Source organism: Aplidium turbinatum, chromosome 4 (genome assembly GCF_918807975.1).
Source record: "Aplidium turbinatum chromosome 4, kaAplTurb1.1, whole genome shotgun sequence".
Taxonomy (NCBI): Eukaryota; Metazoa; Chordata; class Ascidiacea; order Aplousobranchia; family Polyclinidae; genus Aplidium; species Aplidium turbinatum.
In genome coordinates, this window is record NC_137475.1 from 36,682,783 (window position 1) to 36,748,130 (window position 65,348).

Here is a 65,348-nt window from a genome sequence, read left to right on the forward strand (position 1 = left end):
TAGTCAAATGCACCATGCTTGAATATTTTAGGAAAATAGTTTGTCATATGCTAATGGGGCTAGTTGGAAAATAGTGGGTGGGGTTAGTTGGAAAATGTTTTGATAACAGTATGATACGAACGAGTATATTGTGGTGGTATGATAATAAGTAGTATAAGCTCCAATGTACTTGTTTTAAGCAGACATACTGGTAGAATTTTAATTTGAATAACTTGGAAACTGCTATATACGGTATCACAAGTTTTAACAACGAGTTTATTAAAAAACGTTTTTACGGTGATTAGGTGTAGAATTCATTGCATTTTGATTTCAAAGCAAGTAAACATATTTGCTTACAACCCCATGTAAATGTTTGTTGGTTGAAAAAAGAGTATCCAGTTAATGAGTGTGCAGTAAACTGACGTTTTTCCAACTAACCCCATGCCTGGGGTTAGTTGAAAAATCAATTGTAGGCTGTGTTTGTTTATTCGATGCAATTATCTTAGATGTCAATTTAATATATTTTTGTGTGAAATACCGGTTTAACGTTTAATTGAGCTATAAAAGCAATTTAATTTAGCTATATATATTAGGATGTTTCATTTTTTCACGATTTTTGAAATCAAAAATGCTTGGGGTCTAATCAGATCGGATTTTGGCCACAAACAACCGATCCAAAATATTTTTTCGATCGGACGACTTTTAGAGGGTGCGCGGCCCCCCCAAAGTTTGAAAATTTGAAGCGTGGGAAAATTTGCAGGAAGTATGCGATATCTCGGTAACGGAAAGTGATAGGAAGACGTGTAAGGTGTCAACTTGTGCGGAATGGCCAACTTCCTATCTGCGTTTAATACATTTTGCTACCCTATCTGCAACGAAAAAAAAGTTAATTGCAAAAAACTGTTTTTTTCATATTTTCGATGTTTTGTTCTACAGAAGCAAAACCCTTGGAACCAGTAACTACAGTGATTACAAGTTATAGAGAGCAACAAACATGTGCTATGGCATAGGGTACAAGTGTGCATCGAATGTTACACAATAATGGACTTCCTTTCACGATTGGCTTAGAATACCGTCATCTCCTATCGCACAGTGTCTCTCACATGTAAACGTTTCAGCATAAGCTACCAACACAGAGTAATTAAACAAAACAGTTGACATTGACGTGGCTGTGCAAATCAAGAGTCATACACCATGTGAACGCGAAGAAAATCATAAATTCAACAGTATGTACAATACTTGCGGACCAGAGGTACTCAAACGCAGGAACAGGGATCCCCCAGTCATGACCAGTGAAAGCAAAACAAATAAGCAACATCATGTAGAACGAAAATTCGGGCATGTTACCCAAGAATAAAAATTACTGCCGGCATGTAACACTTAATGATTATTCTTCAGCATTGCTTAAATGCACCACATGCACCAATAATCGCATTAAAGACAGCTTCACTATTAACAGAAATTTCCTTGAGAAAAGACTGTACTCCGATAACTCTTTCCATAGTTTTGTTCTTTGCTCGATCATGCGTTTGAACCAAAAACACATAACGATCCATACCATTCACATTTCGATCATCATAATGAAGCTGCAGGAAATCGGAAGCAGAGATGTCATCATCACATTTTTCTAAACACAGCTTTCTTGTTTTCTCCCTACATCTATACATGGTAGTCGGTGAGGCAGCAATATCGTCACCAGCACATGCAAGCAACTGGTCAGATTATTGGCGAGTAGAAGTGTTTCGCCGGTCAGCTAACATACAGCTTAAAGAACTTACGGCAATTTTTCGTTTTTTTGTGTACATCTTGCCACCTGTTACTGCTGTCTTGGCGAAATCAGGATCAAGAATTAAGCCTCGTGTCTCATCTTCCGAAGACTCACTGCTGGAAACGGTTATATCAGGTGTAATCATATCTGCAGGTCTTCGCCTTAGCCTCTCCTGTGCTAACAGGCTGGAAGCTTCTGAGCTGGTCGAATAAGAGCAAGATGGTTCATCTTCACTTGGTAACTTTTGCTGGTAAGAACTCTGATGACTCAATCTATTTTTTTACCCTTAAAGTAAAAGATCTGTCGCGAGATGCAGTAATAAACATCTTTCTAGCAGAACTTTGAACTTGCAAAAACTCAACCTCCTCTTCTGGGATACGGTGCATCCATTGACAGCTACAAGAAAGTCTGCCGTTGTAAAACTTCACCTGTGATGGAATGGCACATTTACACTTGCAGATATCAAACAGCTCATGGAATATACCTTCTGTCGCTCCCGTCTGTGGCTGTTTTCTTTTCTTGATTGCCTTAAATTTGTTTATGAGCAGTTTTAACCTGGTCTCAACTCGAATGATGCTTATCACCGGAAGGCTGGCACTAACCCAAACATGAACTATATCATTTATCAACTGTCCCTTGACATCAGCAAAACATGGAGGCTTCTTAAAGAACTTGGGATTCGTTTCACTGCATTGCTTGCATAAAAAAATGTAGTGGTGAAGAACGCTTATGTTTGTGGGTAGTACATTCCCTGGCAGCTTTTCAAATTTCTGCAATGTCTCACTGGCGTCAAGTCTTGTTTCTGGCATAATAGCAATTGAACTAACTACTTCTGGGTACAAATAGCCAATACTTAAATCTTAACACCTGCAATGACAATCCATGGTAAATTATACCAGCAGATGGCGAATGACATCGACTCAATCTGCAACGGGAGCTTCTCAAAACAACCCTATACATTATAACTAACAAATCTTCTTACTACAAACTCGAACAAGAATGTAGTTCTGAAAACTTAAAAAGCACAGTATAATATTCTACAAGTCGTCCACCTGCATTGTTAGATCAAAGTGCATTTAACAAAACCTTTTGTTCGTAAAAAATGTCATTTGTCATCACTGCAGTTACTGGAAGGGATTTGCTTCTGTAGAACTGGGAAGAAAACATCGAAAATATGAAAAAAACAGTTTTTCGCAATTAACTTTTTTTCCGTTGCAGATAGGGTAGTAAAATGTATTAAGCGCAGATAGGAAGTTGGGCATTCCGAACAAGTTGACACCTTGCCCGTCTTCCTATCTCCTTCCGTTACCGAGATATCGCATACTTCCTGCAAATTTTCCCACGCTTCAAATTTTCAAACTTTGGGGGGGTCGCGCACCCTCTAAAAGTCGTCCGATCGAAAAAATATTTTGGATCGGCTGTATGTGGCCAAAATCCGATCTGATTAGACCCCAAGCATTTTTGATTTCAAAAATCGTGAAAAAATGAAACATCCTAATATATATATCTGAAAAATCCAATCAGAATATTTTTGGGGGTACGAAGAATGCTCTGACCTGACTAAGGAGTACGAGCAGCAAAATAGGTTGAGAACCCCTGGTCTAGACTCTACAGTTACGCTATTCAGTTTCATAATTACAGTACTTTTTGCATCCTTGCTGGAAAAATGTTCAGTGTCACTTCGAATCTACTTCGAATGTATATTCTGCTTTCGAATAACCTCTACGGAGTTGCTTAAAATTCTTGATTGCTTTATATTTTGATGATAAATGGAGAGGTGGTTGTTGCTTGATTTTGTTTACTTCACAATGTAGATATTAACGACCTGTTTTAGTCTGATGCTGCGAGTTCGCTGTGATAATAGCGTAAACTCATGCACTAGGTTTCGAAACACAGTTCTCTAGTCATGTGCATTGACGAATAGTGTTGACGTCATTGAGTCGTTGTTCTATGCGGTTCTTTTGCTTGGCTTGAGGCTGCTGTCTGGTGAGTTTCTGTGTTGTTAGAAGGGCTTTGGAGCAGGCGTAAATGTTAAGTTGCTCCAGCTCCAGAGCTCTCTTTTATCATAAATTAGCTCCAGCTCCTACTCCGGAGCTTATTGATACCACTGCTCTGGCTCCAGCTTCAGGCTCCGAAAATTGCTTTCATTAAAATAATGACGACATAATATTAATTTTTAAAACTTAAAATTGCCTGCAGTCAACTGTTGCTAAGAAATGGCACAACTTTATGAAATTTAAAGTACTTTCATCAAAATGTCATGCGGAACTGCGTTTCAAAGCATATTCGTTAATTCGACGTTCTTAATTTTGTGAAGGGTTGCTGTTACATTGTGTGAATTCAGCCAATAGTAGTACAGCATCTTATGAAATACATCGGAGCCGGAGCTATTTTTCAAACAACTGGCTCCAGCTCCACTTGAATTTCACATAGAGCTCCAGCTCCGTTGAAAATCCACGGCTCCGTCTCCAAAGCCCTGATTGTTAGGCGTTATTGCTTTGAAATTTTGTTTGATCAGTTGATTAATAGACATCAGGTGACTTCTTCCCTTTCGGCTCACTGATTTCAACACCATTTGTCACGGCATGTGACCAGGGAACTGTGTTCCGAAAGCTAGTGCAATCCGCTATTACCACAGGCCACAGCGACCCCGCAGCATCAGGCTAAAACACGTCGTTAAAATCTACATTGTGAAGTAAATAACGATCATGCTGCTACAAGCGAAACTCAATCTGTTGATTTTGTATGTTAACAATAAAGCAAACTCTTTGTTCAACGCTTATAAGTTCTATTCTTAGGGCGTGTCTGGTAGCAACAGGCACAAAGCAAGCATCTAAACCATTTTTTTGATTTCACAAGGCCTATTGCTAGGGAATTTAGTTTTAATTCTATAAACGCAGCCTCATTTGTGTTAATTGTATATATATTAGATATTCGAATAGGCGGACATATTGTTTTCTTTATTGTGGTGATATAGGAAAGTAGGAAACTATTTATACTGCTGTAATATTTGCCATCGAACAATCTAAAAAAAATTGAAAAATCAAAAAATTAGCTTGTTTTATGTGGGTGTATGTACGGCATAGCCTGTGGTATTATGGTATACAGATCACAATATCTTTATGTTGTATCGGTCGAGTGCGGCCGCTCTTTTTTGTGTTGTATATAATATTGAATGCGCAGAGATAAAATTTACTTCGAAACTTTGCTTCAAGTAATATGGTGACTTATGTATCCATTGATTTCGTCGGTGTAATGTTTGGTGAGCTTAGGAAAATACTGATTTTTTAACCATTGTACATTATTTATAATAACGTAGTTACCCAAATCTAATCACTAGGTATTGTTTGTATGTGCAATCTTTATGTAATAAAGTACATGTAAAAGTTGGGATATTGTTATCTGCGGATGAAGTTAGTTTAACTCGGAAGTGATTGAAATTAGCTTTGTTAGTGTTGAGGTATAGTTAGCCAGAGAACCAATAACCATGGCTAAGGCAATTACTACAAGTTTTCAAACTTTGAACTGCTGTCTCTAAGTCGTATATCTTTTCGACCCAGCTGCAATTTGTGATTCCAATATTCATATGTTTTGTTTGATATCGATACAACAAAAATTTAATAATTACTCATGATCAAAGGCAAACAATACCCTAGGCACTTGTGATACAGCCTACAAATAAATCAATCATTGCCTATAAGCTTTTGAAGCTTTGTTTCTTTCAAAAAATGTACCAAGCTATGATAGAATTTGACAGAACAATGGATTTTAAACAGTGGAGATGCTGTGTGTCGCGTAGATCCAATATCACATTTTCTTTGTTGCTCTCAGATGTATTTTTTACCCATTGTTGTACTCTTTTAGATTGTACCGTAACCATAGACAACAATAGGATTAGACCCATTCCTTGTTCTGTTTCATGAAGTTTGTGTAATGTGTAACCTCAGCTGCATTTGGTAGACTATTGCAGCAGTTGAAAAACAACAGCAATAGCAGAAAAAAATATTGCAGGCTTAGGCTTACGTTTGTATAGACATTTAAATAATTGTGCTTGATGTTTTCAATGACGTAGTCCAGGGCTTTTCTAACTTTTTTTACTCACAAACCACTCTCATCATTTTAGCTCACAGAACACTGAGTCACTAAGAAATTCTGAAGAGAAAGTTTGTCAAGAATCTAAATGGACTTGGGTTTTGCTCGTTGTAAACGAAACAGAACAAATAAAAAAAATAAAAATTCTTAAAAAAATATATAGCCTACGGTAATAAATTTTATTTACCGATTTTAATGAGAAGGATGAGCTTGCATTGCAGCGGAAACACTTTTAACGTCAAGCGTAGTCCTAATAGGTAATAAATTGATAGCTGAATGTGCATATCCGCTTCAGCATCCAATCTGCTTCTGTACTTTGTGTTTGTGGACACATGGGCCGGGCCTTCCGTAAAAATTCCGTTTCACATACTTAGGTAACTCAGTTGCAAAAAGCAATATTTTTTCAAAGCTTGTAAGATTAAGGTAGCCAATTGATTTTGCACTTTTATCTAAAACTACACGAACACTTTGAAGAAACTTATGGAACACAGTTTGAGAAACGCTGACGTAGCCTATTGAAATGAAAGTTGCAGTTTTCATCCATTTTTTTAACATTGCTGCTCACTGAATTGTGATGTAGGCTATGTAACAAAGATATGAGAAAAGCTTTACGAACTTGATTACTTGAATGAATCTTTTTTTTACCAAAATTGACATTAAATGGCTGGCATTGCACTAATTCATCAAGAAATCAATATAAAAATATTTACAAAATTGTTGCAAGACATGATTAAATGCAGCACCGTTAAATGCATCGCTGCACTCTGCATTTCAAACAGCTGATCAAAAATTTCTGCGTTTGCAAATAAGAAAATAGCCTAACAATAAAACAACAATGCCCTGAATCCCTCGTTTACAACTTCGTCAGTAGCTTGTAAGGCTTTTAGTAGCTTAGCATGCTATTAAAATGCACAATTTATGACAAGGTAGGATATCTTAGCAGGAATGCTGAGGCAATAGTCGCCCAGTGACTTAGCAATGTTGTGAAGAAACACAGAGGCCGCAAACTCAACAGTTTTTTTTTCAGTATCGTTAAAAACGGCAAAATAACAATTAGGCTATGTTTGTTTTATATAATTTGTCTAGAAATAGAACCAGGGCTATAAAAGTACGGGAGGGTGCATAATTAGACAGGCCAAACCAATAACATGAGTTTTTTTGCAAAAATTATCCGTATTGTATTTTTACTAGATTTGTATTTAATTAAAAACAGAATAAGGCTAAGACATGCATATTGCATATAAGTCGAAGTGAAATATTGTAGTCGATTGCACTACAGTAGCAGACTCACCCTAAGTGATGTTAAACCCGCGCAATTTATACTGAGAAAAGAATGTAGGCTAATTGAGGAAAACAGTAGCCTACAAAGGCGCTGATTTGATTGGAATATCAAGTAGGCTAATCCTTAATCAAATCAGACGTTTGTACCCTGTAGACAAAAATGTTAGTCTAAAAAAAGATCAGAACAATCCGTATTCTGAGACCACCACATATGTTTAGTTGGAAGGTCACTGTCACAACTCAGAAGCCCGGTCAGAAACACTGAATAACCGATAATTTTGTGAAACTTTCATTGACTTTGGCACCAGTGAGAAATGCGAAGATAATGCACCACAGCATATCATCACTGGGGTTGCAACATAAAGAGTGTGAAACAATAACAACATATATCGATGAACACAGCGCATCACAGTTCAATAGCCCAACTATCACTCATTCGTCAACGAAATGATAATTTGTTTTATTTTGTTACAACCTCTATAGCCTAGGGGAAAGTGGGGATGGTTCGGACACTTTTTTGAAATTTGGCCGTAAAAAATTTTTTAAACCTTTTTGAAACTTAAATTTTATGTCAACTTATAGCTAGGCCTATGTCTTTCTTGAAAAAAGGGTGCACAGCATAGATTTCTCAAAATGTGTTTTCTTATTAATTTTCCTAAAATGCTGACATCACTGAAATGTCCGAACCTACCCCAATGAGGGGTAGGTTCGGACAAGGTATGGGGCTCTGTCGGACAAACCAAAATATGGTTGAAAATAGTCTTGGATAACATGTATTGTACCAATAATATTTACAAAGAAATCCTGCAATTGTTTCATGTTGAAGGGAATAACAAAACATCAAAAAAATTACAGAAGGTCTATAATAGCCTGGGGATACCCCGGACACTTAGATACATTATGTCCGCAGTATCCCCATGGTCACATGTAGCAAACAATGGCGGATTTCTACTAGTACAAAATGCTCTGCTAGAAAACTCTTTTACTGTAAAGAACCTGCTATCTACAACGCATATACTACACTAAAGGTTGAAAGCTTTACTGCACAAACTTTTTTATAAAAGCTTACGACGTTCACTGAAAATATTACGTCTTTGAGAAAAAAATCTAAACTTCTAAATTTGAACAACTGAAGTTCTTAAAGCAGTCCTAACGCAGCTGGCAACTTTCACCAATGGTGAAAGTTGGCGTGCAAATGCGTGGCGAAGTGAAAATTGAACCGGAAGTTGCTTGTCCGGGGTATCCCCTTGTCCGAACCATTCCCACCTTCCCCTTATTAGCCGACACCTCTTTTGTTTTTCCAGATAGATTATTATTTTTCAGAAACCAATTAGGAGATAGACCTCCGGTTTGTTATTTGGCAGAGCCAATTGGTACAGCTACCTACGTCACTGCATTAATACGGTAAGCAGTAAAAACGCCAGTTGCCACTTGTGTTGCACTTGCAACAACAATATAATGCTGAGTGATACGTAAAGTATTTCTAAGAAAGTATAACTTACTAACAATAACTCGCTCACGTTTGGTTTTCACATTATCTTATAGTTAATGCCACGATCGAACGAAAATGGAAGATGCCATATTCGAGTTTCACTCTTGTTTGGGAGCATCAGTGGCGCATATTCATAGTTGGAAGTTCGATACCTGCTCAAGACAACACAGATATGTATCACCGATGATCCCAAACAAGAGTGAAACTCCAGTATGGCGTCTTCCATTTTCGTTGGATCACAGCCTTAATGACTTCACAAATCCCTACATCTCCTCAATCTATCTGATAGTTGTTTTACAAAAATAAATTTCGACCATCTCATAAATACAGCGCGGAAAAAAAGAAATCTGTCAATACTTTCTATAAACAAGTGCGATAGACTTAAATCTTCTCGGCTACTTTAAGGATTGTCTGATCTCCATTTTGTAAAGCTTTATTATATAGGCTAATTTGATGCATTTTGTGCCATTCAGTGCAACTTCTTTAAAATGAAAACTAGCTGTATTGTAGGTTGCAATGATTGATCACCTTGTCCACTTCAAAAGCTAAAACATTAAAAAATAAGACACATCGATTAAATTATTATTATTATTTGAGTTTATTTTTTCCGTTTATTGAGTTAATTTTTATTTCACCCCGCAGCTTCAACAAAATTACTGAACAAGAAAAGATAAATCGTGAACGACTTCAAGGTTACAGCTTGCAACGGAGACCAGTGACAAGATCACAAGTGGCCATGATATCAGCTGTCACCTTCAGTAAGTAAAAAAACAATAAAATAAAAGTGTATTATACAGGCCAAAATAGGCTGATAAGGAGTAGCCTACAGTGTCACCGTAACCAGTAGCGGATCTAGATAAAATAAATTATGAGGCCTCAGACTTTCAACGAAGCATACTTTTTGAAATAAAATGAACTCAATGCAACCGTTGGGGTCTAAAAAGCGAATGATAGGGTGGCCTAAAAGCTTGCTCCCCCCAAAACATGACAATTTTAACTTTGTTTTTGTTGCTGTTGCGCTGGGTTTCAGAACCTTGTAGCAAAACATTGTAAAGGAAAAACTGTAGAGGAAAAGGAAAATGATGTTCGCAATGTTTATTTTTTCATTTGCCTGTTCTATTGCGGCAAATAAACGTGTAAGGTAAGAATTTGCCTATGTTGACTCTGGCTATGTCGACAGTTTGCCTATATCGACACTTTTTTGTTGGTTCCGGCATTCCTATCTTTACGTACTTTCGTGTTCGCTTACATCGACTTTGATTATACGATCAGTTTGCCTATATCGACACCCTTTTTTATCTCTTAAGACTTAGAGTATTTTGTTTGTTCATAGTGTCAATTGTAGCTCTTTTTTTCATTTCGTAAAGTAACCAAGTATAACCTCATTTACGATAAAATGATGTTATCGTACTTACAGTAGGCCTATAAATGGGTCGTTCAATTCAATATTGCTAAAAGGATAAAAAGCAGCTGATGAAACGGTTTCGCGGAAATTGAGCAGGTCTGGACTGAAACCAATAAAACTGACGTGTTATATTGACGGTTGACCTATAAATATTTGATCAATACACCATAGGTGATAAAAGCTGTCATAAAAACAAAACAGAAAAAAATTAGATATTTTTTGCATGAAAGTAAATAATTAACGCTGTAGTGCTCCGTATTTGTACCTTCTGTGTGCATATTAAATGTAAATACAATTACGATTATTTTTCACGATCTTGTTTGAGTTGCTCTTGATTGGGTCATGTTTGCGTTGTTCTTTCCCGAAATGCAGGCGAAAACATAAAATTTAGCACCAGTGCTGAAGTAGACATTAAACTCTTACCAGGTTCTTAGCCTACATTGAACTAAAACTGGAATTTATGAGAACGAATTGCTGTAGGCTATATTGATTCGTCTGTAAGACTCTAGTCTATATCAACACATTTTTTCATCCCCAAAGGTGTCGATGACTCGATGTAGGCAAATTTTTAAGCACAAATACTAGGTTTCAATTACAATTTAGTCTACACATTTAGCTTTTATGTAAAACGAGGTTTATGGTCATATTAGCAGGAGCATTGCTACTGGAAAGTATTTAAAACAAGTTTTTCCGGAGCTTGCTATGTGAAGTAGTACATGTAAAAAGCAACCGAAACGAGATTATATTTTTTGTTAAAATTTTCTGAGAGGAAAATCTCCCACACCTCCTCTCAACGTTTATGTTTGTGCATTGTCCCTTTATCTTATCAATTATACTTTGTTGAAACTCTGGTCCTTCGCCAACCTTTTTCCAGATCCGCTACTCGGCTACTCGGCATTGTCGGCATGTTTATTTTTTTTCTTCTAGATAATCTGAGAGTTATTTACTCTTTGCTGGAATGATGAATGTAAAGTTTTTTCTTACATTGAAAGAGTTTAGTCCCATATCCAAACGCTTTCTTGTCTTATTTTTAAGAGTTATTAGCATAGCCGTACGAGACCAAACCATTTTGGGGGGGCAGAACGTAAATTTGCCCAAATCTGCACGCTTTTATAGAAATTGCCCAAATATAATGTATGCGGTGCATGATAATAGTGAAAAACTAACAGTTTTATAAATAGACTATGATCAGATAATTTCATATTTTTTTGTTGCCCAAATCTAAACGATACAGTTATGTAAACGGGAAAAAATGATGAATTTGTTCATTTTGGGGAAACTGCCTCACGCTAATTTGGGCAGTTGCATAAACAGACTTATCAGTTTCATCAGATAATTTCATGTTTTCAGCTGCCCAAATCAACAAGATGCATTTGTGAAAATTAATAAAATTAGCTATATAGCAAATTTTGCGTTTTGATTTGGGCAGTTTCACAAAAGTATTAGAGACATATTTTGGTGGCTGTCCAAATTGGCATGATGCAGTTGGTTAAATGCACTTCGTACTACAGTTTCATCACCATGCAATACAATACATCAATACGGGTGTGCCAAATGAAAATTTTGCGGCACATTTCTTGTGCAAATAAGAGGCTGTACTAATGTAGCCTACTTATAGTTTGATAGGTAAAAGATATTAATTTACAGTTTTTCTTAATTCATACAATTTTGTAGCTTTTCATATAGCAATTTTTGCCCTAATAATTGCAAGATTTTTCCCGAATTTGCGACGTTTTGAAACAACAGGGGGGGCGGCTGCCCCCCTGCCCCCCTGGCTCGTACAGCTATGGTTATTAGGGACCCACTAATGGAATTCGGGGAGACCAAAATGGTTCTCACGCACGCCCCTGACCGTTTCTATCAAAATCAAAACTTAAACCAATGACTAACTTTCCAAACATGCTTTGTGTGTCCGAGAATAAGATTCCCATAAAAAAAACAATCATTTGATTAGCAAAACATTTGAGAAACATGAATATCTGAAAAAGTAATAACAACACATTAAATGAAGCGCCACAGCCGATCAACATAACAATTTGTTTATTTTTCACTTAGCTTAGCCTACATAAAGTTATTTTTACAAATTTTTTTTCACTTTTAAACTTTGTTTTGTAATGCGGCTGTAGCCTATCAAATCTTCCTCTTAGTTGACTACTTCATTTCAGCTTTAAGCACGTTTCGTGATTCGTTTTTCTTTCTTCTATTTTTTGTAGCCAAGTCAGTAGGCCTGCTGTGCTTTGTTACGTGAAAATATTGGGATATAGGCTACATAGCCTACGATGTAGGTTTGGTGGCCGTGCTTAATTTACTTTCATCTACACAACCTCTAAATCTTCATCGCATACACGTCCTAAACTTTTATGGTTTTGCCATCTTTTCCTTTTGCTGGTTTTTTTCCTGAAGCCTACTTTATTTTTTAACCTCATCATTTATTGTAGCAGCCTATTCCGACAAAAAAAAATAAATTAAATACAGTAGGCTATGTCAATGCCGAATCATACGGACAAGCGTAAAACCATCATGACATTTGTGTAGAGGCGAATGCGTCTTGGACTTTAGTTGCAAATACGCAGCAGTGATGTACGCGCATACAAAAACTATTGACGCCGTCAGCATAAACGCAAACGTTCGAAAAACCATACGCCGCATGCGTCAACGTTACTTGTAAAAAAAAGGTGGCGGCGTCAGCGCATACAACTAGCGTAAACTTAATTTGTTTGCTAGATGCCAAACATTCACACGGTATGAATCACTCGAAACAAACAAGTTTTATTTTGAATTTCCACGAAGAAACACAAGCATCTGAAAGTGTTCATCTGACATTTTGCTGCGTTTTGGTTTCAATATGTCTTTGCCCATTGAAAACATTTTTTCATCTGCAGCGCTGGAAGGTATTGGCGAGTTGTAGCGAAAAAAATACATTAAAAAGTATGCGTTGAGGCTATGCGCTAAAAAACAGCGAAAACTTTACGGCGTAGCCTCAAGTGACAACTATCCAAAAAAATGTGGCCCTAAGCGTTAGCGTAAATAAAAAGTCTACGCCGCAAGTCTACGGCGTAGAATTTGCGGCGTATACGTACATCTCTGCAAATACGAACTAACTTTCAATGTTTTGTTTGTCGGAAAAACGTTTAGCCTACATCAGATTTTCTTTTCATGAACTGTCCAATTTCACGAACAAAAGTTTTTCCCACAATTGGAATGGACAAGCAAGGCTTGTTAAAATCATTTTCGGTCGTTTCTTGCTGGTTGGAATTTGTAAACTGTTTGTACCGGGTGTTTGTATCATGTAAAATATATTCTTATAGCCTACTGCTAAACTCTGTTGTGTTGCTGTGATTTGCCTGACTGTGATACAAAACGCGAATTCTCTCTCGAAGTTATATATGGATAAATAGCCTAGGCCAGCGGTTCCCAAACTTTTTTGCTGACAGCGCACTTCGAAAAGTTATCAACACTCGCGCAGTGTCTTTAATGAATTCAGAATTTTTGCAAATTTCAAGTTAGGGGAGACTGGGGTTAGTTGAAAAGTTTTTTTTTTTAAGTAAGTTTTTTTAAGTTAAATTTAAAACAGTTGGTGCATAGCCTGACAACTTGAAGCGGCTTAAATTATCACCTATGGTGTCCCCTATCATACAACTAAAAATAAGTATTCAGTTAATTTAACTTTTAATGCAAATTTAAAATAAACAAACATACAATTGATTTTCCAACTAACCCCATGCCTGGAGTTAGTTGGAAAATGCCTGGGGTTAGTTGAAAAACGTCAGTTTTTACTGCACACTTATTAACTGGATACTCCTTTTTCAACCAACAAACATTTACATGCTGGGGTTGTAAGCAAATATGTTTGTTTGCTTTGAAATCAAAATGCAATGAATATACTGTTACATACTGAATATACAAATACTGTTATCAAAACATTTTCCAACTAGCCCCACCCACCATTTTCCAACTAGCCCCATTAGCGCATGACAAACTATTTTCCTGAAATTTTCAAGCATGGTGCGTTTGACTAAAATTTGTTTATTTCGTAGTGTTGTAGAACACCTACAGCTGGCACACACCAAAAAACTTCTGCCTATCTTTAACGACATCGACGCAAAAGATCTTTCTTAAAACGCCAAAAATTTTACTTCGAAAGCAAGAAAATACAAAATTGTCAGCCAAACAGGCATAACTGGACTCAACAAATCGAACCTAACATGGATTAGGCCTATGTGTTTTTATAAATTACATCACATGGTGGCAGTAAATATTTTAAAAAGTTATCGAGAGTTAAAAGAAAAATAATTTTTCAACTAACCCCGCCTTCCAACTAACCCCGGTCTCCCCTATATTAAAAATGATTTTATGAAACTATGTTTGTTCAAAATGCAAAGTATTGAAAGCATTTAATTAATTAATTAACTCTTGACTTGACTGATAGTAGACAGACTTAATTATTTGTCAAATTAAAAACACGGGAAGCAGCTGACTCGATGACTAATATAGTCTTTCGCTGCTTCATGTCTGTTGTTGAATATATTTGTACCGGTTTATATTTGTACCGTATACTATTTTTCGCAACAGACAAAATAAAAGGTTTTTCTCGCTCTCTCTCTCTCTCTCTGCAGAACACCATTTGCTGTTCGAAAAAATATTATTTGCTTTGCACAATTGGCCAAAATAAAAACATCTGATTTTAACTAAGCAAACCTAGGCTACCATTGTGACGTTGACAATGACATTAATTGTTTTGAAGTTCTGTATTAGCTTAAATAAAAAGTAAGCAAAGAAAGAAAGAAAAAATATACATGTTTGTTGTTTCAAGCACAAGAATTGTGCGTTAAACTTACAAATACAGTAGTAAGCTAGGTGTGTGCATATTGGTCGTTTGTCAGTTTCTGCCCGAATACCAAAGTTATGCTCCTCAAAATGAACCCAAATATCACACTAAAATAAATAATAATTGTGATTGTTGTAATTATTAAGCTATGCCTTAATGTAACTTCAATTTTGTTGAACTTTTTTTTGGTGTTTCACAATTTTTTTTTTTAATTACCGTACATAAGTGTTCTCGAGTTGAAAAAATCTTGAAAAACATTGCAATAGAGCAGGGTTACTCAACCAGTGGCGTAGCTAGGGGGGGGGGGGGGCGGACCGCCCCGGGCGGCACGTCTGGGGGCGGCACTTTCAGACAGGACGTTTTTTTTTTTGATAATGTAAAAGTACACGAAAAATAAAAGCAAACAGAATGGCAACGTTCAAAACATAGAATAATTCCATTGATGTGCAGATGCACGATTTTCTAATTGAGAGAAAGAGGCTGCAGCAATTTGTTACTGCTGCTGGTGGATTCACCAAGGCAAAGTTGGAAGATCCTCTCCGAATTCTGCAATTTATTCAAACGTATTCGCTTGCTGATTGTCTTCCTACTGTTGTTGTCTTGTTGCGTGTCTTTCTCACTTGCGCCATAAGTGTAGCAAGCTGTGAACGATCATTTTCTAAGCTGAAGTTGATCAAGAAATATCTCAGAGAAAGCATGTGCCAGTTTAGACTGACTGATTTATCAATACTCTCCATTGAGCGTGATCTTGCAGATTCGATTAATTTTGATTCGGTAATTGACGACTTTGCAGCATCGCAAGAGCAGAAAAATTAACTTTTGAAGTGACTCATTGACAACCTCACTTATGTTACAGAAACTGCTTTAAAATGTAAAACAACTACATTTGCAACATACTATTTGACTCTTTAAATAAGCTACTCCACAGTAATAACTATTAACCAACGTTTGCGATTACAAAATATTTTACCAGAAACATTGACCAAAGGATATAGAATGAATTAATTTTAATATGAAGTTTACTGTAATCGCACATTATGTTTTTAAAGTTGTCCATTGGTAGTCTAATTGATGATGGAATGTTGCCAACAATTTAGGTAAAATCGATTTAGGCTACTTTAGTAATTCAATAAAATATAAAGCTGATTTTGATTATAATTTTGATGTTGCCATTGGTAATTGGGTAGCCTATCACTAATGTTAGCTGATAATATTTCTTGATTTTCAGTGAAATAGGGAGTTACCTTGTTTTTACACATCGTTGCTGAATACTGATTAACCATAGTAATCTACTGCTGCTTCACTATACAGTACAAACATTTCAGTAAATGATTTTACCGTATAGCGCTATAAGGCAGTGTCTATGGAATCTACAGACGCTTCATGTTTGAAATCGATTTCACACGATCCACGCTTGACCCACACAAAAACAAGTCAGAAAATTATTGAATTCTACTTACGCGAAACTATAGCCTAATCCTATCGCTGTGTAAGTTAGACTGGTTTTGCAGAGCTCCGCAGTGCATTCTTTCAGATTTAGATTTTTTATTAATTGCTGTAACAATATACTAACTAGTAGCCTATCTACTGTACTATTGTTACTGATGCCATGCCGCACTGGATTTCACTTCTGGCCACATAAACCGGCCTTGTATCCTGAGTTATATATTTTAAATACAGAGAGAGGGGGAGCGCAACACTAGGCTATGTTTATTAACTGTTGCAATAAATAACTTTGCCACCGTCACTAGAATGTGGCTGTAAGATTGCGAAAAGTGAAAACATTGCGCAGTAGCATGGCAAAAGTCTACTTAAAGATGATTTTGCTGCATTTGCAACCTTGTAATTTGTGCGCTTGCTCATTTTGTATTCGTTTTACAGTTGATAGGAATAAGCTTCTATATGATTCTATCCATATTTTATTTTAAAGTATTGTAAGTAGGCCTATATAAAAATTAATAGAAAAATTATAAAACTTACGCTGCGAATATAAGTAAAGAAAGTTCAATGAGCAAAAGAAGAAAACGTCTATATCATTACATTGGTAAGCAACTATTCATATTACACTATATTACAAGGTCTAGTAAAAATAAATTAAATGAATTTTCTGCCGTTATGTTTTTAATAGGCTACGTTACAAAATTCCTACTAGCCTTTATTAAGCAGAGGCGGAAACATGCTCTTCAAATTTGGGTAGCCTTGTAAAAGGTTACAAATTGATTATTTTAATTTAGCAGCAGTTTTTGTGCTTTTGCGTTCAGTATTTCTAAATTATAATGGTAGGCCTACGTTCGTTTGACTTTACACCACAAATTGAGAAAAGCACGCTGCGTATTGCAGTGCTGATAAAAAAACGCATTTCATTTTCACATGCTTTTTCTTGAAGGGGCAGCAAAACCTGAATCCGCCCCGGGCGGCACATTCCCTAGCTACCCCACTGTAGGCTACTCAACTAATGTTAATAAAGGTCCAGTGTGACAAATTGAATGCTTTTAATAGGGGAAGGTGGGGTTAGTTGAGTCATGTTTCAGATTTTTCCTTATATTTTTTTACCTATTGTAGATACACCTATGAAACTCTAAGTGAAACAAAGGTAATGAAGTATGCTTGCTACTACCCATTTATCAAAATGCTATTTCATGTTTAATTGCCATTTTTATTACCTCAAACATAGAGCACCGTTTGACTCAACCAACCTCGCAGGTAGGGTTAGTTGAGTCAGTGGGTGGGGTTAGTTGAGGCGCAATGGCATTCATGAGATGCATAACTTTTTGGGTCTATATTGGGCACCGCCCCCATCTGGCACCTCTGATCTATACCATCAATGAACGTTTATTGTATTCAGGAGTGGGGAATAACCGACTTTGTACTGTGGGCCGTAAAAGTTATTACCAATACCAGGCGGGCCCCATGGCCCCAAATTCGCCCGTTTCCATCACAGTCTTTCCCTGAAAAAAGAGTCTTCACTGCAACCAGACCCAAAGTTTCCTAGGTTATTTTACCCGACTTTATGTCGTTAGTAGTAGACATTTTTGTTTTAAAATTTAGAACATTAGTACTCCTTTCGCGTTTATATGCAAACACCAGAGTAAAAAAAAGGCATAGTGATAGTCAAGATCCAACAGTATAGATATTTTAATAACCCAAAAAAAAAAATCCCTTCAAAGAAATACCTATGTAGGCTATGTATGTAAGTAAACCTGAAATAAATTACTTCCTTGACAGCGTACGCGTTGGTGTGACGTCACGCCGTTCACGCTTTTGTCTAACCACAGCATCATCTGAAGTGCAATTTAGTAAAGCTTCCTTTTGCAACTTTCTGGTTTAAATTAACCGTTATTGCCCGCTCAAATCGGCCGAAAAATGTGCTCACGATCTAGCCGAACTACACTTTGTCATTTCCTGATTCAAATCAACCGTTATGAATATGTGTTACCTTTGATATAGCGTCATCAGCCGAAAAATGTGCTCGCAATCTAGCGTCACCACTTTGTCACTTCCTGGTTCAAATCAACCGCCCGCTCAAATCGGCCGAAAATTGTGCTCCCAATCTAGCGTCACTAGTTAGCGTCACTACATTCAAGGCTTGTATTTGACATTTACTTACTACTGTCGTTTCTCTAAGAAAATAAAAATAGGTCTTTACCGCAACCAGGCCCTAATTTCTCTCGATTTCGCCCTACTTCATGCCATTTCTCTAAAAAAAAGTCTTCATACCGCCTAGACCCAAATTACACACATTCTATCGAAATTAGTGACGTGAAATGTAATACTTTTCATGCTTTTCCTGCGAGCCACATTGTATTGCTTCGCGAACCAAATTTGGCAAAATTGAAAGTATTTCCATTGGAGACACATAAGTGCTGAATTCCGAGCAGAAGTTACGCTGGAACAAGCTTGATGTGTAGCACTAATGTTGGGTGTTTCGAAGATTGCGGACAACTGATCCGTGTGTTCATTGATTTCTGAAGCACAGTTTTCAGCTTGAATCCCAACACGTAACTCTAAAGGCAGTGTTGTACGTTGACGCTGAGGCTAGCGCCGTCAATTTATTTTTCAGTTGACGGAAGTGATAGCGCCGTCAACTATTTTGCCGATTTTAAGCGTCAAGCGCTAAGCGTCATTTTTTGTTTTCATGGAAAATCTCGTTTCACAATAAGAGTTTCACAATATATTCTGGCCAGCGCGACTCATCCGAATTACCGGCTTTGGCGTTGGTTGGAATGGCTCCCTGGAATACACACGGAAGAAGTTCGCCAAATCAGAGAAAGAAAGCAAAAAATCCATGAATGGCATCGCGGACGTTGAATATACTTTATTTCAAGAGCTCTATGCCCCTGAAAAGAGCGATGTTGGTGCAGTGGACCTCGTTAAAAGATTTATACATGCTAAACTATCACACTATCACAGCACGCTTGGAACAGTGATACCTTTCCGACTAAACGTTTTCAACTTGTTTTTGAAATACAACACACCAATACTAACCAGCGCTGCTGTGGAACGCATGTTTTCACTTGGAAAGGACAATATGCGCAGGGGCGCCTGAAGTGGGGGGGGGGGAGCGGATGCCCCCCTGCCCTCAAATTTCTGTGGATGGGGAGGGAAGAGGGAGCAATGGTGCCCTTTTAAGGTCATGTAAGCTACTGCACACTTTGCAATATAACAATTTATGCTATTCGCTTTTAGCCTAATTATAATGTTCTATTTTTGCCTCAAAATAATATTCACGACACAAAATTCTCCATCACAGTAAGTTATAACTTATTACATCATTATAAAATAGCATGATGCGCTTCCGTGCCATTGTTGTTTGTATAGCGGACACTTGTATCATTACTCGATAATGAGCTGATAGATGAGCATTATCGCTATATCTTATCTTAAAACTTAAAAACAAATTGGCCTTTCAGCAACAAAACTGCCCTTTTTTCATACTCTTGCCCCTCCAGTCAAAAATCACTCCGGCGCCCCTGAATATGCGTCCCAAACGCAGCAGATTGTCAGACAAACGTTTTGAAATGCTTGTTTTTCTGCAAGGAAATAACTAATAGGCTGAGCAGCTAATTACAATACAGTTTCAAAACATAATATCTGCTCTTTATTTATAGCTATTGTTAGCCTGAACTTGGTTGAAATATTTCCGTTTTATGAGATGCTGGCAAAAAATAGCGCTAGAAATTAGCGCTGACGCTGACGCCGTCAATTTCTTCAAGAGCTTACGCAGTCCTTTACGCCGTAAAGTTTTTAGGCAATTCGCGCTGACGCTGACGCCGTCAAATTATTTCAATGACGCGTACAACACTGTCTAATAAAGGTCGGTTGGTCATTTCTGATGGAGCAAAATCTATGTCAGTGAAAATGTCTCTGTACACAGGATATATCCCTGTTGTCTCAAAACCGGCAGGAATATTTTTGTGGGAAAAAGCATTTTCATAGGCTTGGTTTATAATGCCAGACACATCATAGTACTATACAAACCTTTCCACGATTATTTATTTGCCAGGAACTCAATGCTCTGTTGTAGTAGGCCTTAAACGGGCCATACACAGCCTTGTCCAAAGGCTGTAATTAATGAGATGTGTGAGGGTGTAAAACTAAACAGAAAAGTAGGTCTAATGAATAATTTTAATCAAATAATAGCTCATTTTGTCCAAGTAACTGATTTAATAATGCACGTTTAGCAATTCAAATTTAGCAATTCATTTCAGCAGCCTGCAACTTGAGGTAGGGTTAATTGAGTCACTGCCTCAACTAGCCCTGCAGCTATTGACTCAACCAACCCCAATCCTTCCTCGTGACAATTATTGAACATATTATCTATACGTAAAGCTTTATCGGTCTTACACAAATGTACTGTGCTTAAGATAGCTATAAACTATATGAAACTTTGACGCTGTCTTCGCTTACGCCTAGCATAGCTTCAGCATCCCAATCAACTTTGAGCTGAAAATATATACTTTTCAGTCCAAAAAATGGCATTTTGCTGACTGTATAACCTGTATAACTCGCATCCGCATGGCTGCTAAAGTAAGATGGACGCAGTTACCCATAATGCTTATTGTTTCTAGCAATTAATCTTCACGAAGTCAATCTTGGTTAGTCAGAAAACAATGGTGACTCAACTAACCCACTGACTCAACTAACCCCACCTTCCCCCTAGTCCGGTGAATAAATTATTTCATACGCAACCACCACGAAAGTTAAAGTATCAATGATAGTAAAGAACCATTCTTTTAGGTAAAATGTAACTCCTCTAGGATTTTTGACAAAGTGTTGTGCGGGCTCGCCCCCAGCTGCTAGGATAATCTCACAAGAAAATGCTTTCTCCCAGTAGAAATCTGTTTAAAGAGGCCCAGAAACTTGGCAATGAGGTTATTCTTCCAAAAGCCCGAGGTCCACTATCAACACTCAGAAGGTCCGTATTCGGACCGCGGTCCGCCAGTTGAGTAGCCCGGCAATAGAGTATAGATAGACGAGAACGCAACACTTTATATGCAAGAGAGAACCACAAAAAACGCAACAAATTTCACACGCTTTTATGGCCCTCCTGGCAAAGTCTCACGGCCTACCAGGGCGCCTCGGCGCCCAATTTTAAAACTGCTGGCCTAGGCCAATGCCAGAACAAAAGTTACAATTGTCAGAGGATCAGTTTTACGACATTCTCTTTCGTCGAAACAAATATACGAACAACTAAATATTCGTCGTTTAAATTAAACAATAAATTCGAATAATAGTTTTGTATTCTGTAATAAAAGTATCACATTTATTTATTTTTTAAAAGTAGTTTACTCTCACTGCAAGTAGTTTACTCCCATTTACTATTCTCGCAATAGACGAAATAAAAGTTTTCTCTTTCTGTGCTAAACGTTGTTTATTTCATGTGTAGGCTAAATTTCAGCAACAGCGTTTTTTCTCAGTTTTAATGTCGTCGCTTTATCGTGCAGTAATTATATGCACAAGCAACTCGTGACGATTAATAAACTTTAGAAAAAACTGTGTCCTCTTTTTTGGGGATCAAAATATGGTAACTTCAAACTACTCCAGAGTTTATAAAAATAAATCCAAATTTTAAACAATTAATTCAGAATTTTCAAAACGCTCTGGCAACTCTGGATTCCTCCCCATTTACTGTTACCAGTTAAACTTCTGTTTTTTGTTTAAAATTGTTGAGCTAAATAGAAAATAAATAACATTGTAGCTGAATCTCTGATTCCCTCAGCCGAGTTAAATTTTTCTTTATTAAACGGCCACAAGTGTAGAAAATTATATAATACATTTCTGACATTCCTAGTTTAAGTGGGGCCGCACTTGCAGATTGCTGTCCTCCACCCAGTGGAGTGGTGATAGCTCTGGTACAGCACTCGAAAGGGCGCTGGATCGACGCTGCTCAAAAGCATGCGGCTGTGTCTTTGGTAGGACACTTGAAGGAATGCCTGAAGGTGGATATGAAGATTGGCTTTCTTCCTTTCTCATCCACTTAATCTAAATCTTCAACCACTGGGTGTAAGACCAGCTCAGTGGCCGAGTGGTTTCGCCTTCGGCTCTGGTGTTGGTAGATCTGAGATCGATTCCAGGTCGGGTCAAACCGAAGACTTTAAAAACGGTACCGATTGTGTTCTATCCTGCATAGCGCAGTGAGAATGAGTCGGGTGATAATGTGACAACATCGTAAACCTGATATAAATTAAAAATGAGCCCTGTCGCTAAAAGACCTTAGCTGTTGTAGAGCGACAATAAATAAAACCATAACATTATTATTACTGGGTGTAAGCCTGGATGCAACAACTCATACTGTTTCCATATCTTCTGCCATACAGTCTCGCCATCTTTGTTTCAGTCTTTTCCCACTTTTAATTGTCTCATTCTTCTAACATATTCTTTGCTTCTTAGTACAGTATGTGATCCAACCATTAAGACATATATATCTCTAGCCTAATGAACACCAATTGAGTTAAAACATTGGAGCTGGTATACAAGTCCCCCCCCTTGGTAACTCATGACAAAGAGGAATTGACCAAAATATGTGGATTGAAGTGTGTGAACAGTAAAGTAAAGGTAAAGTAGTTTCACCCTATTGCGTATGTTTAGTCTAGTCCTGCTTTGTCATGAGTTACCAAGGGGGTGGCAGGGCAGTACTTGTATACCAGCTTCGCCCATTCCTATAAGAGAAATATGTCATTAAAAATTTAATTCTCTGAGCTGGGAGACTTTACAAAAGATTACAAGACTCTTTATTTGATATCAGGCAATGGAAAGCCTAAGTCCTGTATAGGTCACTGAAACAATATGACATGTATCTGTCATAGCTTAGATGTTGATAAATTTGTAGATGCCAACACCCAACAGTCAGGCGCGGATTTATGGGGGGGGCCAGAGGGCCCGAAATTTTGTGAAAAATTGTAGAAATTGTATGTTTCCGCATCAAATGGTTTGATATGCTTCGAAACAGCTGATATTAGTCCCTCGGCATCACAATTGATGAAAATGGTTGTTTTAATGTCTATTTTATAGCATATCGTATATGTCGTAGTATCATTGTTCATATCTGTTTAGCTTTTTCTTTCTTTTTAATTGATTTTCAAATTTTCTGGCCCCCCCCGAAAAAAACTCTTAGATTTGCGCCTGCCAACAGTCAAGATGAGTTGCTTCATTCAGATCCAGCAGTGGGAAGACCAAAGGGAATAGAAAAGACATGCCAATATAGCAAGAAGACTCACTTTGGTGATCCCAGCATAGGATGAAGAAAGAAAATCTTTGGAAGCTGGATTTGAAAAGTTGATTTCAAATTGTTAGCAAGATAACCTTTACTAAGATGGTAAGAAAATATATATCATCTTAAATTTTAAGCATTTATACAGTGTGATCTGAAGTATATGTACTACAGATGAAATCGGTTAATCATATCAGCGATTTGCCAGACGTTTTGATACGATTATTCGATTATTGTTCGAAATGTGCTTAAAAAGTGCTAACTTGGTTGCATTGGGTTTTTTCACAACTGTGTCATTGTGTGGTGTAATCCTACAGCTGTTTGCAAGTCTAATTAAACTAAAACACCAAAAAAGTAGCCTAATGAGCCACATTCTACAAAACTTTAGTTTATGAATTATAAAAAGGAGAAACTCACATTTGCAATTTCTGCTGATCATAAAACACCCAAGCATTCTATGTTAAGTATTTTAATTTTTAACGCTACCTGTAGTTAAGTTACTGTGTGCAAAAGCTGAAAGTTTTGTATCAAAAAATATTAGTGTTGTGTAAGCATATTGTGAAAAGGACTTTGCCAATAAAAAGCTTGTGATCTTGTTAGTGTAAGTTCATTAATAGTTTTTAAAGTATTAAATCACTAGCTTTATTTACAAGTGCAATTTGTCTTTTATGTCTTGTTGACAACAAACTTTCTCTTTTTAGATTTCAAACAAGAAATGTACAATCCACATATCGATGATGATAATGAATTACATTGTTTGATGATTTCATTCCAGCTCCACAACAACCACTAGTTTGTCTAACTCAACATTGGAAACCTTTTCAATAAAGAAGAAACTAAGGTTGTTGGAAAGAATCTTTGAAAAATACTTGTGTCATCTGGTTAGCAAGCATTCATGGTGCTGTCGTACTGCCAGGATGAAAAACTGTGCTGGTTCTGATCAAAATGGAACAAATAAACCTGGTGATGATGAGTCAAGTCAATGTTCTGAAACAACACTTTTATCATGCATTTTCTTAGAAAGACATCTTCTTTTAAGATGATAAAAGCACATAGTATAATACCACTTCTGTCTTTAAAAGTGCTTTTAGCATACTTCGTCACTGACATGGGCAATTTTGTTGGACCAGTATTTAAGATCGCAATGGTGTTGAGTTTTCACTCTTGAGATCTTCACTTGTTTTTGAAGTAACACCTTTTTTGCTTTGCTGGCCCAAGTGCTTTTTTATATCTGGGATTACGGAAAAGCTCTTTTTCTGTCTACATCACAGCTGACGTGGTACCTGGTGTACAATGATGTTTCAGCTTGATTGTTATCATGCATTTTGCCAAACATTATTGGGTTGTTTGATGGATGATTCAAAATGTTATAAAAATATAACAAAGAACTTTAAACTCAGCCATTGGCTTAATTTGCAACTTAAAGATTTGCCGTTTCTTATATGTCCCAAGAACTTCAACTGTTGGATCTCTGTAACTTCTGCTCCTCAGCCATTTGTTGGAGAACTACTTTGTTGGTCAGGAAAGCTGCCCATGAAACTATAAAAAAAAAATTACAAAGCATTGTCAGTTACGTTTTGTTTTCTCCTATTGTTTCTGTTAGGTTGGCTCATTTTAATGCCACAATGGTTGTGGCATGCATAAAATCGAAGTTGTATAACAACCCACATTGAGAAACTTAGCAAATAATGGAAGGATATCCTTGCACAATGCACATGATTTTGTTAAAAAGATTAGCTTTAGTTCGTGTAAACTGAACGTAAATGGAATTCGTTGGTTATAGAAATGTACTGCTGGAAAAAATATCTGGAAGTAGAAGAAAGGAAAGACCCAGTATGAGATAGATGGAATGTATTGTGGAGTCATGCGTATTAACACATCCAAATTGACACATACTGGAAAAGGGTTATATATATAGTTCAACAATTATATGAAGATCAACTTGAGATCAATTTATTGGAGGAAAACAAAGTGGAATGTGTTTATTGGATAGAGTTTATTCATATGGAATGTATTAAAACTGTGGAAAAACTTTTAAGCAATGCTTCATTTTGTACCTTGTTTTAAAAAAGTGGTTCTTTGGCTGTTATGCCAGTAATGTCACAAGCATCATTTTTGGAATTTCAATATTTGCAATATTTTTAGTTTTTCGAACCAGATTGATCCTGCTCACATTTATTAGAACTTAGAATCTTGTACAAGCTGGACGCTTTCAAACAGTGGTCCTTAAAGTTTTAACGCCTCTAAATGGCAATGTCAAATTTTTGTTTATCTAGATACCCCTTTTTGAAAAAGTTGAGTTGCAAAAAAAATGTAAGAAATGAAACAGAACTGGTAAAGAAATACCCTGAAAATGTTAGTCTTTCATTTTGAAACTTTGCATACTTACATTGCCTGAAGTAAAAAGATTTAAAATTCCCCTAAGCTGAGAATTTGAAAAGTTTTAATTTTTTGCAGGGGTGAGAATAGCATCTTGTTTCTGATATGAACAATTGAACATACCAGGCCTATTCAATACCACTATTAATATATAACTAACTAATTTCACTTTAATGTAGGTGGTCATGATGTTTATTAACTCTCAAACACTGTTAATACCCCCTTGGCATATTAATGCAAAATTTAAGAACCCCTGATTTAAAAGCTTCACAAGTTCAAAAACCTGCGTATGTGCAAATCACATCGTGTTTCGTTTCACCTTATCTATACACCAATTTTCACTTTATCAAACATATCCTTGCATTCTTACCAGCATACATAAACCTCATGCACTTCTTTGTTTCCTCTGACTGACGTTGCACAAGAGAGTAGACCTATTTGGTTTACTGTTTGGACATCAACATTACAAAAGTAGGCTACCGACCAAAAGTACCGTTTGAGAAGATAGTGTACTTTATATTTATCAAAGTTTTGCAAAACGTCCTTCACAGAAGAGAGATCGATATTTTCTTTTCCGTTTTTGTTATCAGTGAAATTACGAAATATTTTTGTTGCTGAAATCATATAGCCATGTTTTGCCTCGTAGCCTTGTTTTCTTTTTTTGATATTTAAACCACAACTTTAAATAAAAAAAGATCTGGCGAAATAAATATTTGTGTCATCGAATGCAAAAACAGCATTGTACTGGGCCAGCGTCTAAGCCTATACAACCCATCAATTTGTCAACTCCGCATACTAGGCTACATTATGCTTGCTGTAACTATTCTGGCTATCCTATCTTACAGTCGTTTGCCATGCTTTTAAAACTGCTTTCTGTAACACTAGAGGCTGTCACTAAACTTTACATACAATCTTTTCCCTTTTTTTAACTCTACCAGATGAATTAACCTGGTTTTCTCCATTGATGACTCGTTTGGGTTTTAAAGTTGGATACACGACATTGCATTATTCCCCGAAAGTCAAATCTGCTTATTTTTCTTAAGCCTCAGTCGTAATCGGCTGATTGTGGTCTACTGATCAACTTCATGCAAAGTAATATTTAATTTAGCTTTATCGACCACTTGAACTATTCGCTGTTGTGCACCCAGCCCTTAGTCTCAGAGCATTTTACAAGCGAATGTTTAGTTTTTTTTTTTGCTAAACGAACGGTCTTTAATTGTAATTGCTTGCGAACCAGATTTACTGCCGAGTTTTAAACTATTAAGTTTTTGTAGTTTGCCTTTGACAGTGTCAACATGTCGCAAAATTAATTGCAAGGCAAGTTTCGACTTGACCCACGATTAGTTTCTGAGCCTGACGCGATTTTTCTTGTTTTCAATCAGCACTGCGTATGTTACGGTCTGGAGCGTAAATTATGAGTGCTGAAAGTTTTCAAAATTGATGTCACTCGCGAGCTAATTTTCATGAATTCTTTTGAGAACAGTTGTTCAGCTTATTTACTAATTTTTCTTTCGTCATAGGTAATATTTCAGCAAACGCTGTAAAAATGAGCACATAGACAGAAGTAATGCGCAAGACATCTGAGCAAAACTATTTTAAATGGCACACAGGACACTTGATCAGGCGTACAAGCAAATCAAAGAACAATCTCGTTACACATGGAGGGTCATGTCATCCATTTCTATCCAATGTGTATCTGCGGCGTCTTTCGTTCTTATCGTCGTCTCGAAGGTTAGTGCAACTTAATAATTAGGGAATTACCTTAATAGGGGTACTATGTTAGCATTGAGGTTGATGATGAAAAATAGCTTATAATGTTTATTTATTACATCACAAAAAATATTCTAAGTAAGCTTCTTGAAAAAAATTAAATTTTCTGCAGTTTTTTGAATGATAAACATTGGTCTTTTTAAAAGGTCTTAAAAAAGCTGCAAGAAAATTTGACAGACTCAACAACTAATAAAAAACCATCATTTTCACCTATGTCTACTACGAATTGTTTAAATCCATCTGATCGTAAAAATCGTCCATCTGTTACTGCAAATTGTACAAGACCCTTCATACTTGAGAATATTTCAACATCTTCTTCTTCCCCTTCTAACACAGTTAAAAAAGGAAATCGTCGATTTATTAGAAATTTTAAAAAGCAAAAGACCCCGATTAAAAAACATGTTCACATTCTTTCAGATATAACACTGACTGAAAATCAAATTGACTTACTTAGTAAAGGACTAGGTTTTAGCGTAACTCCAAAAAAGCTTGATAAATTTCAATTTACTACTGATATTAACAATATGACAAGATCTTTCAGGCTCAAAGAATTTTTCAATGATTCGTTCCATAATGAAACAACAACTGAAACAACTTCTTCTTCCATTGAACAACCACCTAATTTAAAACCCAAAAGCACGTGGACCCCACCTTCTGGTAGAAACATTAACCTTGACCATTATCTAAATATAATAAAACACGAAGCTACCAAACCCGATCAATTTCATAAATTCAACCGGAATTTAAATTCTGAAGAAGAAACTGCTTTGTTAGACTTGCAAACTCAAACTGGTAAAAACATCATTATTGTTCCAGCTGACAAGGGAGGAGGAACATGTGTTTTGTCTAGAAATGATTACATTAAGGAAGGACAAAGGCAGCTTAATGATACCCAAGTCTACAAACCTCTTCAAAAAGATTTTTCTTCACAAGTCACTAAAAAAGTCAAAAACATTGCTACTGAACTAAAAAATAAAAACTTTATTTCAGAAGAAGTCTTCAAAGGAATTTGTACAAAAAATAACAATCCAGGACGATTATACCTTTTACCAAAAATCCACAAACCTAATAATCCTGGCAGACCTATTATATCATGTAATGGGGTAGCAACTGAAAAACTATCTGAATTTGTTGACTTTCATCTCTCAAAGTTTATGAACAGATCTTTCATTTCTTCCCACATTAAAGACACCACAGACTTTCTTTCGTATTTAAATCAAATCAAATCTATACCTACAGGATCATTGCTTGTCACACTTGATGTTATATCTTTGTACACAAACATTCCGCATGAAGATGGTATCAATGCATTAGACCAAATGTTACACAGCACAAATGTTAACAACGATTTCATTACATTATTAAAAGAATCTGTTAATTGCATTTTAAAAAACAATTACTTCACCTTCGATTCTAAAAACTACTTACAACTTCAAGGCACAGCCATGGGCACTAAAATGGCTCCGAAATATGCTAACATTTTCATGGCAAACTTTGAAAACCAGCTACTTCAATCTACAAAACACAAGCCACTCTGTTACTTAAGATACATTGATGACATCTTTATCATTTGGACAACGGGAGAACAATCACTTTTAGACTTCTTTAATTTTGCCAATTCACTTCACCCCACTATTCGCTTCACATTAAACTACTCTTCAAATGAAATAAACTTTCTAGACACAACTGTACACATTATTAATAACAAAATTGAAACAGAACTTTATTGTAAACCTACAGATGCACATCAATACCTTTTACCCACCTCATGCCATCCATCTCACGTCACTAAAAATATTCCATACAGTTTAGCACTACGCCTTCGCAGAATATGCTCGACAACTCAATTTTTTGATAAACACACTCAAATTTTAAGCATTCATCTCAAAACACGAAATTACAAAACTAAAATCATAACTGATGCCATTAATAAAGCTAAAGCAATGAATCGTGAAAGTCTTCTTGAGCAACAAAGTCTAATAAAAACCACTAACTCTAAACGTATACCATTCGTCACCACATATCATCCCTCACTTCCTAACATCAAAAAAGTATTTAATAAATTTGATTACATTTTAAAAATTGATGAAAATTTGAAAACTTTATTTCCGGATCCTCCACTTCCTGCTTACAAAAGATGCCCTACTCTTCGTGATCTTCTAGTCAAAACTAACCTTAAACCTTTACATTCCACCTTGACCCCACCTGGTTTCACCCATTGTAACAGAAAAAATTGTTCCACTTGTGCTCATTCTAATCCTTGCGAAAACTTTTCCAGCAGTGTTACAAATAAACAGTTTAATATTTTCCAGTCAGTTAATTGTGATTCTTCTAACATCATTTATTTAATTACTTGCCAAAAATGTTTCCAACAATACGTTGGAGAAACTGGACGCAAATTTAAAATCAGAATTAGTGAACACTTACGAGACATCAAAAACAATAAAAACACAGCTGTTGCTTCACATTTCAACAAACAAAATCATACCACTTTTGATTTTCACGCCATTGCCATTGATAAACTTAACAAAACGTGTGAATATAGAAAAACTAAAGAACAATTTTGGATTAAAACACTTCACTCACAAGAACCTACTGTGATAAACATTAGAGAATAAACAATCTTATCACTCTTTTACTGACGATCTTTTTACTAACTACTTTTTAGACCTTCTTGTTTTGTCTATTTTCCTAATTCTCTCGTTTTAGATTTAGATGTTCTTTTCTTTCACTAATTGATTTAAACATTTCAATACGTTTTTTTCTTTACTACTCCCTTGTTCATTTTTAATTCATTTCTAATATAAAATTTTCATTATGACATCATTATTGAAATGCATTTTTACTTTTAACCTATCGTTGCTATGCCAATGTCATTGCATCTCAACATTCTTAGAATTTAGTTCTGTTTAAATTAGCGGTTCAGTTTGTTTGCATCTCAACATTCTTTGAATTAGCAGTTCAGTTTGTTTTCATCCCTTGCTATCACAATAATAAATAGTGTAGGCTATGTCATCGTTAGAAGTCAGACAAGTCAGACAAATGATAGGAGCTACAATACGTAGAAACTAGTTTTATAGTTAAAAGTTCTCTCCAATTACAATTTTAATAGATTTGAATTTTTACATGTTGATTATCATCTTATTATCTAGTGTGTTGACCTAAAGTCTTGTAGTTATGTATAATATTTGATCTTTTCTATTTCTTTACTATATTATCTACTTTTTTAACACTTTCATTAAATTTTATAACCATCTTAATAGTATATCATTCTTTATTATTGTTGCAGTTTATACTGATGAAGCCACACTTGTGTGGCGAAAGCTCTGTATTTAAATAAACCGATTCTTCTGATTTGGTGTGATATTGTTTACTTTATTTAAATTGGTCTTTTTGTCTTGAAATTTTTTAAAAATATCACCAATGCCGTTTTTGATATCTGAAAAGCAACATATTTTGTTCCATCACAAGTGTCCTGTTTCATAACTAAACTATCTTCAGATTGGTTGGAAGATTGAATCAAAAAAGTTGTTAAGTTTTTTTAGTCTCTAGGCCTACCTGTGGAAGCGTTACTGACGTACGAGAACAAAAGAAAAGTTTTTAAAGTAATGAACGCTTTACAATATCCGTACCTTTTTAATGTGATTTGAGCAAAGTGAAGACTTTGTGCCAATGGGGGTGTTGGAAACGAAGTTTTTAATCATTTTTGAAATAATGTTGTTTCTGGCATCCCTGTTATCGAGCCAGATTATTTCTTGCAAAACACAACCTTGGAAACGTCGGATGATCAGCAAACCTACTTTCGTCTTCGATAAATTGCTCGCCAATATACCCTACTGCCTAAAAGTGACAATAAATTTTTAGCTTCTTTAATTTTTATCTTTTTTCACTTTCATATTTTCTGTACATTTCAGTTCTTCTCAACGTTCGTGGCACTCCCGCACGCGGAAGGCAGTCAAGAAGCTGCATTCAAGAGGGCTAGAATGTCAATTGCCGATCCACAGTTTGCCAGTATGCTAGCAAAGCAAAAGGTTTACAATTGGACTCGGTGCACAAAACCAGTGATTGCCATTGTTGTCCCGGGTATGTCAGTTCAATAGAAAGTTCTGAAACATTAGCTAAAAGCAAATATCAGAAGCAATAAATACATCGTGTTGTTTAAAGTACAAGATCTACACTTTTGTTTGCTTCTTTAGGCTTACGTGCTTACTGCTTATGGATAATAATTTATTTTTAATAATAAATTTTAGATTGTTCATGCTCGTCAAAATTGGTATTGACAAGTGAAAAGAAGCGTTGAAGACTGCCTTAATAATAAAAGGTTACAAGATTTAGACTTGACAATGTAGAAAAGAAAAAGATTAAGAAGGACCTAAAGATTAAGAAGGCAATCAAAAAAAGATAAACGTAGGCGAAAAATGCAATGGACAGATTCAAACGGACTTGGAAAAACTCCTGTTGCAACGTTTCAAAGACAACAGCTTATTAAAAAGAATGTGGTTTTTAGTTTTTAACAACAACTTACTAACAGAGTAGCACACCTTAACTTTCGAAACATGCTCATCCATCATCATTATGTTCCTTCCTCGTATTGAGGGTTGGATACAATGCGCTATTGTTCTCGACCATGAGCTGTTCGTACTGCATTTTGATAACTTAATTTTGTCCATTTAGTGCTCAAAGAGACAATATTAGCATGATTTCGGAAAATTTGAAGAAGTAGCCCACAGACGACTCAGTTTTAACGTGGAAAAAGCTTCACTCAACAGTATATGAGACAATATTGGAGTCCAGCCCGATCCGATCACTCGAAGAGAATTCGTAAGAGGAAATAACGACTCGTGGGTTTCAAAAAGAAAATTAATAAAAATCAAGAACTTTCTGGAGGTTTGATGTTCTGTGCTCGCCCATTCTCGTTCGCTATGAATTGTTGTGTCATATTTGATTTACCATTGGATGTGCCAGCAAACATCGAAAATGGTGCTCAATTCCTGGTATTTTGTTCGGTTGCTCGATACGAACGATCAAGAGAAGTTACCGTTCATTAGCAAATGATATCACAGAAAAGCACGATTTTGAGAAAATGGATTTGTTCTTTTGATTGCGTCAGATTGAATGTTTGCGCTGTTGGTTTTCCATCCACAGTGGGAAGAGAAATGAGTGATGTGCGAAAACGTTACGTTCCAAGTGTTCATTGTCTTCTTCACAGAGAGAATCTGGCAGCGAAAAAGATACAAGAATAATGAATATTGGATATCCTTCCGTAAATTCTAAAGAAGTTTTATCAGAAGTAAACTTAAATTGTATCACTTGCAACCCACTTATTTCGTGTGTAGTATGATGAACCAGGCATGACACAATTGACTTTTTTTCCATCCAAACATTCATTAGTTTCCGTAAAGAAAGTTGTTAAAGTTGAAATTACGTGATGAAACCAGGATATTTGAAAGAAGAAAATCATGAACTTGTTAGTTTTAACAACGACTTAGGCTATCAAGTTTTTTTTTAAGCTATGTTTTAGTCATATCAAGCATTAATGCATTCGAAGTTAAAATATGTTTGTGGATGTGTCGAATCAAAAGTGGGAGTTTGGCTGTGTTTTCCCCAATAGATTTATTGATGGAAAAAAGACTTTACAGGCATTTGTCATTCCTTAATCACTTCACTTCATTTGTGAAATGGATCGATGTTTTTCATTCAAAAAAGATAAACATTGAACCGAGTTGAAGATTTCTTTGGTAATTTTTGAGGTTGGTTCGGAAATGGAGTGTATTACTGAACGGTTGATTGATCTGTAAGGTCGATAAATGTGGACATTGGAGAAACAAGTTTTAAAAAAATTGTATAAATATTAGGCTAATATTTAGCAAATGGAACCTCATCTTTCTGACCTTTGAGAGCACGCAGCAATATCTCTTCTTTTTTCCGTTGAATATTTGCTGAACTTTTACCATTGGTTGTAATTGTTGGACTGTTGGGGTTACAGCCTCCCTTCTAGTGTGTGTAGCAGTTTTATCTTCAGTGGTCCTAAGCATCGTTGACCTCATTTGCTAAACGTCCATAAAAACATTCTCAAGAATAGTGAAAGTATTTAACAAGCTCCTTGAAAAGTGCATTTTCGTTTAGGAAATGAGAACTGATATTTTCTGAAGAACCTATAAGAAAACAAGTCTTGTTCAGTAATTCATACATTCTGTTGTGAATTAGGTTATATTTACTAGGCTATATACTTAGTTAGATCCTGATCCATCTGTTATCTTCATATTTGTACTTTTTCTGAACATCGAGGTTTAGACCACTACTGATGAAGAGAATGTCACTGTGCGTGAATACTAGAGAGGTTGTTTATTTTACTAGCGATACTTATCAGGGCACATCTACAGATATGGACATCTCAAAAAGTAGCACCGCGTGATACAAAAGAAAGGAAGCAGAAGTCGACAAACATAAACAAAACATAATGATAAAAGACGATGAAGAAGCTTGGAAGACTGTGATCAGATCAAACCCACAATCATCAGCCCTCATTCGATGAAGCATTACATATGACGCATTTTGGTGCTGAATGTTATACATTTGTACATTCCAATGGTATATTAAACAATAAATACTATTAATACAATTTTGGTAAAGAGGTGACTTTCTTCAACCATAGACAGATAAAACCAAGCAACCACACGGCACTTAACATAATACATTAAATTGTAATTGTATTATAAACTCAGCAACAGTAGAGGAATACAAGTTAAGGATTTGCGAAAATTGGAATAGTTAGGAAGAAAACTTGTGAAATTAAAACTTGACGTCAGGTATTTGGAAACGTGTACCGAATTGAACATTTGCCCATTTTTTTTTTAAATTTAAGACGCTGAATCTTAGCGTTTGGAAGAACCCTCAGGATGCATTTCGTTTTTCAATTCATTGTGTAGATCAGTTATTTATTTTCAATGTAGATGTAAAATCAGTTATTTTCGTTACTTGAAAAGGGCTAGCATGTGTAGTGTAATTGTGTATGGCCGAAAACGTTCGTAGTTTATAGTTTATGTTCATTGTTCAGTTTAAAATACTATTAATACTACAATAAGTGCTCAATGCCAAGCAAAAAAGCCAAGCAGAGCAAATTACATCAAATATAGTTATTTCTAAAACCTCTACACTACAGCCTGTTTCAGTGTTTCACCCTAAAAGGGGGATCATCAGAAGGTCCTGTAAAACATGCAAAAGCAATAAATCGGTAATGCCTGAAAAGATATTAAATATTATAATCATAATTTGATCTAAAAAAAAAACTCAGAATTACAAAGGGCTACCTCCATCGGTTACTCCTAAAGCCTCAATTAAGACGTTCAAATGGAAACCAAGCAGATTGGTAACAACATCTGTAACGTTATAAAGAAGAAAACTGCCAATGGTATATTATGCCGTAGTTGTAAAGCTTTTGTCAGGTTACTGCCATGTCTTTGTCCCGAGCAATGCCCAATGAGAGCATTATGACCGTTTCATCAGTCAGTAGGACTGCTTGTTGCATTATCCACCAGTGCATTATTGGCCTCTAAAATGAATTTAACATGTTTTAGGTGATGGCAATTCACTATGCCATGCTGTAGCTGTACATATTTGTGGACTCACAGATCAAGTTTTATTTTTTCGTCGTTGTCTCAAGAATACATGTGAAAAGCAAGCAAGTAGAAGTTCTCCACTTTTTCTTCGTTGGAAGCATTATACAACACAACAGTGTGAACAACTTGGAAAAACATGGACAGACGAGGTGACTGAAACTCTGTGCCTGTGATCATAGGCGCCGACTTTTATTTTTGCACGGGGTGGCGGTAGCACAATATGGCAACCTAAAAACTATCAAACTGCATGTTTTTGTTTGATTTTTACTAAGCGTGTTTCGTAGATGCAATTGTCTTTTCACACCTGATTTGTAGCTCGACAATTTACAAAGCAACTTTAAAACAAAGCACAGGAGGTATGTCGTGAATTTTATTGTTACGTTGCTTGTCTGACACTTAACATTTGGCAAAAGTATTTTTGCGAACAGCAGCTCTGTCAATCCAACTGCTAATCAGCTGGTCAAGTTGTAACCGTGAAGCTTCAGCTTGATAAACATTTAAAATTAGGACGTGGTTCAATCGCTGTTGCGTCATGGTAGATCGCAAGTAGGTTTTTATGTGCCTGAGTGCACTAAATGATCACTCCGCCTCGCAGGTGGTGGAAGGCAACGATAAGTATATTTTCACAACGCAGACCACGTTTGGAAGCATTAATGAAATTGTTTCATTGCTTGCAAATAGATCAAGCAGTTGCGACATAGTTGAAACAAAAATCTGTTTGCTGTTGAAAACTTTCCAGCTGTTGCAATTCCAGACGCAGAAGCGTTGGGTTTATGTCTTCTTTATTTTCTATGATGTAATAAGCAACTCCTATGTCAGACCAATAAATTCTCGCCTCAGACTTTTACAGGACGACTTTTCGTAATTTTTTCTATGATGTAACAAGCAACTCCTACAGCATGTCAGACCAATAAATTCCCGCCTCACAGTTTGTCACGCATTGACACGCAATGTTATTGCATGAAGTAGATAACAAAGTACAGTAGAAATTAAAGCATGAAGTAGATGACAGTACACTCCAATTAAAATCGGAAAATAATTCAAAATGCAAAATCTTGAGTAATTAAAAAAGGTTGCTTTCATTATTGGGAATTGGCAGGGGGTGTAGCTTTCCTCAAATATAATCATATAAACGTGTAAATTTGCAGAACGTTAAAACTGCTACTTTACTAAGTGCACTATTTAAATAAAACTCAAAAAGTTTCAAAAATTGCATTTTTTTAATGAAATTTGAAAATAGATATTCATTTAGGGCAGGGGTTCTTAACCTTTTTTGTCTCGTTTACCCCTTGCCAAATGATAAAAGTAAAATTTACCCCCACCGTTTTGGTGGCCCATTGTGATGTCATCGTGTCCAGTCAACCATGCGAAAAAATGCAAAACATCTTTTTTTGTCTGGATTTACCTTGGCAAATATCAAAAACAAGCTGTTTATTTGCCGAAGACACGATTGTTCTTGACGGGGTCCTGTGAAAAATAATGTCTACTCAAATGACTTTTGTGCTTTCTTTCCACGAACAATTTTGGAGATTCTTGGAACAGTCGTTGAAAGAGCTACTCGCATGTTGTCTTTGGGAACTAAGCGAGATAGATGTTTTGTTTTAATAGTCAACAATGAAGAGAACCCTGCTTCACACAGATAAGTAGTAGTTGGAAAAGGTATAATAACTTCAAATGCACGCTTAGTCAGCGTAGGAAACTCTTCGACTAATCCACACCAAAACTTGGAAAAGTCACCATTGCACGATAAGAATTTGGAACAAAGCGTTGTTGAACATTGAAGATCAATCAATTCATCTTTGCAAAGATCGTCGTCAGCAATACTTTCTAACTTGGCTTCGAAGGAAGGAGTTATCCAAAGAGCAGTACCGCAGTACTGTTAAAACTTTCACCTTCGAAGTAACCGTCAAAGTTCTTTTTTAAGGCGGCAAGGTGCTGGCATATTTCGACTTCGAGATCAGAAATCTCGTCGCGACTTCTACTGATTTTCCAATCATCAAATGTTGGAAAATTTGCGTAAATATGAGTACTAAAAATTTCCTTTTTGAACTCTTGTACTCTACAGATCTAATTTTGTCTGAAAGCCCTGAATTTTATCATGTAGGCTAGCCTACATCTATAATGGTAACACTTTTCCTTGCATTTGCATATTGAGCTGGTTCAAACTTGAAAAAATGTCTGTTAAGTAAGCCAATACACCAATAAATTTGTTGTCGTCAAAGTGCTTACTCAACGCGGATTTGCGTTCTCGAAGAAAAATCTCGATTTCACCATGTAGTTCGAAAACTCGAGACAAAACAAGACCCCTACAGAGAGCCACCAAACTTCGGTGTGATATAGGAGAACAGAGTGTTCTGATCCCATCTGATCACAAACCACTTTGAAAAGACGATGATTAAGAGCACGTGCCCTGATAAAATTCACACATTCAACCACATGCTTCAATACTGCTTTCAAATATTCTGGAAGGGTTTCACTTGCCAGTGCATGTCGATGAAGGGCACAGTGAGTAAAAATGATGTTAGGTGCGCGTTTTTTTTCTCCAGAGTAGTAAAGCCAGACTTAGTACCGAGCATAGAAGGGGCACCTTCTGTGCAAAGTAAACCCACATGATTCCAGGATATATTATTTTGTTAAAAGAAATTGTCCATTTTTTCCAGTATCCATTTTTTCCAAAAATGTAACACACATACGCTGCTGAATGAAACTGGTAGTCTACTTGCGTGGAGATAAAAGAAAAAGACGAAAACTTACATTAAGCATAAATTTGAATCAGAATCGAGTGCAACACTACCAGTTCTTCAATAACTGAAAAACTAAAGTTTGCTTTAACTTATGAGTCAGTAAATTTACCCCCTCGGTAGGTGAAATTTACCCCCAGGGGGTAAATTTACCCCCGGTTAAGAACCCCTGATTTAGGGAGTGGAGCTATCAATCATCCAGATAAGTTTATTTCCAAGTATTTTATAGCTGTCATGATTTATAGCGATACTATGAGCAGTTTAAAAATTTTCAAAAAAGATTTTTGAGGGAGGCAATGGAAAGATCGTATTTTATTGATTAATAAATCCCATTGTAAACCTAACGTAACAATGACTTATGACAAGTAACAAATAAAACGATCGCAACAACAACAAGGAAAAAACTTGTAGCCACGTGTTGCGTAATCTTCACGTAGCTTGCTTGATGTTTCGCTAGTATCATGCTTGTGACAAAACAATCATTTTGTTTGCAATACTGTATTGGTTCACCTCTTGCTTCACGTTGACTTGAAGCGAAAACCAATGATCAAAAAAAGATTTAAACTTCCGTTCAAATTACATTTATTTGCAGTAAGTAATGTAACCTAAACGGGGTGGCTGCCACCCCGCCATAGCGGTTACGGGGTGGCGTGGCCACCCCGTAAGTCGGCGCCAGTGCCTGTGATAATCGGCTACTTTGCTTATGCCAATATGCGGTGATTGAATGGTATAATATAGAAGCTGTTCGTAACCAGTTTAAACGATCTTTGCCTGCTCGAGTCATTTCAACTGATAGATTACATTTTCGATGAACGCCTACAATCCCTACATCACTCTTTTTCAAATACGTAGGCTACAATAGAAAATTTTTCCAATATATTTTGACTCAGCCTAGTTGATTAGAATGCTCTTCAATATGATTTTATTTTTTCTCAGTTAGTAAAACTGTCTTGTATAATGTATATACTTTGTATTATAAGCCTGCGTATGGCTTAATCTGACACGTTATAGTCGTTTTTTGTGCACTGTTGCTGTGAAGACAACGACAAACGCTTGTGATTTTCCATTTACTCACAATTGTTGTAAGAACTATTTTATTCAAGTTCGAAACGAAGAAAAATAATCAAACGGAAATGGCTAACTACCTCATCATCATCATAATCCATCGTCGGTTTGTTCCCCACAAGTGGGGGTGGCCGATTGTTTCCGCGCAGCAATTACCTGCAAGTTTAAATTAATTACTAAAAAATCAAATAAAAGTCAGTCAAAAATAGTTTGTGTTGTTGAAAGTTGAATAATTTATGTTTTTATAAATTTATACATAATTGAATAACATGATACGCTCTTCTCGTGTAAAATCAGCTAAACCATCACAAGGTGTTTCAGGTGATTATCCGCATTTATGAAAAAGCCAGTCATGTCTGATTGTTGAAACGTTGGAATAAATACGTATCACATGAAACACATTTATTTTATATCAGAAGATTGTATCATATTGAAATGCCTGGTGAACAGTTTCATTTAAACTTATTCTTAATTACTTATTTCTCTTCAGAGTCTGGAACGTGGTTGGTCAAATATTTGTAAAAATGCCTTTACTACTCCAGTGGAGTCGCGCTCACAGAGAAATTCACAATCAATTTATTCCGCACTTTCCCAATTTCATATCTTTGTCATGGCTCAAATTTCTCGACGGCCTATCATTGTAGTAGGCCTGGAGGATAATGGTTAGTATAAGTTTTCGAAAGATTAGTGAAAAATCCTGATTCTTCCTGAAGTTTGTGGTGAAGTACTAGCGTTTGAGAGTGACAAGCATAACTTGTTGGGAAATGCAGCTTATGGTGGCTTTGCTTTTTTTGGTAGAGATGATTTTGTTTTTAAGTTCGTAATAGCCTACGGTTTAGTTTAAGCTTGGTCCAATGACATGTTAAGCCACTGCACCATCTTTTGTTACTGAGAAATACTGGTTAGAGTATCTGGGTACATTGTGTGGTTTCTTCAAGGTTTATTTAAACTGCCTTCTCAGCGCTGACGACGTGAGCGTTGAAAGTCACAAATACAGTATATTGCCTGATGACCAGTCCGATTCTGTATTAAGTGAGCGTAAAGGTTTTAACAAATTTATACAAACTTCTTAGTTCGATTAGTTTTTCATTTTAAGGAATTAGTATGATCATGTTATTGTTTTTATCAAAGGCTAAACGTGTGAAGCCATCAAGAGGCATAACAAACCGTCTATTGATTTTTTTACTAATCATTTTGTCGATTTTTTTTAGATTTCAAACCATCGATATACCTTCCGGTAATGATACCAGTCAACGAATGTGTCCGTTGTCCAATGTATCTTGCTTACAACAAAGGACATTTTGCTCCATTGGTAATTGTCGATGAAACAACAACAGGTGTGTTCCCGACTGTGATTCGACTACGTATTTAGCAATCTCTGGAAAAATTTTGATTTGAGTATATGATATTCACTTGACTGTTACCTGGTTTCAGTGCCCGAATCGTAATGCAATTTGCATTTCAGAAACACAATTTCGTGATTTGTGCGTGCCAATTACCGACAAGAACTTCAAACAGTTTGAGTTTCCATATTTATTTGAAAACGAGGATGGAATGTCATTGTTGAAATCATACGTTACCAAAACTGATATCACATATACCACTGAACATGAAATTCTTGAGGTAACTTACTGCTTGGTTGAGTTAATGTTATTTCGTATGGCAAGAAAACGTCTCGTGTAGTTTTCTTCTCAAGCTAGCATTCCAACTAATTTGTTGAAGCTGATTTTTCCATGAAAAAAAGCTACCAAACTAAGGCTACTTATTTCCTACTTTTCGTTATTTCTTTGATCGTTACATGAAAAATGTTTTATATTATACAGTTGGCTACGTTGGTAGTTAATTTTACTTAGTTTTACGTTAGTTGAAATACTGGTGGTGTTTGAGGAATTCGACAACTGTGATTTTCAACACTAGTGAGAAGTAATAGTAAAGTTTGTTTTCAACCATTTCTGTGCCACTGTATCCATTCAGTGAAGATACACCAAAGTTTCAAACTTGTGGAGTGTGGCCCATCAACTTTTATTAAACTTTCATTGCATTGCCCGAATTCCTAAACCTATAGAGCTTTTGGACGATTTAATTCTATAAAGATATGTCGAAAAATTATAATACATGTTACACCAGTTTGATTGCAAAATATCGTCAATGAAAGCTCCATAATTGGCGATTTTCAGCCAACTGTATGTAAATACCAACATCACTTCAACGCGGTGCAGACGTGGAAACACCAGAATATGATTCAAGTAGGCTAATGAAGCTCTGGTCCTACCAGCTTCACCAATCACCCGCTTGTGTGAAACCATTGATAACGAAGCGTTGAAAAATACACGCTATGAAATAAAATTTTTGTTACTTCAGGTACCTGCAGTTAGGTTTCCTGAAGGTGAATCTTCTCCCGATCGTTCTGTTATTAATCCAAATTCATTTTTTAAAATTTGTTTCAATCGTTTGTCGGAAGGCGGGGGAGCAGCAGACGTGTTTAATTTATGGAAATACGTGCTTGAGTTGCAAAGTCAATTTGAAGATGAATTGCCAGTTGGATTTACTTTTGATTATCCTGTCCAGGTGAAATGGTATTTCATTTGTACTTTTGGTATCTTAGTTAGTTGGAATGTTGTTGTGTGAGTATGTGACTTCCAACGGCGTTGATTATTTTAGACTTCGAGAAAGATCTTTTCGATAACAGAAATTGACAAAAATGTGAAATGAAATTTAAAGTTGAAATGTGCTTTAAACCAGTTTAATTGTGACATCGCATTAAAATTTATTTGCTTGAGCATGGTGGAGATTTTATTCCAAGATTTGAGCGATTTTTGCTTTAACTCGCTTGTTTTGCTGAAAGACTGATAACGTCAACGATATTGCTTTCCGACGAGAAAATTATGTTTGTTTTTTTCAAAAGTAGTTTTATTTTTATGATTCTTTTTCTACCATCTAGGTTTTAGATTCTAAAACGATACTACTGAACTTTTTCAAATAAATTTATTAGCATAGCAGGCTTAAATTATTGCAATATTTTCAATTTAATGTGTTCACTGTGGTTGTTGGTTTGGATTACTCTTTGTTAATGGCCGTACATTCTTAGTTAGTTTTTAATCAATAAAGATAGTTTCGATATGTATGGAGTTCTTACCAAAGAAACGCCATGCTTATTATACTGTATTATAATTTGAAAAGATTCATCGTATTGGTAAGACTAGTACCTTCAAATGACCTTTCGAAAACGCTCTGATTTCAGCCTTTAAGTTCAAGTTACCAGCCGGAAAGTGAAGCTGAAGATGAATCCGATGGCAGACGAACAAACACTCAAACTCGCGCTGTCGTCAGCCGATCTTTAGAACATTCTAGAAATACGGTCCGAGCATTGACCAATAAAAATCAAAAAACAATTAATTCACTCCTATCAGAATCTGACCTTAGTTTGGAAGGTGACAATACAATGGTTTCAAAAGTGTCAAGCAGAGAAAACACAACCAGCGTGCAGACGAGTGGAGAATCTGGTTACGATTCTGAAAATATGTTAAGAGTTTCAATACCGCATCGCACGTCTGAGCAAAACATGTCAATTACATATACCGGCCCTCCTAGCGAACATTCTTTGGAATCTAATGTTATCTCTGAAGTAACGTCTCGTGACCGTTTTGGAGAATGTGACGATATCGAACATGATTGTGAAAGGTGAGAGATATTTCTATATCATGTTCATATGAATTCATGTAATTGTTGAGCGATGCTTTGCGAGAATCGAAACATTCTACTTTAAGCGGAATCTAATTCACTGGATGTATCAGTCAATCAAAACACCTTTTGTTGACTTTGATATTGAACCCAATATGTTTACCTTTTAGTGGCATGGATGAAGACCTTTACTCGAGTGGCAGCACTCCAGGTAATAGAGCTTATAAACTTTTCTTTTTGGCCGACTGTTTGCTCAATTTTAACAAACTACTGTCTTTTCCGTTTGATTGCAAAATGCCGATGTTGCATATTACTGTGTTTACCATTTACGTGATATTTGATGCATTGGCATCACTGCAAATAGTTGGACGACACTGTTCAATTCAGTATAATGTTCAGGCCCTTGCTGGTAAATGGAAATAAAATGATATTCTGTGAATCTGACGACAATTTAATTTGTTTAAAATATAGGCTATTGGTGTTAACGTCGACGAAAACGTACAAAAATGCCGCGAAAACAAAAATGTTAAATCACTTTCGTTAAATCCCCGCAACGTGGTTGACCAAAACATTTTACAAACTCTGTTCTGATGAGCCGTGGCATCCCCCTGCGTCGAAAAGGTTTTAAATACTGTACTGGTGGTACCTCAGAAGTGAGCTGCTATATGCATTCAAAGCAAGTGCAAGGCAAATTGAAGAGATAAATCCACTCAAGCGAAACTACAGTAGAGTGAAATAATAAGATGGATTTGCTCTGCAAAATCAAGCAAGTGGAATTCAATGACAGATCTTTGAAATATGTCAATCAAGACAGTGAAAGAAATATCTTCAGACAGAAGCAGACTATGTTCATCTCGTTTGATATGGTTGGGACAGTTGAATCGCATGTCCGACTGGGTATGGCCCAAGAATGTGTTTTACATAGTTCCTGGTCCGAAGTTCAAGTCAGAAGAAAAAGTGAATGCATGACGTAAACAAGGATCTTGGGGAGTTGCTACTCGAATGCAGAACCGCGCACGATCGTGGTATGTAGGGAAGCACAATCTGCTCAAAACATTGGAATCGCATGACATGCCGTCCAACTCACAAACCTGAGGAACCTTGAACAGTTTGCAGTGGTAGTGACCTTCTTCTACGTCATCAGCAAGCTTTGCCTGGTCTGACTTTAACAATGAGCATCAACGCTGGTCCTATGACTATACCACAATACATGATACATACGTAGAATTGCAGATATTAAATTTTATGTTTAATGGTGAAGTTTTATTTGTATTCAGCTTTGGTTAACTTACTGGCAAAGAACTGTATGTAACGAATAAATGCGGACTTGTCGCAAACATTAAGATCTTGAATTTTTTACTGATAACTCTTCTACATTACATTGACCAATGGACAGCTTCCAACAATCTTTTCACTGATCAAAATCTAATTATGTCGTTTTTTGTATTCTATGAAAACTTTAGAATGTCTCCAAACCGAACTAATATCATTTTATGTTAATTTGTAGTCATGGAACAAATGGAGAACGACGCACTCGATCGTGGAAATACTTTTTCTCGAAGTTTATCGAGTGGAGTGACGGTTCAGTGCCAATCTAACAATCACGTCAAAGTGTTAAATTGCTCGAATATATCTTTTACCGTGTTGAAATTGACATCGTGCGATAATCTCAAGCAGGTAACTACTGATTGAAAATGAGAATCTTTGAGCTTTAGCCTGTATGAATACAACAAAACTTAAAATTCAAACATTGAACTTTTCTTTTGTAAAAGTTTTATACACTACTGGTTTATCTGCTTCGTTAAAGCGTTGTGAAGTGAGTTCTGCACTTCTGGCATTCTTCATAATGCAAGTCTTCAAGTTGCAGTCGTTGCAAATTTAATTTAACAGTTAATGATTCGTCATAGCACATGACTGGGGAACTGTGTTCCGAAAGCTAGTGCAATTCGCAATTACCACAGCGAACTCGCAGCATCAGGGTAGAACAGGTCGTTAAAATCTACACTGTGAGGTAACAGTTGATGGTTCTGAACGATTTTTGCGATTACGTTTCTGTGAAAATTTTTGAAAATCATTAATTTGTAATTTCATACATTTCATGTCGTTTGCGTTTTTTTTTTTTTTTTTTTTTTTTATCTTTGCCTTGAGCTTCTGGGGACTTCCAGTTTTAATCACTAACGGTAAAATTTTTCAGGTATCAGTTATGTTGGAAAAGCGTGGTTTAAGAGACAACGATAAAGTAGAATTACGTTTCGAATCGGACCCTCAACTTGATGTGGTGTACACTCACACGATCAGTGATGTGCTGGACATGGAGTTAACAAAAATACAAGAACATGTATACCGGCTTCATATCTACCTTCCCAATACTGTAATAAGTAGAAATCCTACGCCTGAAGCGGTAATTACCTTTAATTTTTCTTTAGTACTGTATCACATGCTTTTGATGCTGATCAAATTGAAAGCTGTTTGTACGATTAATGAGCTTTACTTACTTTTTTGTTCGAAACAAGCGGTAAATTATTTTTGATTTTTTATGTTAGAAGATATTCAGGTAATTTATGGTATGTCTATTTTATGATACTGAATCTTCTAATTGAACTGTAAGAAAAATACAAAAATTGGATTTTGTTGAATACAGGAACCGTGATATTAAAGTGTCAAAACGTTTCAACTCGAAGTTGCCAGTAAAGAAGTTTGTTATATTTCTGAACATTTCACTCAAGAAATGTATTTATCGCAAAATGAAACTGTGCTGTGTTGCTGCGAAACATTGATGGGGCGTTGTTGTATTGAACGGTGACTGGTAAGTATACCAGCACGACGTACGAATGGGCGTCGGTTTGACACCCAGTAAAGCTCGCGCTCTTGGCGAAAGAATTAAACGGTGTGGACTGTGGACACGCAAGATTGACTGCCAGTAATCTAACTGTTTGACAACTACGCATAATCCTGGATTCAACAAATAGAAACCAATAAATCGTATTTCCAGGATTTACCAGAAGCTATGAATCCGGTGAACGACCAGTCCGACAGCCATTATGTAGATATTGAGGATCATCCAAATAAATGCAGAACTGCTGGTGAGCGAGTTGATTTAAATTCTCACACTGGTCAGTTTAATGTAATTCGCGGTAGGCTTTTCAACTTATAAAAATATGTTGTTCAGTCAAAAAAGATTAATATTCAACCGTTGTTAATCATCCTTAACAGGTTGCAATGGCCGAGCGATAAGGAAGTACCGATACTTGTGCAGTTCGTGTCACCAAGCTTGGCGGGAAATGTTAAATCGCAATGCTGAAAGCTCTGCATCTTTTAGTTATATCGATTCAGTGGTGAGTGTCGAGGCCCCTCCAAGTGATGGCCGCTGCGCAATCTCCGGTTGCTCGAATGAAGGTGAAGACAGATATTATGGGTTTTGCGAAACTTGCTTTCACACTCCCGCGATATAACACTGAAGTTTTCCTTGCATTGATGGTGGACATTTTAGTTTCGTTTTTCAAATCTGTTATTCAAACAATTCTGGTTCGGTTACATGTACTTTGTACTGTGGTTTAAAACAGCTATGCTTTATTCGGAATTTTTTTGAAAAGAAAAATTGTAAAATATTGCTTTGTTTTGTGCACATTGTAAAAGCTCAAGGCATTTAAAGGAGGCATGCTACGTTACTTTCATTTTATTTAAACAATTGTTTGATATATTATGTATTGTCTGCCAGTGGCTGCCTAAAAATTAGGTGGATCTTGAGACAGGTCCTACATAAACATTTCTCTCTCTTTGGACTACTACCTTAACGGGGTGAGAGAGTTTCCGTGCCTCAGTGACCTCTAGAGCTGTACTGGCGGGAGCTAACTGCTCCCAGAAGGGTCGCCCATGCCAGGTTGGTGGAAAGGTAGAGGCCAGACAAAAGGTAGTCCAAAGTAGGGGAAAGGAAGATATAGTGATATACCCTCCTTACAGAAATGTACAAAAAATCCTGGCTCAGCCACTGCTTTCTTGACAGATTGTGATACAAGCTATTAAATATCAAACTGCTTTTTTTCAACATAAAATTTCATGAATTTTAAAAGCAAACTACTTTATAGCATTTTATATGCACAAGCCTCCTCAGTGTAATTGTACAAACCTGTGACACAACTGGAGGCCGATGCTATGTTTATTGCATTACCAATAACTGATTAATTTTGATCTTAATTATCTTTTCTATGATGAGTGAAATCATAACTAATGATTTTTAATTTTAACTATTTTTTCTATGTTGACTGAAATATGTCGTCTTAACAAAAATTGCTTACTGACAATGATATGTTGGTACAACAATGTTTAATGGAGCTTCACGCACCACGCACAGAACGATTCAAGAAAGTTTCCTAATTTAGTTGAATTATATAGAAATCATGCCTTTGCGTTTACATGCTACAATGAAGTGGCGCCCCCAGAAAATTTTGAAAAATTACTTTGAATTTGGTGCATTCTGAGAGCAGTTTCAACAAAAATGTGGGTACGATTGAATATTCCTGTAAAATGGTGCTGTCCGGTGGCATAGCAAAAGGATAAGATCATGTTTTCTTCGGCATTTTTCGGAAATAAAGCTAAGTCTCTATGTTTTCTTGTTGCTAATTCTTGGCTGAGATATTTGAATGTTTGGTAGGCTATTGGCAAAACTCTCTTTTAATGCAGTTTCGTTTAAAATTAGGCAAACTTTGTTTTAGAGACATTAAGAAACTGAAAGCTTCATTCTCAATATCGTGACGTCACACGCGTGCTAAAGGAAGGTTGAAACCCCAAACCACCCCCCCTCCCGGCTACGCCACTGCTACAATGCATAAGCTACATCAGACTTAACAACCATTGTTTTGTATGAAATCAAAGACTCTGAAGTCAAGTCAAAATGAATCATGCCACGAATCAGATTTACATTTACACTCTGAAAATAAGTTGTTGGAAATCAGCGTCAACATTTTCCACAGTTTTACTGCAAACTCGGTCAAACGCAACCATCACTATGACGAAGCTTAGGCTATGTACTGTAGTGTAACCAACCACAAATCCTCACTTCGAAGTTTATTCTGCTAAAACGCAGCTAGGTTGCAAACTAGAATCAAACTGAAGTGAACACCAGAATAAAAATCAGCAAAGGAACTCAAGACGAACTTTAGGCAATGTGGCAACAAAAACAATCTGCAAATGTTACCAAAGCAACATCACTTCATTCACCCCTTTTTTGAAAAGCACAAATTAATTTAAAGAAAAAAAAAATACTTTGATGGGCGTCTAACCGTTGTCCTCACGTACATAACCACTGAACCAAACAAACATTTCACACATGGTGTGTTCCGGACAGTGTTTCCATTTTAAAACCAGATCTTTTTAAAACATAACACAAAGAATACATCAGATATAACACTCCATTATTTCACAAAGAATGCATTAGATTAGGCCAGGGGTCACCAACCTTTTTTGCATGCGGGCCACTTTGGCGCTAAGGAGAGCTGTGGCGGGCGCACTAATACAATTTTAAGTTGGTTGACTCTTATGCTAGAAAATAACGCATTTCGTACCCAGTATCCAGCGTTACATGTTTGTTAATATTTTATCTTAGAATACCGCAGCAACAAAATTAGTCGAACAGCGCTACTGCCAGGCCAAGCTCCTTTAACAGCACTTTTGACATCTTTAACAATGTCTAATAAACGTGGCCACTTGTTTTGGGCACTTATAGCGAGGCTATAGCGAATATTCATCGCCAAGCAAGAATGGTATTGTCACTTCGCTTCACAAAAGATATCTTGCAATTAACAGTTTCAGTAGCCTAAACAAGAACGCTTGTGGAAATCACCGAAAAAACGCTTCTATCGTAACTCATGAACAGCGTTCCCTCTAAAAAAGCAATGAGATGGTTTTTCATCCTTTTTGTGAGAGTTTACAAAACCGTCTTTCTTTGATTTTGACAACTGTCACTTAAGGTGCTTATCAGCATGGCAAGAATTGTTGATTAACAACATTTTTGAGGTAGCCTACTAAGCTTAATATTTTTCAACTGCCCGGAAGCATAATAATTTTACTTTGTACGCGTTTTAATCAACCACTGGGACAGTATGGCTGGACATCGCATTGGAATAACTTTAAGCGACCCCCACCCAGAACTACAATCTGATTGGTCGGTCGATGGAATCGTATGCAAAGCGAAAAATGCTTCCCGGACTTTCATGCACTTTAACTCCTCAAGAAAAGTATTTTTGGTGATACTTGTACGCTGATACCTTCCGTGGGCCGCACGATAACAGCGTGGCGGGCCGCCAGTTGGTGACCCCTGGATTAGGCTATTGTAGTGGTGTTTACAACTTTAAACTCAGATACATACTAGTTACACACAAAGATAAAAATGGCAATACTATTCGGCGTGACTGACATAGCATCAAGGGCGCGGGAAGTAGGGGTGCTCAAGGGGCTGCAGCCCCCCCTAGAGCTATTTCAGCCCCCCCTGGAAATTTCGATAATTGCTTCAGCCCCCCCTAGAAAATTCTGACAATTTCAGGTACATAACATATGTTCAGTAATCGTGTTGCAAAACGTTTTTCTTGGGTTTTATAATGCTCCCGATTCGAAATCGGAAACGTTGTTTTCGTGTATTACCGATTTGTTTTCCCAGCTGAATTTGCCGATTGAACGCCTTCAAGGCTACTGTCTTGACAGTGCAGCAAATACAGTATGTCTGGTTGCTAGAAGTGAGTGCGGGCCAAACTTAAAGCATTATGCCCTGGATCGGTATACATTCACTGCAGTAATCATGTTCTCGATTTGATTTTGCAAGACGTTGTAGGCTAAAGGAAGCGAGGCTTATTGCCGATGCCTTAAACTTCGTTCAAAGTGTTGCAGTTGTAATTCGTGAATCGTCTATGCGTAAATCTTCATTCATGTCGCTTTTTGGTTCCGATGAAGTTGCCTGCAATTTGCTGGGTTTGCGTCCTACTCGTTGGTGCTTTCGTGCTTTTGCCTCGCTCGTGTTGTTAAGTGTTACCCTACCCTGTCGCAATGACTGACCGACATGACAGAAGATAGTGCAATGCGAGGAGACGCACGTGCAAAAATATTCGGCTTTGTAAAACAAGTACGCACGATGCGGCTTTATATTGCGATTACCTGCAGTGGTGAAGTTTATCAGCCTGCAGAAGCCGTCGCAAGTCAGCTCCAAAACAAGAAGATTTCTGCTTCTTCAGTTTTGGAATCCATCACCATTCTCCGCAAACGGATCAAAAATCTCAGAAAAGATGAACCCATTTCCAAGCTTATGGATGCAGCAAACGTCTTTACGTTTGCCGATAACCTAAAAACGCCAAAGGATCCCCGAGTGGGCAAAACTCCAGCAAGGTTTCGAAACACAGAAGAATCCGATGGTTTGTCGTCTGCGGGAGAAAGAGCGTGGAAACGGTAATAGGCTACATTGAAGAGGTTCAAGCTGAGCTTGATCGAAGATTCGACCAGGCGGATCTGGTTACAGCAGCCAACAGATAGAAGGCCCTTCTGAGCTGTGCAAATGGTGAGGAAAGATCTGATAGGCTACTGAGAACAGCTTATCCGATGCCATCAGAAAAGATCGCCTAAAAACGGAACTTTCCTTGTTCAGCGAAGTTGTAAGTGGAAAAACCGCAAACTCCGTTCAAAAGGTTGCTGAGATACTATCACAACTAAATCCAGGGCCGGATTTAGATGATGGGGGGCCCGGAGCACTTTTACATCGGGGGGCCCCCGGCGAAAAACTACTACGTCTACAGTAGCATTAATCCTGCACTGCACAGAGTTCTGTAGAAACATCAAAGGCTAAAAGAAAAAATAACACAAAATCACATTTTTTCCACGTCGGGGGGCCCCCTTCAAAAGGGGGGCCCGGGGCACCTGCATCCTCTTCCCCCCCCCCAAATCCGGGCCTGACTAAATCCTCAAACACTAGATCTTTTCAAAGAATTGCGGAAATTCGTGGAGCTCTGCCTTTGCCTCCCTGCTTCAGCTGCATCATCAGAACGTTCTTTTTCTGCTCTAAGACGCTTGAAAACGTGGTTGAGAAGCTCAATCACACAAAAAAGACTTAGGCTACTCATCTTGCGTTGATGCATGTTCACCAAAACATTTTGGACACTGTCGATGTCAAAGAACTCATGACACAGTTCATAGAGAAAACACCTGAGCAAAAAGCAATCTTCGGAAGCGTGTGAGAACTTACTTCCACAAACTATCGTTTTCAAATCACTTTCTAATTTGTACGTTTTCATTTGAATTTTCTGAACAGTTGCTTTGTTGTTGCCGTTTTTCATTTGTCATAATTTACAATGTATGTGTTTTGGCGTCGTCTCTTACAGCGGAGGGGACCGAATGCTTATAGGCTACTACCACTTTTAAATGCTGACCCATATAAGGGGGGTCTGGGGGGCTTCGCCCCCCAGAAGCTGACAACACTACGGCATCTTCAGCCCCCCCTAGAGAAAAATAGTTCCCGCGCCACTGCATAGCATTGTATGTATATGTGTGCAATGTGCATATAGCTTTACATTAATATACAATACCATTTCTGATCTTGAAATCTGCAGAGACTAGGGGAGCAAACTTAAGATGAATGCATTGCTATTGGTTCATGACATTAAGAAATACCAAGTCCATTTCAGGATCAATAGGCCGTTGCTTCTTATTTTCACTCTTTTGGTTTTCGTTGCTTGTTTGAGTGAAACTTCATTCAAGCAGGATTGAGGGTCACTTTCTCCATTTTCACAGCAAGTGGTCAGTACTCAGTAAAAAACTAAGTCGAATATAGCCTACACTATTTCTATTTTCAAGTGCTACCAATGTAAATGTACCTACATCCATCACTACACTGTGTAATGAGTTTACGGACACCCTGCATGACTACAAAATGCCTGTTTTTAGTCAATATTGACACTGTTCCTGAAATTCAAAAATAAGATTGGATTGGAATGGCCTGGCCGGAGAAGACTGCTAAGAAGTAAAAGACGAAAAGGAAAATTTAAGAAATAAAAAAAAATAGTCGTTCATAACTTAGCATATTTTTGAAAATCAGCCCCTTTCTGCAGTGCTGGAAAAAGTAAGTTGCACTGCAACTAGGACGCTTCTGATTTTGTCTAGAGTTAAAAGTAAGTGTAAGCTTACTTCAGCAGAAGTGAAGACCTATGATTTTTTACTCAAAGATCACACGTTCATTGAACTTTTTTTTCGATTTCTGTTTGACTGTTATGACATTTGACCCTGCAACAAGGACAAAAAGTATTTTCCATCACTGCCTCCATGAAACTTGCAGCTTGTATTCCAATATAGCAAAATGATTCAACAAATCCTAAAAACTCAAAAATACTGTACAGACTGTAGGCTAGCCTATATCAGCGAAGTTAAATGATTTCAGTATAATTAATACCTAAAAAAACACTTGAACATTTTTGTACTGAAAAAGTGACAGTCGCGACCTCTTGCTTGGCAATTCTAACAATATTTGAATACTTTTTACTATTTTCTGAACTCATAAAATATCACACTACACAAAGATTATATGATATCACACTATAATAGCCTATCATAAAATGTAATATCACGGTGAAGGTGAAACAGGGGGTCAAGGGTTTGGATAATAATAACTATATTTGATTTAATTCGCTTTGCTTTGCTTTTTGCTTGGCATTGAGCACTTTTTGTAGTATTAATAGTTTTCATTGTTTAATATCACACAGTAGGCTATATAATACCATACTACCATATAATACCGTAGGCTATATGATATCATAAAATATCACACTAAACAAGACTAAAATTGTACCAGTTGAACATTATTACACGTAACTGTCACTGCTTACTTGTGTCATAAATTGACAAGATGTAAAAAAAAATGCATGGAATACCTTCTGTGTAATGACTGTAACCTAACCTGATCAATCAATTGCTTGAACATACACACCCAAATATTCACATTAAAACACCCAGACTAACACTGAAATTAAAACATTGAAATAGGCTAAACTGAAATATTCACTCACACTGCAATATTTGCGTTAACAACCTCTCCAAATCCCGAGCAGACATTTCCACCACATTCAGCTACGCAGGCCTTGCCAGTGGACGTGTCCGCTGGTCTCTATCATGATTGCACTTAAACTTTCAACAGGATTACAAAGCAGCGACTGCACATCTAACTACTGTTAATTGTAGGCTGTAAGAATGTACAGTTACACATTTTTGAAGTTGTCACTCTCAGGGTTGCATTCCTGGGGGGGGGCTCGGGGGAGCTCAGCCCCCCGAAAGATGAAAAAGCTTGAAGTAGGGGGGCTCCGGGGGGGCTCGTTCAAACTTCCATTTTTCAGCTCTTCTGACTGAACGATAACTTATCGACTGAACAAGTAACACTTTAACAGTTTTCTCACAAGTCACAACAGAACTGCAAAAATACACGAACATAAGTTGGTAGCAATCGCCGTTTTTCGTGATTAGGCCCCGTATAGTTAGCTTAATTCTATCATGCAATCTACATGTATAGTAAATCAAGCCTTTTGCAAATAGGGCAATAAAGAATGACGTAACAAAATTTTGTGGCTCTTTTGACATTCTAGATGTCTGCGTGTGATATGACTCTTGCATTGCCTTGTGACCTCTTGCATTGCCAGTGACTCTTGCATCTTGCCTTTTCCACTCATGTGCCTTAAAATTTAGGAAAGTGGATAAAATTTTCAGTGTGCGTTGTGTTGCGTCCTCACATCATGGTATCAATGCTCTGTGGAATAGTTTCTCAGCATTGTATAAACACTTCACAGCCATCGCAGAAAGGAAGACTATTAGAGAAACAGATTGGGCCATGTTCAGAGGTCTCTGCATCAAAATGACTAATAAGAAATTCGTAGAAGATCTGGCGCTTTTAAAAGATTGTCTTCACTCTTCGGCAATTATCGCTTTTGTCAGAAACTCTCCAGACTGAGAATATCAACTTCGTAGTAGTTAATCGTCACGTCAAATGGACTGTTAATTCTCTATTTCAAATTTTAAAAAAGTTGTTCATGGGAAATAGAAGAGAGATTTTATGTGACCACTCTAATTTTCGATTGTACGTTGACGATCCTTGCCATTTAGCAGATACGATAAAGTTGCTCAAGAATGTAGTACGTACGGTACTAAAAATGATTGCTATAACTTCTACTGAAGCCGAACGTGGATTCTCGCAAATGAACTTGCCACTTGGTCATCATACCGCTAAGATCACGGCTGACCAGATCACTTGTTTCAGCAATGTTGTTCATCAGCATCAATTATAATGGACCACCTCCTCATATATGGAAAAGGTTAAGCATTCTAAGCTGCCCACATTGAATGAACTCAGATCTGTGCAAAAACTGTATGCTGGCTAAAATTAAAGACTATCGTGGTGCTTATAACTTAGTCCATAAAACCAAAGACCTGGCAGACAGGCTATTTGTTTTGTATAATCTCGTTTGCACCAAAAAACAGTGACGACATAATCGAATTGACGAATTATACGATGACCACTTAACCGAACTTGATTGTGTACAAAAGATAGGTTTTCTGCCGGGACCTGGCAATCATTGACGACTAGAATTTTGGACATAGGCCTACTTTGTATTTATACGAGCCGTGTCATATCACATTCCATACTTTTTGCCAGAAACAATCTGCTCCAGCAACTCCTTGTTATTAGAAATTACTTCATCGATCTCACGGCAGCTCAGGTAGGCTAGGTTTATCTTTACTTGTAGCGGGATTTGACTGTCATTTCACTAAGTCTGTTCCTTTCCTTGGTACACTGCGCCGAAGCAAGAAAAAACAGTCTTTCCACAAACGCATTGCTGACCGGAAGGGAGAAAATGATGTTAAGCAGCATGTAGAGCAGCGGAAAAGAGTTACTTCCGGTAAAGATTTCCATCCACTTGTCCTCAAGTTCATCCTTGCTGAACACATCATCTGAAATCTTCTTGTGCAGAGCGTTAACAGCCAAGACCTCATCGAAAAGCTTATCTTTCATTGCCATTAGTAAATTAACTTGCTTCGCCAACCCCTTGACTTCCTCGTACCGGTACTCGATTGCTTGATCTTTCAGCAGGGTCCAGTTGATGTGCGTTGGATGCTTCTCAAATCGATACCACTTGTTGATATATTCCAAAGTAATGGTGTAGAACTCCTGGAAGCTCGCTTTGAGAATCTTTTGCATGCTCTTCATCGACTATTTTTAGTAGTTCGTCTGTTGTTGCTCCGAAAAACCTTGAAAACTATTGAAACCTTGAAAACCTTGAAACCTTGAAAACCTGATGTTATAGCATCAGGCTATAACAGATCGTTTTAGTCTACACTGTGAAGTAAGCAACGATCATGCTGCTAAAAGCGAAATCTCTACCAGTTCTGGAAACAATGCAGTTGACTTTTGCAAGAGTAACAGTGGTTTATTGAAGAGCAAGAGAGCGCTGTGGAGGAATGATACGATGATCAGTGACTCTTCTGATTTAAAGAAATCCTCCAATATTCTTGATGGATGTTTCAGCGAAAGCAAATGCGCTTTGAGTGGTTCCCAGAGATCGATCATTTGCTCGGGTACAGCATCAAGTGTGGTCTATCGAGTCGGCGTGTGTGTTGGTAGAGTCTAGTAGGTGCTATCAAGCTCCTCGGAGAAATGCTTGAGCCTCATCTTCTATCAATTTGACTTTTGAAGTGGCTACCAATCTTCAGTACGATTGTTTCTATGTCAAGTGTTAGGAGCTCAGATCCCTTCTCTGCTGTATTATGCAAAATATGAGCAGGGCAGCCGACTGGGATCAGATGCAATGTTTGCTCTTTGAAACGAGAGAAGACGTTGCTTTGTCCTCTTTGCTGTAATCCTCCAAAATTTACTGGTGCATTTTCTGCACAAAAGGATGACAGCTGTTTCATGTCTAGGCTATTCTCTTGAATAGAGGATAGAATAAAGTTCGTGATCTGTGCCGAGGTGAAGCTTGGCATCGATCGCAGGTCAAGAAGACGCACTCGCACTCCAACTTTGGCGTTGAAGAATCTGATGATTAGAGGAAAATAATTAGACTAATTTTAGAATATCAATCATGCAACACCGGATACCAGAGGAAAACGATCGAAGTTCTGTAATTGTTGAAAATAAGACAAAAGAAGGACGCAAGTCGAAAATAAGGACATTTCTTAGAAATAAGGACGTTTAAGTTTTCCAAGACCTGGCCCTTCGAAAAAAGGACAAATCTTAGAAATAAGGACGGTATGGCAACCCTGTGAGTAGCTCTTCTCTGCAAGTATGCGAAACTGACAGGTAGGCACTTTAACAAGCAGATTTCTAATAATCCACGCGCGTATCCATTCCAACCACGAACCAATGAGATGCTACGTTATCTGCTATTGTGACCATTCCAGCATTCAGCCAGAGAATTAATAATTACTTTGAACTTTGTTTGGTAATTACAGAAGAAAAAAGAGCTATAGCAGAGGTGGGAATCAAACCCACGTCATTGTAATGACTACTACCGCCCTAACCCAATGCGCCAAGCCAACCGATGGCAAAGCGATGATTTAATTTAGCTAGAATTTCGGTAGGTGGACAAAAGAAGCGGTATAAAGACTCACTGAAGAGCAATCTTAAAATGTGTAACATCAATTATACAAACTGGGAGGAAACCGCAGAGGATAGGCTGCTTTGGAGATCTGCCACTCAGAAAGGTGTTGCCACGTTTGAGAAGAGCAGATCTAAAAGGTTAAAAGAAAAAAGAATGCAAAGAAAAGAACGACAATCACACCCACAACCAACTCTCCCAAAGGATCTTAAATGTACCAAATGTAACCGAACTTTTAAAGCCAAGATTGGACTAATTAGCCATTTAAGAACTCACCGTTAGCTTTTATTTTATTGCGAAGGCCATCATCCTCGAAAACGAGGGATAGCCATCACAGAAGAAAAAAGAGCTATAGCAGAGGTGGGAATCAAACCCACGTCATTGTAATGACTACTACCGCCCTAACCCAATGCGCCAAGCCAACCGATGGCAAAGCGATGATTTAATTTAGCTAGAATTTGCGTTTTTCCTTTATTGTTCCCAAACGCAGTCTTGATGACGTCATGAAAAGCGTAGCTTCTGATTGGTTCGTGCTGGATTGGATATCTGCATGTTAAAGTGCCTACCAAACTGACGGTAGCCACTTTAACAAGTCGAAATTCTGTCACTAAACTTGACCAGAATGAAACCTCCAACCAATCATAAGCTACGGTTTAAGTGACGTAAAAAATGGCGAAAAGAAGATGATAGAAAGAAAACTAAGTGATGGATTTTTTGTCAGCTGGTTGGCTTAGGGGTTAGGGCTAGAAAGTAGTCATTTCATTGACCCGGGTTCGATTCTCACCACTGCTATTGGTGGGTATGGGTATTAAAGAGCAATACCCTATTGGTGGGTATTGCTCTTTTTCTTCTGTAATTACTAAATAAAGTTCAAAACAAGCATTAACTCTCTAGATGAGTACTAGAAGGATCACAATTGGACGGTAGCCTCTTATAACATGTTCTGATTGGTTGGCGGTTGCATTGTAGTCATTCGCAGTGGCAGAATTTCGACTTGTTAAAGTGACTACCCAAACTGACAGGATTAAGCCAGAGTTGCCAGATGGCCTTTTTTTCGGCCAAATTCCAAAAATCTGGCTTTTTTAAATTGCAGTTGGCTTAAAAGAAAATGATGCAAATCAGGCCAGAAAATCTGGCCTTATTTGGCCCTTTTTATGGCTGCAAATTTTGACCGGTTTAGAAAGTATTATTTTAAGTAAATTGCAAATAAAAGTATCACTTAAAGCCTGAACTATATCCGTTTTGATTACTAAGTAGAAACATAGAGAGTAGAGAGAGAATGTGTTAGCTGTGCACAGGGTGGTTCTATTGAATTGAACAGGGTTTCGCGACTATTGCCAAGTAGCCTAATTAGTGAAGTCTCTTATAGTGCAGTCGTGGAAGGTTTTTTGTGGGAAAATTTTTTTATCAAGCTGATACTTTTCTCAGGCCTTCTCCATACTCAGCAAATGGCTCAGAAAAAAATCCCCATCAATCGGATGATGGGAAACCCCTTTTTGGGCTCTTTTTCCAAATGACGTCACAATCCCTTTATGAAAATTTTAAGTTTTTCAAAATAGGACATAATTATTATGCATCATTTTTTAGGTTTTTTCAAGGGGAATAACTTTTTCTATTAACAAGAACCCTGAAAATGTACAGAAAAAGAGTTATTACCGATTAAGCAAAAGGATAAATTTATGAATTCCAGGCAAATTTGAAATTATTCGTCACTGTTGGTCTTATTCTTCTACATTCGTTAACAAGAATTAAACAAAGTAAGCGAAACAAAAATTGAAGCTATCATCATCATCAAAAACGTCAAAGATGTTGCTTTCCTCCTCGTCCTGTCCCGTTTCATCTTCATTGTAAGAGCACTCCTCTTCGGTACCAACATCGACGTTATGCAAAAGTGAAAAAAAAAACTTCATTCTTAAGTTTTTCGTTTAGTCTCTGGAGTATGTCGTTCATACTTATTATACATAGATACGAAAAAAATGTGATACTATCTTTGTATTTGAAGCATACTTAGGCTACTATACTATTACATTCGACACCATGACTCCAGATATTGCTGATAATTGCAGAATTCTCTTTTCATCTATGGTTGTAGGCCTACGATCAACTTCTAACCGAGCAGCACACAGTAAAGAGGACAGCAAAAAGCTTCACCGGATTTTGGAAAGATCTTGCGATCGAGTAAGCTCTTATGCGCTCAATTAAGTCGCGTGGAGGATTGACGGAAGGAAAAGTATACAGAAAGTGTTCGACATCTTTGGGTTTTTGGTGTGAGTCACTCGGCAAGTATTTATGAAGCAATGACGCAACTAAACAAGGCTCAGTTTCTATGAAGTAGGCTAACCAGCATGAAGAGTTGGGTGCTTCAAGAAAAAAGAGGGATTACGAAGATTGTAAAAGTTTCTGGCCTGGTTAACAACGAAAAACCCATTCTTAGTACCAGATGTAAACCTATCTTCTCCTTCAAACGTTCTAGTGTCCATTGCCGGAAGAGATGACGTCAATTGTGAACAAGCGGTGCAAATTCGTCAAAATACCCAAAAAGGTTTAGATGGGGTAGCAATACTATCGCATCAATCAATTGTTCAAACCATTAGAATCCTTAATGAAAGTAAACAAAACAAAAAGTAGCGCAAGTGGTATTGGTTCGAAAGTCATGTTCAATAGGATGTTTGCTGTTGCTGAAAGCGAGGAAAGCTTTGAGCAATTTTTCGAATTCGAGTTGACTTCAGAGCCAATGTCGATGTTCAAGGAAGGCCTGATGAGAAAGCCTGACAAACCCTCTCTTCGAAAAATTATTTTGCCTGCTTCTTTGTCGCATGCCTTAGAGGAAATCAACAAGCAACTTCTATTATATTGACGGTGGTGCATTAGGCCTACTACATAAAGTTCGCTGGAAAAAAGGAATGAAGTTTTCGGAAGTTTGAAATTCGTATGTGAAATATATCCAAAAACATTATACCCATGCTGTAGTTGTATTTGATGTCTATCATGACGAAAGTACTAAAAGTCACGAGCACTTGCGCCGAAATTCCGTTCCACAGAGCACGTTTGTGAAAATTGATCCGAGCAATTCACTTCCTTTTACTCAAGATCGCTACCTCAGCTGCATCGAAACCAAGGCTGAATTCATCAAGTTTGTTTCTACCCTTCTGAGACAATCCGAAGTTGAAGTTCACAACTGCTCTGATAATTTTACAATAACATCTACATTGAAAATAACTGATCTACACAATGAATATTGAAAAACGAAATGCACAAGAATGAAACTGCAAAGCAGAGGAAAAAGGCACATCGCATGGCGGTTAATTACGCGAGGCAAAATGCTCTGATGATGCTGACGGATCCATTGTAGCGAAATCCCTTGATTATGCTCTTCTTCGAAAAGGTCCAGTAAATGTCATTGCTGATGATACTGATGTAGTTACTATGTTACTGCATCATTGGAAGACTGACACTCATGATGATATTTACTTCGACCAAGGAGCGCTTCAACAAAGCCTGGAGAATCAAAGAAGCCAACCCAAGTATTAAAGATATTAAAGAAGATCTTCTTTTCCTCCATGCATGGTCAGGATGCGACACAACGTCATCGATATTTGAAAAAGGAAAAAAAGTTTGCGAAAATCAGAAACGCTGAAAGAGAATTCTGCAATTATCAGCAATGTCTGGAGTTCCCAAAACGAGGTCGGATAAGCCTCTATAACTGCATTCAAGATCTGGTATTGTGGCAATGAAGATTCAACGCTTACTAAACTCAGGTATGTATTTTTACATAGGGATTATATAATAATGTTTACACTTTCAAGATATTGTCTAATTCTAGATACCCTGTATGTAATATTTATCTTTGTTTACTTTTAGACATGACAATTACATGTATATGGCATGCGAAGGAATAATTGCACCGAAAAGCTACCACCGAGCCAAAGAACAGCCTGCTTCCATGGGTTACGTCTTTAAAATTTAAATTCAATGTTTGTGAATGGGGATGGAGAAACAATAGCAACAACGAACTTGTCCCTATAATGACGGATATTCCTATAGCACCAGAAGCATTTACCAAAGTAATTAGATGCAGATGTAAGAAATCAACGAAAAATCCATGTGGAACGAAAACTTGCACCTGTCGCAATTATGGAAGGGCATGTGTTTCTTCGTGTGGTGAATGTCATGGTGTGGAATGTAATAGTATAGTAGCCTAAGTATGCTTGAAATACAAAGATAGTTTCACATCTTTTTCGTATCTAAGTAATAATTTGTAGGCTATGAACGACATATTTCAGAGACTAGACGAAAAACTTAAGAATGAAGACTTTTTTTCACTTTTGCGTAACGTCGATGTTGGTACCGAAGAAAAGAATTCTCGTACAATGAAGATATGAAACGGGACAAGACGAGGAGGAAAGCAACATCTTTGTCGTTATTGATGATAGCTTCAATTTACATTTCGCTTTGTTTAATTCTTCGACCAAGGAGCGCTTCAAGCTCTTGTTTTTGTATGTAGTTATATTAGGCTACACTATATATTAACTACCATACCAACATAAGCATGGATATCATATTGTATAATTATATATACGTGTTACTATTTGTAGCTTTCTGAGGCTTCTGTGTAAGTATTTAAAATAGTGCTGAAAGCACACGCAGGTTTTTTTAACCGCTTCACTACATATTTTCTGGACCTGGGTTTTTTTTGCCTCATCTGGGTTTTTTTTAGCACACAATTTAAGTTTATTGGAAATTTGTCGCTGGCATCTTTGAGTACATAGTACCATGGCCACCTGAAGATCCGGCCTGATTTGTCACATTTTGCAGATTTTGATTACAGCTACTGTTAGTGCTTGACTGACATTTTTTGAGATGTTTTTACTTTTTGCGGTTTCCTAATGACATAAAACTTTTTTGTGGCCTTGGGGAAGCAGCAGCAAATGAGAAAAAGTAAGTTGAAAAACGCAAAATCAGACTGTTATTGAAAATTAACAGTCTGACTAAAATCTTCGAAATCAAATTTTCTTTGTTTTTCAACATGTGAGGATGTTAAAACTTATTGTGTCATCTGGGGAAAAGAATAAAGAAAGCGTAAAAATCAAATTTTTAGAAAAATTTATTTAAACGTTTGCCCAAAGTTAGAAAAACCTGGAAATTTCTGCAAAATGTGACAAATCAGGCCGTATCTTTAGGTGGCCATGATAGTACCAACAGCATAGTAAGGTGTAAGCAACTGATTCTGTGAACCATCTAAAAACTTCATAGACCTGCTGATTATAGGGTAATAGTAATAATAATAGAAAGAACCAATTTTATCAGAAACAGTCAAGAGATGTACGTATACGCCGCAAATTCTACGGCGTAGACTTTTTGTTTACGCTAACGCTTACGGCCACATTTTTTTGGATAGTTGTCACTTGAGGCTACGCCGTAAGGTTTTCGCGTTTTTTAGCGCATAGCGTCAACGCATACTTTTTAATGTATTTTTTTGCTACACACGCCAATCCCTTCCAGCGCTGCAGTTGAAAGAATGTTCAAAGGGCAAAGACATATATTGAAACCAAAACGCAGCAAAATGTCAGATGAACACTTTCAGATGCTGGTGTTTTTTTGTGGAAATTCAAAATAAAACTTGTTTGTTTTGAGTGGTTTATACCGTGTGAATGTTTGGTACCTAACAAACAAAATGAGTTTACGCTAATGTATGCGCTGACGCCGCAAACTTTTTTTACAAGTTACGTTGACGCATACGGTGTGTGGTTTTTCAAACGTTTACGCTGACGGCGTCAATATTTTTTGTACACGCGTACATCACTGGAAACAGTTAGATTTTAATGATTTTTTTTCGAAAGGTTAAGGTATAGCCTATTCTCCAAGTATTGAAAATGAGTAAGTATACAGTAAGTAAGACATACTGATAATCAATTAAAGTGATAATGGTTTCCAGTTTTTTCTGCTACTACAGTAATTGTTTATTAAATAGATTATGCAAACGAACTGGTCATTATGCTCTGACAGCGTTAAATTATTTTCTGTTATGCTTGATCGTTAAATGGCATTTACAAAAATTTTTTAATGAAGTTGTTAGCGTTTATTTAGCCTTAATAGAAGTAAATAAAAAATTTGGCCTTATTTCATAATGAATTTGGCCTTACTATAGCTTGAGTATCTGGTAACCCTGGATTAAGCTCTTCAAGAAGCTTTTCCAGTCGGAGAATAAAGAAAATAAAAAAGGATAAAGATTCAATCTATCAAAGTTTTTGAAAGAGAAATGATGTGGAAAATATTTTTTCATTTCTCCAGTGTCAAAACGAGAATGAATGCTCTCCTGAAGAAGCAAGTTTAGATTACAGGTTAGAGGAATCCAAAATTAAATTGCAAGGACAACTGGACGTCTTCCAAGCCAGATTTGCAGGAGCTAAAAACCATGTTTTGATACCGTATCTTTCTAAATCCATGCAATGTTGATGTGGTTATCCAGTTCACCACTCGTATCAGGCCTTAAAACTCGTGTTTTTTTCCGGCAGCCATCGTGGCCTACCGGAAGCTCCTTCTCGGCGGCCAAATTTGCGCGCTTGGAGGCCAAAATACAAATAACCATAGCACAAGTAAATAGAATTAAACTTGCAACAATGCTAAAATGATCACTTTGCGTTGGTAAAGTTTGGGCGATGTTTTGCAATAGAATCGTTGTACCACGCAATAACTACTTTATCGGGATTGTAATCCGGTATTGCGGGACCATCTAACGACACTAAATTGTTTCAACTGCATACCGCCTTTCATAAAACCTGACCATTTATACCGATATGATGTCACCATTGAGGGTGTGAAGTCACTAGCCCATAGCGTGAACATTTCTCATCTATGAAGACATGTGTTCTCCCTTTCGATGTCAACTAACCTAGTTCTCCTTTTTACCAACGATTCAATGTCCGACAACATTGAATCGACATAAAAACGACAATATTGCCAGCCGATGTAAATTAGCATTTCGGATTAAGACTTTGTTAAAATAAACGTCGGAAATTACAAACAAGACGTACAGCGCTGGTGATCACAGCTTTTTTCGACAGTTAATCCACGATCATTCTATTGCAAAATTAAATAATTGGCTAGAAGAAACCGGCGGCCAACCTTGGCCGACCGAGGAGGTAGTACCGGCGGTCATTCAAGCACTACTTAGCGGCCATGGCCGCGATACGGCCAACGGATGCAACCTATTTCGTACCCCCTGAAAAGATCAAGGGAAATTTTAAAATGTTTGCGGCAACTTTAATCAGCGACTTCGGCTCTGTTGTATTTTTTTCTCGATCTTTTCAGGGTATGAAGTGTTCAGGAGACGAAATAGGTTGCACCTAGGGATTGGCAAAATAGAATAATTAGCTATTCTAGAATACTGAAAGCGAATATAGAATACAGATATCTATTCTAGAATAATTGACCGTTTTTACCGTCAACACATTTCAATAATTTTACAAAAACAATGAGCATCACAAAATTGCTTTCTGCAGTGTAACAAATTTAGGCTTTTTAAATGCTCACCTGTCAAACGGGATCTCACCTTGGTGGCAGTTAATGTTGAGCGATATATCGAATTAAAATTTTTGATACGATACGATATCTTTTCAATATCGATATTTATTTCAATTTTGTTCAATGTTTTAACTATCGCACTCCTAACTCGTAATTGCAAACCCTTACAAAAACGTTGCCGAGGCTAAACGGCAAAAGTTGAAATTGCTTCGGCAATTGCTAACGTTTATTACGAAAAAATTGTACCAAAACAAAAAGCGAAAAATACACTAGAGTAGTCCATCACGACCGCACTGTTTGATTTGTTGTGATGTAATAATGCCAAAAGTAGTGATGCGAGCAATACGATACACATGCTGTTTACGGTAATCCACGTTAAATAACTCACGGGGAGGAAAAGTAAGTTAATTTTGGGTTGATTCAACGTTCGAGTCGGCACAAATCGATTTAATTTTTCCGGCGGGTTATATTGCGTAACAACAATGCCCAAAAAGAAATTTATGTTTGTTTTACATTAATTCGACATCTAGCGACGTTGAATTATTATAAAATAACGTTAATTGCTCAACCAGGTACCGGTAACAAATTAAAAGCTCCCTGCGAAAAGATTGCTTCGATTTACGCATGCACTAACATAGTTTCGGCACAATTGGGATACTGCGAGCAACACAAAGTCTATTTGATAAAGAACTAGCTGTCAGAATCGGAATCACCAGATGCTGTATCGGAGGATGAGGTTGTCGCGTCATCACTGGAATCAGACACACCAAGAGGCTCATCGCTTGGCTGTAAATCTGCACTGTCTTCACCGTTCGCAATGAAGCATCCACTTTTTGCGGCTTTCGTGCATTGATACCCATCCACACGCCTCTTTCGCAGAGCTCCATCAGGGTGTTGACTAAGGAACAAATCTATGGCTGTGGCATTACGACTGGGAGGAATGTCTAACCCTAACCTTACAAGCGCTCGTGTGGCCTCGGCATTTTTATTGCCGACGCTAATTTCAAAGACTGAGAAACTCTTTTCTTAATTAGAACAAAAATATCGAAAAGTATCGAAATATCGAGTATTTTTCAAATATCGTATCGTTTTGTTTTTTTCAATATCGCCCAACACTAGTGGCAATTAAACCTGCACTTGAAAAACACCTCTCTGAAGAAGCAGATGTGGCAGTTACACAAAAATATTGCGCTTGACAAGAACGATCTCTTTAATGCGAACAACGATAAAGATAAAGGTGTATATCCTGACGTACTAAAGGTCGCTCAAGTTACCCCATAATCTTCAAAAGTGGCTCCAGGAAAAATTGTTCCAACTACAGACCCATATCACTATTGTCCCCTTTCACCAAAATATTCAAAAAATGCCTGTACGAACAAATGTACAATTATCTCACAAGAAAAGACC

General features: G+C 37.1%; 1 protein-coding gene across 7 annotated transcripts; it reads left to right on the forward strand.

Moving 5' to 3' along the window:
- Window positions 1-8,418: 8,418 nt before the first annotated feature.
- LOC145769332 (uncharacterized) lies at window positions 8,419-47,114 on the forward strand. Of its 7 annotated transcripts, none has more exons than XM_082580934.1 (16): window positions 8,426-8,524; window positions 9,255-9,370; window positions 23,501-23,660; window positions 24,257-27,665; window positions 31,619-31,787; window positions 35,282-35,472; window positions 39,620-39,791; window positions 40,341-40,466; window positions 40,595-40,752; window positions 41,491-41,697; window positions 42,371-42,810; window positions 42,981-43,021; window positions 44,318-44,487; window positions 45,005-45,211; window positions 45,803-45,893; window positions 46,024-47,114. In XM_082580934.1, exons 4-16 carry the CDS (start codon window positions 27,534-27,536, stop codon window positions 46,260-46,262), a joined length of 2,343 nt encoding a protein of 780 aa, XP_082437060.1. In that variant the 5' UTR covers window positions 8,426-8,524; window positions 9,255-9,370; window positions 23,501-23,660; window positions 24,257-27,533; the 3' UTR covers window positions 46,263-47,114. The 7 variants fall into 7 exon arrangements, with proteins under 7 accessions (XP_082437067.1, XP_082437060.1, XP_082437062.1 ...); XM_082580936.1 differs by having other exon boundaries at window positions 24,331-27,665; XM_082580938.1 differs by having other exon boundaries at window positions 27,558-27,665.
- Window positions 47,115-65,348: the final 18,234 nt, after the last annotated feature.

Bases quoted from the DNA above. Each gene is read 5' to 3' on its own strand.
- LOC145769332 (XM_082580934.1), top strand. From the start codon at position 27,534: ATGGCACACAGGACACTTGATCAGGCGTACAAGCAAATCAAAGAACAA. The intron at 42,811-42,980 runs GTGAGAGATATT...TTTACCTTTTAG, and splicing joins ATCGAACATGATTGTGAAAG to TGGCATGGATGAAGACCTTT. The intron at 45,212-45,802 runs GTAATTACCTTT...TCGTATTTCCAG, and splicing joins GAAATCCTACGCCTGAAGCG to GATTTACCAGAAGCTATGAA.